Raw genomic sequence first — 61,874 nt, 5'->3', positions numbered from 1 at the left:
CCTCTGCCTTACCCTGACCCTGAGCCTGCCTGCCGCCCAGTACCGTTGCCCCACCCAGTACCGTTGCCCCACCGTTGGTTTACTGACCCCTGCCTGCCTTGACCTGTCTATTGCCTGCTCCTGTTGGAACATTAAACTATTGTTCATTCGACGTGAACAATACGTCTGCATTCATTCGACGTCTGCATCTGCGTCTTACCATCATACCTGATAATATTCTCAATTCCATTCCTTTACTTTGGATTTGTGTGTATTGTTGTGAAATTGTTAGATATTAATTGTTAGATATTACTGCACTGTTAGAGCTAGAAACACAAGCATTTCGCTACACCCGCAATAACATCTGCTAAACACGTGTATGTGACCAATAAAATTTGATTTGATGTTGATTTGATTTCACCTCACCTCTACCCAGTGGAACAATTATATCTCGACTCAAAGCTCTTTTGACTACCTGGTCTACAATTTCATTCCCTTCCACACCAGAATGTTCTGGGATCCAGAAGAATTTCACTACGACACCCAGTCTCTCAATTCTCCATAATAACATTAATACCTCTGTTGGAGGAAATTATGGTTGAAATGACTAATTATGTATACATTCCAATCAGAACTGACTAGTCCAAATGCTATAATGTACTGTACATATAGGAATCCCATTCCCAATTGTATATAATGTAGTCAGGAGTTTAGTAACAATGAAGGTCTGTTCCTTAGTTCATTCATTTGTACAATCTCTAGGTGGCAGGAACGGACTATCTCCAGACTGTCTAGAATGCTGATTTATACTGACTGACCTTGGGTTTAGGAGAGGAGACTCGAGAACTATGGGGCCTCTCTACCCGTGTTATGAAGAGATAGAACATTTAGAAAACGCTGACGTCATTTTCAGTTTATAACCTGTGGAAAAATGTGTATGTGGGAGTACTCTCTTGAATTAAACGCTGCTACCTGACTTTTAAGACCGGGACTCTGTCCATTTCTTATAAAAATATTGGGTCTTACAATCCCTTTAGAATGCATTGACAGAGTAATAATTCTGATTGGGAAATAATACAGAGGAATTTAGAATTCCTCTAACAACCTCCAATAGTAGATCTCCTCTTGTCTTTTCTCTAAGCAACCTCCCTATTCGACTCTTACAACAACAGTGAGGGAATTCGATTAAGCTGCCCAAAAGTTGAACTGGGCTATGGCCAGTCACATGACTGGGCGAAAACGGTGAGGGAGGCGCTCCCTGCTCGGTCATATTGTCAACAATGCAGTATGCTGCACTGTTCAGAAACGTACAAACTCGTTTTTATTGGGAAGGCAGATAAAGTGCTTTTATCCAAATCAATCACTTTTGGACATGAAAACACAGAACCCTGCTCATTACTTCACGTGCTTAACCTACATCACTTTTGTTTTGTGAGCCAGACCGGGGCACCTGGCTCACGCCCGGTGGTCTGGTGAGTGGGCACTGTGCATATTCACTCATTATCATTGTTGGTTCAGTGCCAGTTAAAAGTTTGTATTTGGACAGTTTAGATGGACGTCATATTATATTTGTCTCCCCGTCTCATAGGCCTATTATACGGACAAAAACGTTTTCATTGACCTTTGTCAGTGTCAGCAGAGTGGGCTACCCTGTAATTGTATTATTCAAAAAATATTCTCCAGTCATATAAAGTGCAGTAGAATTGCATGAAATGTGTTTTTCCACATGCAAAGAAAGAAGAAAAGTATCTGATAGAGCCGATAGCCCAGGTCTCTACACTATACAAGCTCAGCCATGCATTACACAGTCTTTTTTTGTGAACAGTGATTGAGTTATATTGTTAAAATATGATTATCCAATCTACTCATTACATTACGAATAGTAGGCTATTTTACACACGTTTGCAAATGCGATAATGCATGGAATGCTCTATTATAAAGGTGCATTTTTAAGGTGAAAATGTGCTTCCCCAAACTTCAAACTCACACAATGCTTTTCTTTAATCCTCTTGTTGGCTGAGGAAAAGTTACTCTAACCAGTGGTGGTCAGTGCTGTTTAAGATGAGGAAGGACACATTTTTTTCATGAACATCTCCTTATTTCTATTACAGTATATTGGATGGCTGTCATTCATATTCCATTCACCCAGTTCAATGTAACATGGATAGGTTTAGGATACTACATGATACTCTAATTTTCCCTATACCCATCATGAGGTACCTACAACCTAGCCTATGAATGAAAGTTTACAACGTAGGTGCACACAGGTCGAGAGAAAAATTGGAGGTGACAGTGACACATGGACAGACAGTGACACATTCAATACCTCCTTGCACACTCTTGCCTGCATCTAGCTGATCTAGGGCGTAATCATTAGTCCAACAGTAGCAAATGAGAGTTTCTATTGGACAAATGCAGGTATGTTTATCCCCGTTTCATTCCATTTGCTTCCATTTTAGAAATGTTTTTCAACAGAATCGGCAGAATGAATACACTCCTGGTCACACAAAAACACAGTTCACTTTCATAGCAGCCACATTGTATTCCTTCTCGCATCTCTGCGCTCTCCTCCTCTCACCTTTTCCCTTCACTTGTGGACTTCAAAACACAACGCATCATATAGTATAGTTTTATCTAAAAAATAATAACTTTTGAAATATTTTAACATTTTTATGACATTTAATGATTAGGATGGTCCTCCCCTTCCTCCTCTGAGGCGCCTCCACTGATTCTAACATCTTCAAAGTTCACGGTAAGGACACTCGTCGTTGCATCCTCGACTTGGCTGTTCTGTTGAGAGTGATTATCATAATCTAAATGTGATTTCTGTCATTCTGAGCACCGTGGGTGGACACACTAATCACGTTACGCACCAAATGCACATGGGTCCGGTAAATTGAAATGCTGCCGGTCAAATGTCCCATGCCACATTTACATAACGGAAACCCTGCTCTATATATACCTTGCAATAAACCAGACTTTAGTGAAGAGACAATTCAGCAACTCTTGGAGGACAGTGATGGGACTCGATTAATTCCCCGGGCATGTTTTTTTGACAATAAGTCCTCCAGCAAGAGGTTTGCAGATGACAAACTTTGAGACAAACTTCTTTCTAAATGGTTGACCGTCAAAGCACAAATACACAGACAAATACACAGACATGGTGTTTTTACACACGTTTGCAAATGCGATAATGCAGAAGTCAATGTTTATTAGAAAGGTTTTTCAACAAGCAATCCATTTTTTTTTACAGAGATACTGCAGATGTGTAAATGTGCTACAAAATGCAGTTGGGAGGGAATGTATTGGTATCTGATATGTAACACCTCAACAACGCTTTTCCCTGAAGTATAATACAGGCATTGCATTTTGTTTTTACATCATGGATTTGCCTGGTGATTGCAGCCATTTTGGGGCAAAGTCAGAGGGTGCTGCTGGTTAGCATGTGTCATCATAGGTCCAAAATGGCGACAGTCATATTCCTGTGGGACACATACATCGGATATGTATGACCAAACAGAAATCACACTGTACATCAACTATGCACTCTAATTAAATACCTAAATGTAAATAAATGTACATATCAACTTTCAGCTACTATCTGCGGGCTTTATTAATCAAAGACCTCAAAACAATGTATCCGTAATACTAAATCGTTACTGATGTGCATTATATTTCTCACCTTAGACACAAGTAGAGCATTTATTTTATTTTATTAATTTGTTATTTCAAGTAATGACTTCAAATATCCTATTTTTTTGGTGTTTGTCATTGTCTAGATATTGATAGTGTCAACCATAACTTCAAAACTCTTGTGTACATGTAGCGGGACTGCATCTTGTGCTGTTGTCGATGCCATTTATGCAGCCTGTTCTATGAAGTCCCATTCACCACCTCCCACATTTGCACACATAGCTGAGAAAGAGGGAGCAAGAGAAGGGAAGATCTAGTGGTTACAAATGACGTGAAATGGTACGGCAAACATCCTCCTCCTGGTATCTCCACAATCCCAAAATGAGCATCCTTATTTCTCAGGCTTGTGATTCCCCCCTTCTCCTCTCCTCCTCTAGTTCCAACCATCCCCCCTTCTCCTCTCCTCCTCGAGTTCCATCCATCCCCCCTCTCCCTCTCCTAATGTCGCCTCTGGAGCACCAGCTCAGTTCCAGATCTTCAGGAAGCTATCCCAGGATCCTGTGCAGATACCCAAGCCATCATCTGGCACCCCAATGCAGCTCACTCTGTTGTCATGGCCAGATAGAACACCTGAGACAGAGAGAGAGAGAGAGAGAGAGAGAGAGAGAGAGAGAGAGAGAGAGAGAGAGAGAGAGAGAGAGAGAGAGAGAGGGGGGGGGGGGGGGGAGAGAGACAGAGAGAGAGAGAGAGAGACAGAGAGAGAGAGAGAGGGAGAGAGAGAGAGAGAGAGAGAGAGATGAGAGAAGTCATACACACTGATGCAAATGATGCAGTTCTAGTTTATATTCCTTTTTCACCCGTATTTCTTTAATTGACTGCCTCCACAAACATCTCATCCAGACTTTTTTTTAAACAATCCACTTTCTCCCTTTCATTGCCTCTGTTTCAACCTCCCACTTATGCCATCTATCTCTTGGTCTGCCTCCCTCTGTTTACATTGACTGTTCTCCCTTCGGTTCTCTCTGCCTCTACTCTCTTTTTTCCCCCACATATCCCCTCAGTCCCCTCTCCTCTCTCCCGCTCTTTTCTCTCCCACTTTTACTCACCGACTTTCTCGGCCTTCAGGGAATCCCAGATGTTGCAGTTGAAGTTGTCGTAGCCGGCGAAGATGAGGCGTCCAGAGCTGGAGAGGGAGACTGACGTGACGCCTGCATTCAACGCAGCGTCCTGGTAGCCATTGACCTCCTGGTCGGCACGGAGGTCATACATTTTGAGGGTGCAGTCATCGGATCCCGTGATAACTGCAGTGCCACTAGGATAGAACTGGGGTAGGGGGAAAAAAAGAAGAGGAGAGGGCTATTTCAGCATGTTTAGTTTTTTGTTTTGACATTTACTGAGCTTGAAGGTAAGTTGCCTGCTGAGTTGACTGAGTTTGCAGAGTACAGACTCCATAGAAAGAGCTGGTGTTGTGATGCTAAACTATGTTTTGATTTTGGATCGCACTGCTCATGTCTTGCTTATATTGTAGTCGGGGGGGTAGTCTCAACCGGAGCTTGAACCCAGGATCTTGTAACTGCAACCCAACACCTTGATGAGGTCGCTAGTTGTTGGGTTAAGGTCACTAAAATGCTCACCGCAATGGCATTAATGTCACTCGTGTGGCCAATGAAGGTCTGCTTGCAGCCACCATCTCTTATGTCCCACAGCTTGGCGCTGGAGTCACAGGCCCCTGAGATGAAAGTGTTCTGGTCTGGTGACAAGGCCAGACACATACAGTCACCCACGTGGCTCTTGTAGATCACCTTCTGCTTGCCAGTCTCCAGATCCCACAGGCAACAAGTGGTGTCACCGGATGCAGTGAGGATCTCGCTGTCGTTCAGGAAGCGGCTATGGGAAAGGTAGCCTGAGATGGAAGGAGACGTACAGAGATTTTATTGTTTGTTCTACTTATTTCCTACATATTTTGAGGACATCCAATTTATGAACACCGTTTTAATGAATTCTCTGAATTGTAGTTGCTCACAGAGTTGACCATAACCCAGTTGGTCACGAGTTGACCATAACCCAGTTGGTCACAGAGTTGACCATAACCCAGTTGGTCACAGAGTTGACCATAACCCAGTTGGTCACAGAGTTGACCATAACCCAGTTGGTCACGAGTTGACCATAACCCAGTTGGTCACGGGTTGACCATAACCCAGTTGGTCACGAGTTGACCATAACCCAGTTGGTCACGGAGTTGACCGTAACCCAGTTGGTCACGGAGTTGACCGTAACCCAGTTGGTCACGGAGTTGACCGTAACCCAGTTGGTCACGGAGTTGACCGTAACCCAGTTGGTCACGGAGTTGACCGTAACCCAGTTGGTCACGGAGTTGACCGTAACCCAGTTGGTCACAGAGTTGACCGTAACTCAGTTGGTCACAGAGTTGACCGTAACCCAGTTGGTCACAGAGTTGACCGTAACCCAGTTGGTCACAGAGTTGACCGTAACCCAGTTGGTCACAGAGTTGACCGTAACCCAGTTGGTCACAGAGTTGACCGTAACCCAGTTGGTCACAGAGTTGACCGTAACCCAGTTGGTCACAGAGTTGACCGTAACCCAGTTGGTCACAGAGTTGACCGTAACCCAGTTGGTCACGGAGTTGACCATAACACGGGTGAAGCAGGGTAGCTACCTTCATGTGCATCCAGCTCCCTTAGGGTCTTTGGGCTGGCACCCTTGATGTTGACGATGGTGCACATGTTATCCAGACCTCCACTGGCCGCCAGATTGCCAGAAGGGGCCATGGAGCAACTCATCACCCAGGAAGACTTGAGGGGGACGGCATATACCTGGAGGGCAGAGAGAAGAACACTTAACCACTCACTTTCTAGTTCGCTTTGTCTAAAGGTTAGAATACATAATATACCAAGCTAGCTGACTTTTACCATATAAATACATTCGTAGAGTGTGTAGTCAAAGTCAAGACAATCTGAAACAGAAGTCGATACTCCTTCTACACATCGGGGGTTGAAGGAGGGATCTACTCCATACACTGTAAACCAAGTGGAAAGCTCTCGATGTAAAGTCCTATGCATTATTATGAAAACAGTTAGAACTGTGAAAATGATGACTGATCAGTGATCAGCCCTTACCTTGTTGCCGGTGTAGGTGTCCCAAATAAGAAGCTTGCCATCTTGTGAGGCACTGACCATGTGCCTGTTGGAGAGAGAAAGAGAGTTAAACAAGTGGTCAGTCAGTCTATCAAATTCTGTTTGAACCGGGTTCAGGCACGAGATCCAGTATGAATCTGGTTTAATGCAACATTTGAAACAATGAAGGCCTTTGAAAAGCCTTTTCACCGAACCCCATGAAACTTGCATGTTAGAGTGGACACATTAAACAATGGGACTTTTCAATATCCGAGTCCACTTGGTTTCAGCGGTGCATCAGACAACCCCTCTTATCGACCTTCTCTACCCTGCGCAAAGTAGACCTTCTCTATGTTGTTCATAAGCTCCTATATCACACTGGCTCGTGGTAGTGGTGGGGTGTCTGTGGTGAGCTAGACTGTCCCTGACGCTATCCTGATTCTCAGCTATCTGGAGAAGAAGTCCTTCTCGCCTGTTATCAGCAGACCAGTGCAAGCCGTAGATTTTGGCCAAGTGGCCCTTCAATGTCTTTCTGTTCTTCAGCTGGACACGGGGTGCAGCCGCCACACCAGATGCTACGGCAGCCATGGTGGTGTCATTGACCGCCTTGCGGGCAGCCTAGTGGTGTGAGGGGGAGATACACATAGGAGAGGAATAAGATTAGTGAAGAGTAAAATAGTTGTCGAAAAATAAGCATATATACATTGAATGTTCTCTATACTTCTGGTGTTTTTCCAATTTTCAGGAACCAGACACAGCTTCAAAATGTCTTAGAATAACTTTAGCTCAGTACCAGTTTTGGTATGTGGAGGAAACTCTATGTAGGCTCTACGTACATCAATTATTGTGCATTATTGGTACTGTGCTTCCAAGTTATTTATCTGATGATGATCCCTTTTTTAGACTGGAGGTGATATTGAATATCGTCACAGAAACGTGCTTGATGAGTATGTCTGTTGTCATGGTGACCCCAACATCAATGCATGCTGTGACAGGAAGACTCACTTCAATCTGGCTCTTCAGGCCATCGGCCTCCTTTTTCAACGTGTCCATTTCACCCATGGCAACGGTTGATAGGGGCTGTTACCACCGGAGAAAGAAACTAGCAGACTAGAAGATAGGGAGAAAGAGAAAAGGATTATATGATTACAAACATATTTATGCAAATCAGGGCTTGGCAAATATGCTGTCGTTATTGTACAATTAATACAATGTAGAACTCAATAATATAAGGAAGACCTTAAATAGAACTAAAAATTAACGTTCTCAAATATGTAACATAGTGGTACAGTGGTACCTGTTGAGGAGAACGTAACTGTTTGTTCCTGTAACCCCCCCCCCCCCTCCCCCCCATCCATGGCCTCTGACCTCCTAAACTAAATTGCTCTGGTGCTTTCGTCATCTAGTCTGGTGCCAGAGCCTAGCTTGGCCTTCTTGAGTATGCTACGAGGTATAATCCCACATCCGCTGTCTAATAGTGATATATCCAAGCTCTACCTTCACCTATCTGAAGATTAGGGCTAAATTACTGACCATCTTTTCTGTGACACAGACAGCCATTTTGATTTTCATAGGTCATTACAGAAGTGTTGCCTGTGTTTCGAGAGTACTTGTCTTTTTATTACATTTTTTAGAATGACTGTTTTACCACAACTTTACAACGTGGCAACTTTACTTTATTACTTTCATTTTCCTATTCATGACTTCAATTATTTAAATGTTTTGTTACAATTAAAACAAGTTTAAGAGACAATTTGCCATGAACCTTCTTCTGTCAGCTCTCACTCTGACTTTCAATACCTTTTAAGAGAGAATATTTAATGATCAACAAGTAATTAGTGCTTAGCTGTCTATGGCCCTAATAGTCTTAATTGGATGCTGACGTTTTCGTATTTGGAGGCCAATTACCAACGCACACCACTTTCTAAATTGTTTTTTAAAAAAGTGTCCAACTAACTACAGCACACATCCCTGTAAATACGGTGTTAAAAAAAACGTATAGAGGGGGTAGAGGGGGCAAGAATAGGCAAAGATAGAGGGGCCTATCAGGTATACATTTGAGTTTTTGTCAGTTTCCTGTTTGATCATTTCCTTTGAATATATATCTGCACAAATGCACAGACAGGCCTCTATTCCTCTATTCTAAAAGTACTCTAGAAGTGCACAGACAGGCCTCTATTCCTCTATTCTAAAAGTACTCTAGAAGTGCACAATTCTATTAGCAATAGAATTATTATTACTATTATCTGTAAGACATTGCCACCTGCAAAAAAAATCATTTTGTCAAGCGAGAAACAACTGAGAAAGAAAGTTCTGCAGTTTGTTGCTTTCAGGCCTTTTTTTATACTGGAATCAATGTGGGAGGATTTGCCACCTTCATGATAATGCTGCTAATGCTTGTGCATCCTGCTGTTACCTAATAAAGGAGACTGATTCTGAGAAGAAAAGCCCTCGAAGTCCTAACTACCTACTTCTCTCCGCCTCTCTCTTTCTCCCACTTGCACAGACATCAGTCCGTATCTTTTCCACGGACTACAGCACACTTGTTGCAGGCATGCCATTGGAGTTCATTTTGCGATGGAAATGAGCACCACCAACTCCAATTACTTCGGCTGTCATTGGCCGACCCTTGAGCGGTTTCTTTCGGCTCATATTCAATCCATTGGCCCGTACTGCAAATCAGATGAAGTTCCATTCTTTTAACTGTGAAATCTTATCACGGATGAGAACACTGAGATAGGTAATGGGATACTTTCCAGGATTATGTGGATCCATGGCGTTAATCATCAGAGGAGTCAATGTAGTTCCACATAGTTCCATGTAAATGCCCAGAAGAATTTTGCAACCAAAGTGGACAAAAATCACTCACCTTTTCCACACAAAATGTGATCCTTCTTATTTTTGGGCTTTTCCGCCTCAGTAGCCCTTTGGAGCAGCTTTTTATGTCCCACAATACTCAAGTCAGCCCTGCTATCCTTATCTCTCTCTCGTTCCTCTCACGCTTTCACCCACAGACTGGTTGCAGGCAATCCTGTGAAAACTCTCTCTCTCCCTTCCTCCTGTGAGGAACAGATGAGGATTGGAGGGATGAAGGAGATCAGGGATGAAGGGATAAGCCCGGAGATAGAAATAGAGAGAGGGAAAGAGAGAGAGAGCAGAGAGAGCAGGGAGCATGACAAGAGGAGGCAGGTAAACCGATCGGAGGAGGAAATCAGGTTATGAGGTCAAAAGTCAAGAGCAGGTAAAGAGAGGAGGAACGAAGGAAGAGAGGGAACAGGTGGAGGTTTAAATGTGAGAATATTAGAAAGTAGAGAGACACTGATAGTTAGAACATCCACGTCAATGGCTACTACATAAAGCTGGTGGGGGATCACATTTGATGTCTTCCACATTCAATCACTCATCATGCAACAGTAGAATATTAAGGTCAGCAAGGAGAGCGTATTTGATTTTGCTGACCTGGACTGGCTCATGATTTATATCACCATTTATATCACCAACTTTGAGCCAATTGCATGGAAGCTCTACTGTGCACATCACTAACGAGTGGTGTTTGGGTTCTTATCCAGTCTATCAATGGCAGCCTTCATTTCTAGTCATCTGATGCAGCAGTCAGAAATGATCAGACATCATCGTATTATTGTCTGACTGTATTGATGGGGCGGTTGAATTTTGTCTGGTTTCTGAGAGATTGGCAGGGGTTGAGGATGAAGGGGGTTTGAATTCATTTGTCAGAGCTAATGAGCTGAGCCCAGTTAATCAGGATCCAATTGGAAATCCGGGGGAATCTGAAATCTCGTTAAGGAATTGGAGCAGTCCAACCAGAACGTGCGTCACAAGTGACACAAGATGGAAATGGATCATGAAATCGAGGAATCGATTGTGGGTTAAAATAGAGACTTGGGTGTGAAGATGCCAGTGCAGTTACAGAATGAATTTTCGAATAAATGACAAGCTTTTGCAATTCTGGTAGATAAAGGGAGAATGTAAACTGACTTGTGACTCCGAGGGAGAGATTTCACAGATCCCACAAGATCGGAGCGGGGTTAAAGATCGGGATGGATGGGAACGAGAACTTGGGGGGGGGGGGGGGGGTGCTGCTGCAGTAATACCTGTAATATTACTGCAGTATATAGATTCAGATATATAGATTCAGATGTACAGATTCACCCTCAAGAGTTCAAGAGGTCATTGGTGGTAAGGAATGCCAACAAACAAACCCTGTACCTAGATGCACACAATATGGCACAATACTGATATTCTAAACGGCGCCCATGCAATGATTACTTTATAGGTCGTATTAGACCCCATGTGAGGAGAAATCTTGTGAAAACACATATATTCTATGCTTTGCAACCCTCTGGTATTAACGAGACAATGCACCTTGAACTCCTAGCAAAACAGTACAAGTGAAAACCTAAATGATCAGGAATTAGGATCCTAGTCACAATGTGCAGAAATAGTGAAAAGTAGCTGAATCCTCTTCAATGGAAAGCATGCAACAACAAAAAATACTTAGGTATGCAGTCAGAAGGTCATGCATTCGGTTGCACCGTAGAACCAACACTACCACTTATCTGGCCTATTTCCACTGGTTTCATATTGGTGCGATAAACCAATCACCCTGCACCGTGGCATGTCATGTTGGGCCAGAAATAGTTAAAGGTTGAGGTGACTGTTGGACACTCGGATTGGATTCACACCTTCACCAGTCAAAAGACCTTGATCTGTAATCCATTGATTTGACAGATGATGCACTGCTACCTGGCTACCACCAGGGGGCTGTGGACCACGAGTTCCCAATAAATACGTAAAGCCGCAACTATTTTCGCGAGGGAGGGAAGAGGCACTGATGGCCAAATTTGATATCTTTGAATATCCTCTGCATAAAAAGCACAATCATTTCTTTATCTTTATTGTTCGGCATTGATAAAAGTTTCAACAGGCATGAAACGCTTCCCCCCTGGCCCCCCCAACAGCCAATTGTGAATGTCATAATCTTTATCATAGAGTATGTTGCCTGAATATTTGGGAACGAGTTCTGACACCTTACAAACCTGTGCAAATGTGTATCAGTGCTTTATTCAGCTAGCAGTTTGTACTTATGATGGAAACTATTCTATCGGTTCTGTTGTACCACTCAAAATCAATCAAACGCAGGTCAAGTATTTGAAAAGTGAAGTATTTGGCATTCGATCCAAGTTTTTAGAATCCATTTTAGAAGCTGTCCTGTGTCGATTTTATTCTGCAGTTGGCACTGAAAAGGTCTGCAAAGCCCCTTCAAAGCAGTGCAAGGGGGTGAAGCCTCAGATGCTTTCCTGTGATGTTGTTAGTTACTATGGTAAACCTGGCCATCGTCTCATCCCTTTTCCCTCAGTGTTTGTGCAAGGCTGTGCATTTATCAGGCCCCAGTAGGACACCTAGTATTACCCTCCCTCCCCTCCTCCCTCCCTCCCTCCCTCCCTCCCTCCCTCTCTCTCTCTCTCTCTCTCTCTCTCTCTCTCATTCAAATGGCTTTATTGGCATGGGAAACATGTGTTGACATTGCCAAAGCAAGTGAAATAAACAAAAAACAAAAGTGACAAGACACAACATCAACAACAAAACTCTCTCTCTCTCTCTCTCTCTCGCTTCTCTCTCTGCACACTCTCACCTCTCTCCCTCCTCTCTATTACCCAATTCAGACTGAAGACTTGGTATGTTAGCTGTAAAAAAATATATATACAGCAATGTGTATGTCACCCCCTTTCAAACACCCTTATTTACCACCTATTTGCATTGACACCCCTTTTATACATGGGGTCTGTTTGCAGTTCAAATTAGGGAGGTGATAAACAATGGAAGTGTTCATGGATTTACCTTTAATGAAGCAGAGAACCATTCACACAGACACCATACCTGCATTTTGGTTACGGGGTCTGTGAAAATGCAGGAATCTTTAGGTGGCTTTTATTTTTCCCATGTTATTCTGGTATAAAAATGCATGCATGGTAAATATGTGGGATTGTGATCTGTGTATGAAAGGGGTATGTATATGTCTGTGTGTCTATTCCTCAGTTTTGCGTTTCTCTCCCCGTCTCCCTCCCTCCCCTGTGGTGCATGTTCATATATTGTGTGTGGTAACACTTTGCATTGAAGCTGTCTGTCCGAAGCTATCATGTCTATTGAGAGCTTATGCCATGTTACATTACTAGTATGATGCCAGCCACAGTGTCAAGGGGTGGCAGCGTAGCCTAGTGGTTAGAGCGTTGGACTAGTAACCGGAAGGTTGCGAGTTCAAACCCCTGAGCTGACAAGGTACAAATCTGTTGTTCTGCCCCTGAACAGGCAGTTAACCCACTGTTCCCAGGCCGTCATTGAAAATAAGAATGTGTTCTTAACTGACTTGCCTGGTTAAATAAAGTAGGTCTCAGGACAGAAGGTTGAGGTAAAGTGTTAGTTTGCAGATTGAATCTATCCCAGTATCTCTCCCCATGCCAATACTGCCATTTCACCTACTGCTACCGAGGCTATTTCATATTTATCTGGGCAGAAGCTGACAAAGTACACAACCAGGCTGATGTAGGTCGGTCTAATACTGTCAAGGTCTATGTTTTCAGGGCAGCACTTTATGCAGAACAGTCCAACAGTGAGTCTTCGGGAACAAACATTTACTAGTATTAAATATATTGTTGTAAAATATTAGCTTAGCTATTATGTTGGTATGATAGTGTTCAGTATACTGTGTGTTAAAGTGCTATACTAACCATATCTGTTTTGTGAGGACTTTTGGAAATGTGTATTACAGGGACTGGAGCGGTTCTGTGTCCCACCTTTAGGTCTTTATAATGGGCCATTTCACACCTGTGACTAGTCATTACTTCAAGACATTCTGAATAACAATCCAAATATACACCATGTGGTGTCATATTAACATGAATAATGTATAAGGAATAGAATAATACCTCAAGTAAAACATTTAATTTTCCAGTAAAAAAAAAGAAGAAGAAGACATTTCTACACTATGTGGTTGAAATAACACTGACATTTTGAAAATGATGATTAATGCCCTTTTTGTGAAAAAAAGAAGAAGAAGATATATATGGAATATCAGCCTGTTGGGGTGAGATGGAGTTTTTGGCACAGATCATGACATCACAATCTGATCTGACTACAGGTTGTTATCAATAAAACGTCACAATAAAGTTGCAAGGCGTTCAATTTGCCTGCTTGGGGGCAAGGAGACCCACCAGCTCCTTTAAAACCCTTGACAACTGCGTGCCGCTTGCAAGGGACTGTAAAAGAAACGTTAACATAGTCAGAACTACACATTTCCAGTGACGTCATCAGAGTTATACAGACAGTATTTGCATGCTTTTCACGACCAGGAAAGATCATTTCAGAGATATGAGGGTGGCCTCACAATAGCTCTCAATATTGGCCACCATAAATTGGATATTTGAGGGATATAATTAAGCATTAAGTAAGCATTTCACTGTAAGGTCTACGCCTGCTGGGTTCGGCATGTGACAAATGGAAATTTGTCATTTCGTGTGGAGTCCAAATTGGCGATTTTTGGTTCCAACCGCAGTGTCTTTGTGAGACCTGGTGTGGGTGAACGGATGATCTCCGCATGTGTATTTCCCACAGTAAAGCATGGAGGAGGAGGTGTTATGGTGTGGGGATGCTTTGTTGGTGACACTGTGTGTGATTTATTTAGAATTCAAGGCACACTTAACCAGCATGGCAACCACAGCAATCTGCAGCGAAATGCCATCCCATCTGGTTTTGGCTTAGTGGGACTATCATTTGTTTTTCAACAGGACAACAGGACAATGACCCACCTTCAGGCTGTGTAAGGGCTATTTTACCAAGGAGAGTGATGGAGCGCTGCATCAGATGACCTGGCCTCAACAATCCCCCGACCTCAAGCAAATTGAGATGGTTTGGCTTGAGTCGGATCGCAGAGTGAAGGAAAAGCAGCCAACAAGTGCTCAGCATATGTGGGAACTCCTTCAAGACTGTTGGAAAAGCATTCCAGGTAAAGCTGGTTGAGAGAATGCCACTAGTAAGCAAAGCTGTCATCAAGGCAAAGGGTGGCTATTTGAAGAATCTCAAATATAAAATATATTTCGATTTGTTTAATACTTTTTTGGTTACTACTTGATTCCTTATGCGTTATTTCATAGTTGTGATGTCTTCACTATTATTCTACAATGTAGACCGGTAGTGTATGCTTTTCATCGTAACAGCAAAGTAATTCAGTTTTTGAAAGCCCAATAAGCTTCAAAATCTTGTTAGATTGTCCTAAATCTTGTACCATTTTTCTAGAATGATTTCAATCCACAGTATTCAAATAGCTCAACACCCCACATGTAAATAGGCGAGGCAAAGCAATCATTTAGCAAACAAGTAACTTATACGCTAACTGTACACCTATATAACACCTATTCTATTATTTCCTTTGGCGGTTGACAGCCCCGAACACTAATCACCTAGAGAACAACACTGAAAAAGGACATACTCTATAACCGTGTTGGTCTAGACAGATTACCTTCGACCTTCGACTGGATGATCCATTCCCAAAACTAACCGTAACCACTAGAAGTAAAAATGTGTGGTCCAACATAATATGTCATAGTAAATAGGCTGAACTATTTTCCATTTTCAACATTTTTATTGACAAAACCAAATCAAATGCATTTGCATTGTTATGAATAGTTCGTTTGATCATCTGCTTTATGAAAAACATTTACATTAATATTTTTTATATTTTTATATATATATATATATATATTTTTTTTTTTTTCTTCTTCTATGAATCTAAATAACATGACCGTTGATTGACAGACATTGCTTTAGAAGGATTTTTAACTTTGGTGACCACTTCAATGACACAACAGTAACTATATAAGATCCTCCTGGAGTAAAATTTTAATTGAAAAAGCAAATGAAAGTAGATACTATTAAAGTAAAGCATTGCTCTTCAGACCTGATAATGCTGTAAAAGTCTACTACAGGGGTGGCCAACCATCTTCCTGAAGAGCTACAGGTCTTGCTCTCTCCCTGCTCTAATACACCTGATTCTACTAATCAGCTGCTCATCCGAACCTTGGTTAGCTGAAACAGATGTGTTAGAGTAGGGTTGGAGCAAAAAACGGAATACCCAGTAGCTCTGCAGGTGAAGGGTTGGTCATCACTGGTCTACAACACGAGTCTGGTAAGTGCTTATCTCTAAGTAGCAGGTGCATAGGCCTACATCTCGATCTCACAGATGAAGGGCCAGCGCATGGTGCACGGGGCGTCATACCAGCTGCTCACCGCCTTGCGCTCCAGCTTGCGCGTCTTCACGATGTAGCCACAGTCTTCGTCAATGTGGTTGTTGGGCTCGCCCTCCTCCCAAAAGCTATAAAGGGAGAAAAATGGTTTCATTATTTTAAAAAACAACACATATTCAACCAAAACATCTCTTGGTATAACGTACATCATATACAAACAACATATATACACTACCGTTCAAAAGTTTGGTTTCATTTAGAAATGTCCTTGCTTTTGAAAGAAAAGCACATTTTCTGTCCATTAAAATAACATCAAATTGATCAGACATACAGTGTAGACATTGCTAATGTTGTAAATAACTATTGTAGCTGGAAACGGCAGATTTTTTATGGAATATCTACATAGGTGTACAGAGGCCCATTATCAGCAACCATCAGCAGCCATCACTCCTGTGTTCCAATGGCACGTTGTGTTATCTAATCCAAGTTTATAATTTCAAAAGGCATTTGTGGGTTCGATTATAGGCTCAAAATGGCAAAAAAAAGGACTTTCTTCTGAAACTCATCAGTCTATTCTTGTTCTGAGAAATGAAGGCAATTCCATGCGAGACATTGCCAAGAAATGCTGATGTTCCAGATACTCAAGTAGGGAGTTGAAATGTATTTGGCTAAGGTGTATGTAAACTTCCGACTTCAATTGTATGTGTGTATATATATATGTGTGTGTGTGCGTATAATATATGTTTCACTAAAATAGCTGTTGGCCATTGGTGTGCGCTACTGAACTAGGTTATCTGCAGTGCCTCTACAGGTCTCTCTTTGTCTCAATGAGACAAACCGTTATAAAGGTGAGATAATGTAAAATAATGTACCATATTCTTCACTCTGTCACTGCCGTCTTAATTGCAGCAGTAGTAAGGAAAGACGAAGCAGTGAAATATGTAAAAATATATATATATATATATATATATATATATATATATAAAGAAAGAAAGAAAAGAGGAAGAAATAAGGAAGAAATGCTGAAGAATGGGAAGGAGGATAAGACAAGCAAAAAAAGAGGAAGGAGAAGGGAATCTGAAGCAACACTAATATCCTTTGAAAACACATTAAGAATGAGGAAGAGAGATCATATGATGGCGACCAGGCTGACACAAATTTGAAGGAGGAAAGAAGAACATGGAGAAAACAAGTGAGGTTCTGGGCCCATGAGGAAGGAAACTGGGCCAAAGGGGAAAGGTTATCTTTCAAAGTATGCATACCAAAACATGTGTGTATACACAGACGGTCCTGTCCTATTTTACTGTAGATCAATACTGTTGCTGCCTGAGCACACAGTCCCAGAGGTCAGTGTCCATAGGAACCAGAGCTAGGGTGACAACAAGCTAAGTTAGCTGTTTCTGTTTTCCATATTCTCTGGAACTTTCTTTCCGGGGACTAAAGGTGCCAAAACCTCTGCGCATGTGCAGGATTCTCTACTTGCGAGCGTAAATGGACCGTCCATCAATTTGATGCAATTTGTTTTCTTGTCTATTCTGACCTTGAATTTAAGCATGAGAATGACACTTGCCCCCCCCCCCAATACACGTGTAAATATTGGACTATAAATTATACCCTTGCTAAAATGTGTATTCTATTCTACTGCCATTTACTTTATGATTATATGATTATATTTTATTATTTGTTATTGCTGCATTTGTCGAGAAAGAACCTGCTAGTTAAACATTTCCTAGGAGGATGTATACCATGAGTATCCCATTACATATGACTAACACGACGTGAAACTATTCAAACTATTCACTCGCTATTCAAACAATGAATAACGTTAAAAGCAACCTGTTGGTTTCCAAGTGGAGCGACTTTATTTTTTATGATAGAAATAACATAATTCTCCATTTACTGTAATTTACAAATTGATAAGAGGCTGAGCTATTGATAAGAGCTGGGTAAATGAGTAAGTCGCTAGGATAAGGTGATTGTAAATATACATTATAATTGTTTTCGATCTATTTAAGCCGTATGATCGCTGGAGACAAAATGTGAAACCAGTCATATGGCAGCAAACTGAAGCATTATCAACCATTTTTCTCTCATGCGGCCACAACTCAACAGCATGCACCACTAGGCAAAATATCTGCTAAGATCGAAACAAAACACAGGTATGCTATAGTTTGTTTAACACTATCTGCTAAAAGATTTGCTCACTGTACAGGATTCGAAAACAACACTGTACACAACTAAGAAGAATATAATTTGAGATCAAATGGTTTGGCGTGCAGATGCTGCATGGACGTTTCACTGGTAAAGCTTAAAGGATTATCATACACGATTGACAGTGAGAAATGTGAAGGGAGGGTGACCACAAAAAAGGTAAAGAGGTAAAGAGGTAAAGAAAGACATGCGCGAAACGTGATACAGATCTTTCAAGGGGATTCAGGGGGGCGGGGGCGGGGCGGGGGAGGAACGTGGCGGTTCTATGTTTCCGGAGCCGCAGCCTTCTCTTTCTCCCTCTACCTGAGATATAGGGAGTTATTTGGACCCATAGAAATAGAACGACTAGAATGGTCAATACCATTCAAGTCAATGCTCTGTGATGGGTGGACCGGTGGCCATATTGAGTGTACCCATAGGAGTAAAGCAGGAAGTAATTTTATTTCTGGGGTCCGAACAGTAGTTTGTAATAGCCTATTTCTCCTGCATGTAGATCCATTGGGTTACACATTTTTGTTATTTTTCTGTTTTATATTATTTCTTTATGGGGCACACAAAGCACAGTCATACATTTCACAAGTTTCGTTTAAGTACAGTCATGCAGTAGAGAATAATGAGGTCAATTAGTTATCCATCTTGCTATAGTTATCCATCTTGGTAATCTTCGTACTGTATTATGTAATAAACAGATTATATATCATCTATTACTATTTAAAATCTATTATCATAGTCCACTTAATAAGTTAATAAGTTAAGTGGACGGAAGAACAAATAGGAATATCACACGCCTGATGAAAAACACAGTCAAATGTACCATAAAATATTTGTATCTCAGATACAGATGGGAAACATAATGTAGAAACATAAATCTAATAATAACATATACCGTTTAGCAGATGCCTTTATCCAAAGCGACTAACAGTCATGTGTGCATACATGTTACGGTGGTCCCGGAATTCAAACTTACTAGCGTTGCAAGTGCCATTCTCTACCAGATGAGTTACGGAGGACCACAGAATGAACGAAAAACAGAAAAAAAGTATAAATTAAAAAGTAAATAAATACAGTATAATGACTAATTTGTAAAACATTATAGCCAACTACATTATGGGCCAGTTTAAATCAATCCAAGTGAAGGCTTACAGTTGAAGGTGTAATTCTGGTTAAAAAAAACAAGAATTTTGTTGGTAAACTATTGAATCTTAAATAATTTAAGCCATGTCTATGAATCCAAATTATTATTATTAGCATTGATTATATCTATATACCAATATAATCCTGGGGCAGACTATTTAACTCAACATTACATTAAATATACCAATGCGTAAGTCTCTGTGTAACACACCTGACTGATTGTTTCATCCACGCAACTTTGACAGCCTTACAGCCTTTTGAGCCTTGAGCCAAATATCAGCAGCCCTCTGTCTGAAAACCGACTGACCAATACCCAGGTTTACAGTGGTGCCAAACGTGTACAGAGAGAGGACTGTGTAGAAGATATTTCTATTATTGTCAAAAGTTATAAAGAAAAAGTCCTTGAAGACATAAAAGATGAGCCACAGAAAGCAAATGACGTAGAGAATTCCCTGCAGGATCCCAGTAATGGTGGCCCTCATCTGACTGCGCAGGCGGGGCGCGGAGAAGGGGCTGCCGCTCTCCTTCATGCTCTTCATGTGTCTGTGCAGGTAGCGCACAGTGGCACAGCTCGACCCGACTACCACACAGAGTCCAAAAAAGATGTATAGTATTTTCAAAACAAGACGTGTCATCTCAGTGTAAAACAGGGCACTTGGCGAGGCAGACGCAGTGCTGTTCATTGATGTGTAAGTGCCGTTTGCATTTCCAGAGGCGCTGTTGAATAACTCAACTATCGCTGGAATATGAAGAGAAATGTCAAACAAAAACAAGACCCTGTTGATAAACAGGACCCAGTAAATGATGATTTTGATGTTCCTCTTCACCCGGGTGAAGAGAGCTCGCCGAGCAGGGACGATCTGGGTGTAGTAAAAGAAATTCAGCCACACAGAGGTTGTCATACTAGTGGGGAAAGTGTACTCCACTAGCATACTAGCACCGAGCCTGAGCTTCAGATGTTCCGTGAAGAGGAAATATTTCATTGCAATAACAGAAACCAAGAAAACAATGGTGCAACAAACTAAAGATTCCAGTAGTGTCTTCATAGGCTGTTTGAGTCCCTCTCTGCCGCGCTGAGGACAGAGCAGGCAGAAGGCAAAAAATATGTTTGCAAATACGCTGATTGCAATGAAAGTCACATTGACGCTGACAAACGCCAGGTTGTCCATCCCGATGTGTTGATCCTGCAGTTCTGACAAGACAAGGTTTATGCTTGCAGTGACATCTTGTCTTTCCGACCTCTAGAAGCTCAAATGCCGCATTTGCATTGAACATGTGGGAACTGGACCTAATAAGCTGCAAGTTACATTAGAATGCAAATATAGAACATTGACAACATTGGGGAGGAGGGGTTGGGCTGCAAGTATTTGATAAACCCACTGAAATTGAACATTTCATCTTGAATGAAAGTTGTGCTGGGGGGGGGGGGGGGGGGGCTATTCTTGGCCCAGAAGTTCCTTAGGCAGCATGTTGATAGTCTCATAACAGTATACAGACTCTCTGGTAATCTTTTGGATGGCTCAGAGCATGCAGAAGGCAAAACATGCATTTGTCAGACAGCTACAACACCAAAAAGGTCACATTTACAGCATATAAAAAGGCAGAGTCATCCATTGCGATCCTGTCCATCAATGCAAATGGACAGGTGCTCAACTGCAGACGTGTAATGATGGACAACCAAATGGGGTAGGGGCCTACAGAATAGCACACGCCTGGGTATGAAAAACACAGTCAAATGAACCATAAGCTGTTTGCATCACAGGTACCAACTGCGAAAACATAGGACTGAGTAAACAACAAAAAATTTGAAAAACTACATTAATATGCTAATTTGTACAAGATAAAGCAGGTTTTCATATTACATTAGTGGCACAGACTCAAATTAAACAGGTGTGGCTGAATCCTGGTTTACAGACTTATCTCTGTGCTGTTGGGCTGTTTGTTGCTACTTGGCTATCTGCCAAACGTTTCGTTTTGAACTTTTAATACATTTACCAATGTCTTAGTTTTTTTCTTTGCTCAACTTTTTCATTCAACTTTTACCCCGGATGCTTTATCTGGACATGGTTCTACAGGACCTCCACCAGAGCTAAGTAGTAACATTAACATGAACACTATGCCCCCCCCCCCCCCCCCCCCCCCGACCGTTGTCGCTCATCTAGCAGACAGAAATATTTAACCTGTTTCACTTCAGCTGTGAGGAATTCATGAACTTCTTCGATGAAAAGATCATGATCATTAGAAAGCAAATGATGGACTCTTCTTTGAATCTGCGTATTTCTCCAAAGCTCAGTTGTCCTGAGTCTGCACAGAACATCCAGGACAACATTAAGTTGTTTAATCCTGTAGCTCTTGACACTGGATCCTATTCCAACTAAACTACTGAAAGAGCAGCTTAAATGGCTCCCTATCCACCAGATGTGTAACAAACACACTAAAAGTGGCAGTAATAAAACCTCTCTTGAAAAAGCCAAAGCTTGACCCGGAAATGTAAAAACTATCGGCCTATATCGAATCTCCCATTCCTCTCAAACAATTGACAAAAAGCTGTTGCGCAGCAACTCACTGCCTTCCTGAAGATAAATAATGTATACAAAATGCTTCAGTCTGGTTTTAGACCCCATCATAGCACTGAGACTGCCCCTGAACAGGCAGTTAACCCACTGTTCCTAGGCCGTCATCGAAAATAAGAATTTGGTAAATTAGCCTTTAATGGTGTCAGACCACGGCTCTGCATCTGACCTCATGCTCTTAGACCTGCTTTTGACACCATCGATCACCATATTATTTTGGAGATATTAGAAACCGGAATTGGTCTACACGGACAAGTTCTTGCCTGGTTTAGATCTTATCTCTCGGGAAGATATCAGTTGGTCTCTGTGGATGTTTTGTCCTCTGACAAATCCATTGTAAGTTTCGGCATTCCTCAAGGTTCCGTTTTAGGACCACTATTGTTTTCACTATATATTCTACTTCTTGGTGATGTCATTTGGAAACAGAATGCCAACTTTCACGACACACAGCTTTACATTTCGATGAAACAGGGTGAAGCTCCAAAATTGCCTACCCTGGAAGTGGAAGGTGGCAATATTTTACTTTTAATCCATGCAGCTATTGTCACTTCTAGATTAGACAACTGCAATGCTCTACTCTCCGTCTACCCAGATAAAGCACTAAATAAACTTCAGTTAGTGCTAAACATGGTTGCTAGAATCTTGAATAGAACCCCCAAATATGATCATATTACTCCACTGCTAACCTACAAAGCATTACATGGGCTACCTATCTCTCCGATTTGGTCCTGCCGTACATACCTACAGGTACAGATATGGTCACAAGATGCAGGCCTCCATATTGTCCCTAGAATTTCTAAGCAAACAGATGGAGGCAGGGCTTTCTCTTATAGTGCTCAATATTTATGGAATGGTCTGCCTATCCATGTGAGAGACACAGACTCGGTCTCGACCTTTAAGTCTTTACTGTAGACTCATCTCGTCAGTAGGTCCTATGATTGAGTGTAGTCTGACGTAGGGGTGCGAAGGTGGTTATATATCCTGCCTGGTTGGTCCTGTCCGTGGGTATCCTCGGACGGGGCCACAGTGTCCCCCAACCCACCCCTGTCTCAGCCTCCAGTATCTATGCTGCAATAGTCTGGGGGGCTAGGGGGGCTAGGGTCAGTTTGTTGTATCTGGTGTCATTTTCCTGTCTTATTCTGTGTCCTGTGTGAATTTGAGCATGCTCCCTCTTATTCTCTCTCCCTCTCTCCCTCCACACCCGGAGGACCTGAGCCCTAGGATCATGCCTCAGGACTACCTGGCCTGATGACTCCTGGCTGTCCCCAGTTCACCTGGCCGTGCTGCTGCTCCAGTTTCGACTGTTCTGCCTGCAGCTATAGAACCCTGATCCTGTTCACTGGACGTGCTACCTTGTCCCGCACCTGCTGTTTCGATCTCTGAATGCTCGGCTATAAAAAGCCAACTGACATTTACTCCTGAGGTTCTGACCTGTAGCACCCTCTACAATCACTACTGGTCATCTATGAATATTTGAACATCTTAAAGAACAATCTGGCCTTAATGGCCATGTACTCTTATAATCTCCACCCGGCACAGCCAGAAGAGGACTGGCCACCCCTCAGAGCCTGGTTCCTCTCTAGGTTTCTTTCTAGGTTCCGTCCTTTCTAGGGAGTTTTTCCCTAGCCATCGTGATTCTACATCTGCATTGCTCGCTGTTTGGGTTTTAGACTGGGTTTCTGTACAGCACTTTGCGACATCTGCTGATGTAAGAAGGGCTTTTCAAATACATTTGATTGATTGATTAATGAACATCCCCTAATCGTGGTTTACATGGTTAGTTAGACCTATGGTCTGTGATTCAATATGTTTTTATTGAACCACCACAGTCCAGAGATAATATAGGCCATGTGTATGAAGCCAATCATTTAGTGTTGATTGAATCCAATATAATCCTGGGGTAGATTTAGGGCTCTATTCAACCAGATCCGCTTTAGCAGACATCGGCATATTGGTTGTTTTGGCGGTGTCGGAGGTGGAACTGCTTTAGCTGTCCTGGCATTATACCTGAAGCGGGCATTGCTATTGGCTGCAGGGAGTCACATGAACAGAAATCCCATGCAGCCTTGTTTACAAGTTGGAACACTAGAATGTGAGATGTAATCTACACCTCCATTATTATGACAGAAACCCTTATTATTTTATTTCAGGATTTCTCAATTTGAGCGTCATTATTTCTATACAGCCTGCACTTTCTCGCTCTGAACTTCTAATCTGAGTAGAGTGGGGGTGACTTGTGACAATGATAGCAAGAGCAGCGATATGACGGCCCCAACGCAGTTCTACCTCTGACACTCCGCCAAAACATCCCCCTTGTGCGGGTGTCTGCTATCGCCAGTTAACGCCTGATCTGATTGAATCTAGGCATCCACGAAACCCGCCCACATTTTTGTTGTAGCCCAGCAAAGCCAAAAACTTACCCCCCGACCAATTTGGTTCCATCGACCCAAAGCCAGTCTGCCTCAGCCGTCTCGTCACTGATTCCAAACCAGTAGGCATTCCAGTGGCCCCGAGGTAACTGGTTCCACAGAAACGTCTATAGCAGGAGACATGATTACATTGGGATGTGACAATGTCTATAGCAGCAGACATGATTACATTGGAATGTGACAATGTCTACAGCAGGAGAAATGATTACATTGGGATTGTGAATGATGACGTCTACAACAGGAGACATGATTACATTGGGATGTGAATGATGACGTCTACAACAGGAGACATGATTACATTGGGATGTGAATTATGACGTCTACAACAGGAGACACGATTACATTGGGATGTGAATGGCGACGTCTACAACAGGAGACATGATTAAAGAACATTCCCTCAATTACTCCATTCTACCAGGAGAAATTGGTTTAGACTATTATCATGAACCCCAACACTCTCTTGTTGACGTTGGACTTTATCTTCCCTACTGATTATTTCCAGCCTTGCCAGATATTTGAGAAAAGAGAAAATCAACAGTGTCTAATCCACCACATCCCTCCTCCTCTACTCTCTTTCCCACCCTCCTTTCTCCTTTTTCCTACCTCTCTTTCCATCCTTAACTCCACCCCCTTCTCGCTCTTCCCCCATGCCTGCCTCGCTCTCCCCTCTCTCTCACCTGTTCCTCAGCAGTGTGTATGATGGCCAGGTGTCCTATTTTCTCCTTGCACCAGGTCTGGCTGTCCGGCCAGGTCAAACTCCTGGTGGAGATGTAGTAGCAGCTTCTGTTGAACACCAGCCAGTCCGGAGGACAGGTTAGTGGGGTTGAAGGGGGCAATGGGATTGACGGAGGTGACAGTGGAGATGGGAGTAATGTGGGTGATGTTTGCTCTGGTTCTGTCATACACAGCAGAAGGTAGGATTTAGATCGACAGCAAATGTTTGATTTACTTCAGCATCATGTCACGCAGGGGCGCAACTTTGGTTTTAGAAGTGGAGGGGACATATATGGGATCAATATCATACCAAATGTATTCACAAATGTAAATCACTTTCCACAAATGTAAATCCCCAATCCACAAATGTAAATCACCAATCCACAAATGTAAATCCCCAATCCACAAATGTAAATCACCAATCCACAAATGTAAATCACCAATCCACAAACGTACATCACTTTCCACTAATGCAATTCACGATCCACAAACAAACACCTTTTGATTTGTATTTGTAAAACGAGGGCCTTAAGTAAAATCACTGCCATAAAGATGTTCACATCGGAGAGATATGCGCAAACATGACAGATCTGGCAAACCTGCAACTCCAGCGCTTAGGTCACCTGACTTTTGACAGGGATTTGACGACAAGAAAAAGACAAGAAGTTATATTGCGTAGACAAGAGGTTCTCATGCGTAGACAAGAGGTTCTCACACATAGAAAAAAGTTATTGCGGTAGAAAGTGATTTGTAGTCGTAGAAAAAAGGTTTGTACTCATAGAATGCGATTTCAATAAATTGCTGGCAGCCTTTCGTTCGGCCATGTTGATGCCAGCCTTTCAGGGCTGCAGAAATGTATAGTATGGTAACCATAATATGTTAACCATATGTGTAACCATAGTATGTCCAACGTAAATAATCGAAACCCTTGACCTAGATTACTTTATATTTGCAACACTATTGTGGTGTATTTACATTTTTGGAAAGTGTGGATAGTAATTTTTGGAAATGTTGGAAATTTGTGGATAGTAATTTACATTTGTTGATTGGTGATTTACATTTTTGGAAAGTGATTTATATTTGTGGATTAGTGATTTACATTTGCGAAGACATTTGGGATGATATTGATCCCATAGACATAACTTATTTTCTTTTTTTTATCCAGTCGGATAAACACTCCGAACAGCCTACCCAACTGCTCGGAGGCGTCCACATGGTCCTAAAGCACACCTTTGCCTCGTTTTGAATCACATTCCAATGATAAAACTGGGGGGGGACAAAAATGCAATTTCAGAATGTCCCCAATGAAAGTTGCACCCCTGAAGTCATGACACACACACACACAAACACACACACACACACACAAACACACGAACACACACACACACACAAACACACACACACACACACACTCACTCACACACTCACTCACATAGCTGACCTGATTTGGCCAACCTAGCCAGAAGTTCATCTCTCTCCTTCACAAGGTCTTCTTTCTCCATCTGCAATTTTCTCAGGTCTTCAGTCAGGGTGGTCACATTGGTGGTCTGCCTCTGCATCTGGATTTGACCACCAGAGTCATTCTGAGGCAGAGGAGCCTGATGCTCGTTGCGCAAGCTCTGATAAAGGTTCTTATCTGAGAGGAAGACAAGAAGCAGGGAACTTCAGTCCAAAGCATCCAGGAAAAACAACAAGTCTTTAAAGAATGGAAGGCAAAGACAAAGTATAAGATGAGTGTAGGGCAGATGTGGCGAGGTTCCTTTGATAAGGCTAGTTGAATTGGCAGCCATAAGTCATGGGAAGGTATCCCCATGGAACAAAACGAGCAAATGACTATTCATTAACGAGCTGAGGATGAAATCGTCAACTGCGGCACTAAGATTTGTTCAGGGTAAGATTTGTTCAGGAGCAGCAATCACTGACTCAACACCGCTTTTTGACCTCACACTTTGTCAGTGTGCACGTAGAGTTTCATATCAGTTGTTTTATGCAGGTTGCATTTAGTGGGATGACACATGTACTGGAGACAAAAAATCTGATTTTAAACCAATCCTTAACCACACTGCTAACCGTATGACTAACCCATGGGACCGTTGAGATGTGGGAAATAAATGATACAACACAAATAAGTTACTGGTAGCACTTAAACTTTGTTGGCTGGGGAAGACATGTTTCACAATGTAATTCCTTGGCAGCCCAACACACTGCATTCAGATTCCATGAATCCACCCTCCCCTCCCCTCATTGGGACACAATGGTACATCAGGAAGTGGTTTATGGAGGCACCATTGAAGCAACGTTGTGTGGTGGTGGTTGTGTGTTTGATTACTCACAGTGGGTGCTCACAGCGATGACGGACAGCAGCAGGACAGCACAGAGTGTGGCTAGGCAGCCCGTGGCTAACCTGTAGGGCCCTTGGCCACTCTGTCTGGAGCCTGCTCTCAGTGAGGGAACAGACACTGTTATGGAGACAGAGAAGTACATGACACCAGTGTATTGAGCTCTGTTTCAGTTGAAAATGTTGGTGCTAATTGCCCTGTATGCAGTTTTGGGGGGCTTTTGTGCACCGGAAACACTTGATGGCACAGTCAGATACTATACTACAGCCTACTGTCTGCAGGTTGGGGATGGACAACATGCTTACACTGAAATCTTCTCAGAATTTCAACTAATCCTACAGACAAAGAAACATATGTGGTTTTTTTTTATAGACTTCATGAATCATTCTACAAAGTATGGAAAATAAGTATGAAATCAAAAACTATTAAGTATAATTGAAAGAGAGGTGCTATGACATGCCATTAGCAAGCCTAAATACACGGAGTATACAAAACTGACCAGGTGAATCCAGGTGAAAGCTAGGATTCCTTACTGATGTCACTTGTTAAATCCACTTCAATCAGTGTAGATGAAATGGAGGAGACAAGTTAAAGAAGGATTTTTTAAAGCCTTGAGACAATTGAGACATGGATTGTGTATGTGTGCCATTGAGAGGGTGAATGGGCAAGACAAAATATTTAAGTGCCTTTGAATGGGGTATGGTAGTAGGTGCCAGGTGCACTAAAATGACGTTGGAGGCAGCTTATGGTAGAGAAATAAGAAAATTATCTGGCAACAACTCTGGTGGACATTCCTGCAGTCAGCGTGCCAATTGCACACTCCCTCAAAACTTGAGACACTTGTGGCCTTGTGTTGTGTGAAAAAAACATTTTAAAGTGGCCTTTTATTGTCACCAGCACAAGGTGCACCTGTGTAGAGGCTGATGCCCTAGACTTGGATCATTGGCCACTTTAATAATGGAACACTAGTCACTTTAGTAATGTTTAAATAATGTTTACATGCTGCTTTACTTATCTCAAATGTATATATGTTCTATATATTCTATTCTACTGTATTTTAGTCAATGCCACTCTGACATTGCTCAATCTAATATTTACATATTTCTTATTTCCATACTTTTACTTTTAGATCTGTTTGTATTGTTGTGAATTGTTAGATACAACTGCACTGTTGGAGTTAGGAACACAAGCATTTCACTACACCCGCAATAATATCTTCTAAATATGTGACCAATAAAATCTGATTTGGTATTTTATTAGGATCCCCATTAGCTGTTGCAAAAGCAGCAGCTACTCTTCCTGGGGTCCACACAAAATATGAAACATAATGACATAATACAGAACAACATTAGACAAGAACAGAACTACGTACATTTTTATAAAGGCACACGTAGCCTACATATCAATGCATAGACACAAACTATCTAGGTCAAATAGGGGAGAGGCGTTGTGCCGCTAGGTGTTGTAACGGTTCTCTTGATGTGAAGTAGAGTCGGACCAAAATGCAGCGTTGTGATGATTCATGTTATTTTAATAAAGGAAAACCTATACATGAAAAAGCTACAAAATAATGAAAATGTGAAAACCGAAACAGTCCTATCTGGTGCAAACACAGAGACAGGAACAATCACCCACCAACACACAGTGAAACCCAGGCTACCTAAATATGGTTCCCAATCAGAGACAATGACTAACACCTGCCGCTGATTGAGAACCATATCAGGCCAGACATAGAAATAGACAAACTAGACATGAAACATAGAATGCCCACTCAGCTCACACCCTGACCAACCAAAACATAGAAACATACAAAGCAAACTATGGTCAGGGTGTGACAGGTGTTGCTTTCTGTTTTTTGAAACCAGGTTCACTGTTTATTTGAGCAATATAAGATGGAAGTTCCATGCAATAAGGGCTCTATATAATTCTGTACGTTTTCTTGATTTGGGGACTATGAAAAGACCCCTGGTGGCATGGCTGGTTGAATAAGTGTGTGTGTCAGAGCTGTGTGTAAGTTGACTATGCAAACAACTTGGGATTTTCAACTAGAGGTCGACCGATTAATCGGAATGGCCGATTAATTAGGGCCGATTTCACATTTTCATAACAATCGGAAATTTGTATTTTTGGGCTCCGATTTTGCCGATAAAAAAAAAGAAGAAGATGTATACTTTTATTTAACTAGGCAAGTCAGTTAAGAACGGCCTAGGAACGGTGGGTTAACTGCCTTGTTCAGGGGCAGAACGACAGATTTTCACCTTGTCAGCTCGGGCGCTCCAATCTTGCAACCTTACATTTAACTAGTCCAACGCTCTAACCACCTGCCTCTCATTGCACTCCACGAGGAGCCTGCCTGTTACGCGAATGCAGTAGAAGCCAAGGTAAGTTGCTAGCTAGCATTAAACTTATCTTATAAAAAACAATCAATCATAATCACTAGTTATAACTACACATGGTTGATGATATTACTCGTTTATCTAGTGTGTCCTGCGTTGCATATAATCAATGCAACGCTGGGGGATGATTTAACAAACGCGCATTTGTGAAAAAAGCACAATCGTTGGACGACTGTACCTAACCATAAACACCAATGCCTTTCTTAAAATCAATACACAGAAGTGTATATTTTTAAACCTACATATTTAGCTAAAAGAAATCCAGGTTAGCAGGCAATATTAACCAGGTGAAATGGTGTAATTTCTCTTGCGTTTATTGCACGCAGAGTCAGGGTATATACAACAGCTTGGGCAGCCTGGCCAATTCTGAACTAATTTGCCAGAATTGTACGTAATTATGACATAACATTGAAGGCTAGTGATGCCACCCGTTAGATAAAATACCGAACAGTTCCATATTTCACTGAAATAATAAACGTTTTGTTTTCGAAATTATAGTTTCCGGATTCGACTATATTAATCACCAAAGGCTCGTATTTCTGTGTGGTATTATGTTAGAATTAAGTCTATGATTTGATAGAGCAGTCTGACTGAGCGATGGTGGGCAGCAGCAGGCTCGTAAGCATTCATTCAAACAGCACTTTAGTGCGATTTTGCCAGCAGCTCGTCGCAAGCACAGCTCTGTTTATGACTTCAAGCCTATCAGCCTAATGGCTGGTGTAACGGTGTGAAATAGCTAGCTAGTTAGCAGGGTGCGCGCTAATAGCGTTTCAAACGTCACTCGCTCTGAGACTTGGAGTAGTTATTCCCCTTGCTCTGCAAAGGCCGCGGCTTTTGTGGAGCGATGGGTAACGCTGCTTCGAGTGTGGCTGTTGTCGATGTGTTCCTGGTTCGAGCCCAGGTAGGGGCGAGGAGAGGGACGGAAGCTATACTGTTACACTGGCAATACTATAGTGCCTGTAAGAACATCCAATAGTCAAAGGTATATGAAATATAAATGGTATAGAGAGAAATAGTCCGATAAATACTATATTAACTACAACCTAAAACCTCTTACCTTGGAATATTGAAGTCTCATGTTAAAAGGAACCACCAACTTTCATATGTTCTCATGTTCTGAGCAAGGAACTCAAACGTTAGCTTTTTTACATGGCACATATTGCACTTTTACTTCTCCAACACTTTGTTTCTGCATTATTTAAACCAAATTGAACATGTTTCATTATTTAATTGAGGCTAAATATATTTTTATTGATGTATAATATTAAGTTAAAATAAGTGTTCATTCAGTATTGTTGTAATTGTCATTATTACAAATAAATAACATTTAAAAAAATATATATGATTAATTTATTATTATTATTATTTATGTTTTAAGCGGCCGATTAATCGGTATCGGCTTTTTTGGTCCTCGAATAATCGGTATCGGCGTTGAAAAATCATAATCGGTCGACCTCTATTTTCAACACATGAATGTTTCTTATAAAAAGAAGAAGTGATGCAGTCAGTCTCTCCTCATCTCTTAGCCAAGAGAGACTGGCATGCATAGTATTTATATCAGCCCTCTGATTACAATTAAGAGCAAAACGTGCCGCTCTGTTCTGGGCCAGCTGCAGCTTAACTAGGTCTTTTCCTTGCAGCACTGGACCACACGACTGGACAATAATCAAGATTAGACAAAACTAGAGCCTGCAGAACTTGCTTTTTGGAGTGTGGTGTCAAAAAAGCTGAGCATTTCTTTATTACGGCTAGACTTCTCCCTATCTTTGCAACCATTGAATCTATATGTTTTGACAATGACAATTTACAATCTAAGGTAACGCCAAGTAATTTAGTCTCCTCAACTTGTTCAACAGCCACACCATTCATTACCGGATTCAACTGAGGTCTAGCACTTAAGGAATGACTTGTACCAAATACAATGCTCTTAGTTTTAGAGATGTTCAGGACCAGCTAATTACTGGCCACCTATTCCAAAACAGACTGCAACTCTTTGTTAAGGGTTTCAGTGACTTCATTAGCTGTGGTTGCTGATACGTATATGGTTGAATCATCAGCATACATGGACACACACGCTTTGTTTAAAGCCCGTGGCAGGTCATTGGTAAAAAATAGAAAATAGTAGAGGGCCTAGAAAGCTGCCCTGCGGTACACCACACTTTACATTTTTGACATTAGAGACGCATCCATTAAAGAAAACCATTTGAGTTCTATTGGATAGATACCTCAGAATCCACAATCTGGCAGAGGTTGAAAAGCCATAAAACTTAGGTGCTTTCAACAACAGGTTATGGTCAATAATATCAAAGGCTGCTCTGAAATCTAACAGTACAGCTCCCACAATCTTCTTATTACCAATTTCTTTCAACCAATCATCAGTCATTTGTGTCAGTGCAGTACATGTTGATGTCACACCCTGATCAGTTTCACCTGTCCTCGTTATTGTCTCCACCCCCTACTGGTGTCGCTTGTTTTCCCAGTGTATTTGTCCCTGTGTTTCCTGTCTCTCTCTGTGCCAGTTAGTCTTGTATGTTTCCAAGTCAACCAGCGGTTTTCCCGTTCTCCTGCATTTTACATTCTGCTTTTTCTAGTCTTCCCAGTTTTGACCCTTGCCTGTTTCTGGACCTTGTACCCGCCTGCCTGACCATTCTGCCTGCCTTGACAACAAGCCTGTCTGCCAATCTGTACCTCCTGGACTCTGATCTGGTTTTGACCTTTTGCCTGTCCACGACCATTCTCTTGCCTACCCCTTTGGATTAATAAACATTGTAAGACTCCAACCATCTGCCTCCTGTGTCGGCATCTGGGTCTCACCTTGTGGCATGATAGTTGAGTGCCCTTCTCTATAAGCATGCTGAAAATCATCTGTTGTTAATTTGTTTACAGAGAAATAGCATTGTATTTGGTTAAACATAATTTTTTCCAACAGCGTGCTAAGAGCTGGCAGCAAGCTTATAGGTCTGCTATTAGAACCAGTAAAGGCCACTTTACCACTCTTGGGTAGCGGAATTACTTTGGCTTCCCTCCAGGCCTGAGGACAAAGACTTTCCTCTAGGCTCAGATTAAAAATATGACAGATAGGAGTGGCTATAGAGTTAGCTACCATCCTCAGTAGCTTTCCATCTAAATTGTCAATGCCAGGTGGTTTGGCATTATTGATCATTAACAATCATTTTCCACCTCTCCCACACTAACTTTACAAAACTCAAACTTGCACTGCTTTTATTTCATTATTTGTTTTTTATGCATGAATATAATTGCTCACTGTTTGTCGTGGACATTTCCTGCATAAGTTTGCACACTTTGCCAATGAAATACTCATTAAACTAATTGGCAACATCAAATGGTTTTGTGATGAATAAGCCATATGATTCGATGAAAGATGGAGTTGAATTTGTCTTTCTGCCCATAATTTAATTTGAAGTAATCAAGTTTTCCTCCATCATTCTTTATATCATTGAGCTTGGATTCATAATAAAGTTTCTTCTTTTTGTTGAGTTTAGTCACATTTCTCAATTTGTAAGCCAGTCAGATGTACAGCCAGACTTATTAGCCACTCATTTTGCCCCATCTCTTTCAACCATACAGTTTTTCAATTCCTCATCAATCCATGGAGCCTTAACAATTCTAACAGTCAGTTTCTTAACAGGTGCATGTTTATCAATAATTGGAAGAAACAATTTCATAAATTGATCAAGTGCAACGTCTGGATGCTCCTCATTAATCACATCAGACCAACAAATATTTTTAACCTCACCCACATAAGAGTCACAGCAATTTTTTTTGTATGATCTCTTATACATTATTTTAGTCCCAGCTATTGGAACTTTGGCTTTCCTGGATATAGCCACTATATTGTGATCACTGCATCCAATGGGTACGGATATAGCTTTAGAACAAAGTTCTACAGCATTAGTAAAAATGTGATGGATACATCTGGATGATCTTGTTCCCAGTAGTGTTTGTAAACACCCTGGTAGGTTGATTAATAACCTGAACCAGATTACAGGACCTGGTTACGGTAAGAAGCTTCCTCTTGAGAGGACAGCTTGATGAAAACCAGTCAATATTCAGGTTCCCGATAAAGTAGACCTCTCTGTTTACAACACATACACTATCAAGCATTTCACAGATATTATTTAGATACTGACTGTTAGCACTTGACTGCAACACCCCACTATGAGCGTCACTGTAGCAATTGTGCAAAATGGGACACCGCATCATCTGGATATGTGTGCAACAAAAGTTCAACATTCACCTTCTGCAACCAATTCAACACATGCACCACACAGGACACACCGCAACTGCCTCTGCAACGCAATGCTGCAAGGCAAACGCAGCGTTCCCTTGGGAAATGAATGTACTTCTGGTGTACCAAAATGCAATGACACTGTCGGTGTGATCGAGGCGTGAGTGTACTTCTGGTGTACCAAAATGCAATGACACTGTCGGTGTGATCGAGGCGTGAGTGTACTTCTGGTGTACCAAAATGCAATGACATGGTCGGTGTGATCGAGGTGTGAGTGTACTTCTGGTGTACCAAAATAAAATACACGGTCGGTGTGATCGAGGTGTGAGTGTACCAAAATACAATGACACGGTCGGTGTGATCGAGGTGTGAGTGTACCAAAATACAATGACACGGTCGGGTGATCGAGGCGTGAGTGTACTTCTGGTGTACCAAAATGCAATGACACTGTCGGTGTGATCGAGGCGTGAGTGTACTTCTGGTGTACCAAAATGCAATGACACTGTCGGTGTGATCGAGGCGTGAGTGTACTTCTGGTGTACCAAAATACAATGACACGGTCGGTGTGATCAAGGCATTATTTGTGCTTATTTGTTTGAACTCTGTTTACATGCAATTGTTAAGGCCAACAGTTTACACAGATCGACTTCAGCCATGTGAAAAACCTTCCTTAGCAAAATATAGATACCTTCCTTTTCTTGTACTTGCCTCTCATCCGACTGGTGTTAGCTAGCTACTAGTGCTGTTGCTGCGCAACCCAAGTGCTTTGGTCTGGTTTTAGAACTGAGATTCAGCTGAAAAGATGTTAGCATAGTCAGAAATGCTACAAAAAGGAAGCAGCACATCGTTGGTTCTTAATGGACAGGGATTTTCACGTGAGAGGATAAATTATACATGTTATCATAACTGTTGCCCCTACAAACAATTTCAGTCCGAAAGGTGGTAAGTCTAATTGTCACTTTATGGACACTGTCGTCTTGTTCTTATCCAACGTCTATGTTGAGCTAGGTCAGGGCAATAATTCTATTTTTCTTCTAACACGAAAATCCGCTATGTTGTTCTCGGTAACGGCCGGACGGCTGGGATGAAAGGCGGGGAATGTGTTGTGTACCTCCAATGAAGTTGATTTGCACATTTTAATCGACATTGATCTAAGCCAACATGGCATATGATGGTAGAGCGATTTTCATGTAACATTGTACTCTAACCAATGCATAGATTATTGTGGGGCGACTGCATTTTTTATGTGGTTTGCACAAAAAGAAAAAAGGGTTCAAATAAAATGAGACTGTTGTAATCCTTGAAATATAGCCCTAATGATTGGAATACACAATTGTTATTGTGGGTGCTTGAGAAGGAAACAGGCTACTGGCTACTAATCATTAGGTACTGTATATACCCTATCAATTTAATTCCGTACTTGTAGAATTGTTGAAGAACTGTTGATTTGATGTTTGTTTGAGCCAACTGTTAAAAGAGGACCAGAAGTTATGCAAAGAAGAAAACTCCTGACTATTCTGCTCTTCTGTGTTGCTAGTTGGCTACCTCTTGCTCCCCGATGATTCACAAAATGCCTGTTGTTGAATCACATCTCCCATCATATTTGTAATGCAGGATTATGGTTGTTGATATTCCAGGTTGTGTAATTACACATGTCCACGCAAATGTGCAATCAGTACACGAAGAACATGTATCTTGCTGTTAAATGTCGCGAGCTTGTTTGGACGAGTCGTTGCTACCGCACCCCGAGGTAGGAGGAGGATTCCGGGAACACTACGTGGGCTGAATGGGGAGAGGGTGTAGCTTGTTAACCGTTTGGAGAAAATTCCCCATTTTATATGGGATTCTTGTAAATAATATTTCCTGTGGTGCACTGTATGCACTCAGTGTTTTCACATCTGTTTCTCGGAGAACCCAGCTGTCGCACATTTTGTCATATTGCAGCAATGGATTGGAGATAAATTGACTAGTTGAATCTGGTATGCTAGTGCTGGAAGGCAACTGCTGGGGTGTGCCAGATGACCAGATTGACACATTTTGAAATTGAAATGATTTGTACTTCGCTATATTAAAGACACAGCACGCAAATATACTTTTTTCACATTAGATGCTAGATTTAATTGAACTAACATCTCTTGATAAAGAACTATTGATTTTCAGAACTTCTGATAGTTCTATAATATACGATTACATAATTATTTTACTTTTAGCTATGGTGTCAGATACGTGGAAGGAAGCATATTGAATATGAATTAGAAGCGGTGTCTATTCTATTGAGTTGATTGGACAAGCAGGTAATGATGAAAGACACGACATGGCAACCCTGAGATAACTTTATTTTGAATGCAATACACATCATGCCTGAGTGAACACTGCATAACCAAAGTAACTCCCGAAACTTTACAATGTAAATCCTTCATATCAGGCTTTCTTTGCTGGAAATGATGCATATTGCTTTTGTCATATTGTAGTCATTTGAATTGTGTTCTTGTCCCACAAGCCATACATTTCAAAACCATGAAGGATATTTCCAATACCTGCTGCTTTCGTTACTGTAACATTTTAGATAATTTGTATAATTTCCCTAAATCAATTCCTTTGTACAGGGAACACTTTTTGATGTTCTTACCCGTGTGCACTTCAGGACCGCGCAGCTCTGAATCGTCCAAATATTGACTATCTTTGTCGATAAGTTTAGAATACATCCCATCGCATGCTGTTGATCCCATATCAACCATCTCGCCTCTCGCACGGTGATCCTCGTCAATAAGAAACTGATTCAGCAGCTAGAACTAGACTATTGTGATACCACCCCGTCACAAATTATGTGAATGCGAGGTGAAAATAAACAGAGAATTTAGCCAGAGGTGGGGAGCATGTTTTGGAACATAGCATGGACATTGGACAACAAGAAGAATGACGTTTCTGATCGTTCAACATTGCGCAGTTTCATGTGCCTAGAGCAATTTGTTGATCAATGATATTATTACAAAATAATGACATAAGTGCATTGCCATACATATGCATTTTTTGCATTTTTTATGACAATTCTGAAGAAGAAAAAACGTTTTACAAATGTGAAGAAAAATAAAGGTAATAACTGTACTAATTAATACACCATTAATTAACTATTGAAGTAGAATATAAGATTAGTAGCCTATGTATCGTTTTGTGTTTTTTTTATGTCTGTATTGTGGGACATTTAATAGGACTAATTTACACTGAACAAAAATATAAATGCAACATGTAAAATGTTGGTCGCAGAAATTGTATTTCTCTAAAATGTGCACAAATTTGTGTACATCCCTGTTAATGAGCATATCTCATTTGCCTAGATAATCCATCCACCTGACAGGTGTGGCATATCAAGAAACTGTTTAAAGAACATTACACAGGTGGACCTTGTGCTGGGGGTCAATAAAAGGCCACTCTTAAATGTGCAGCTTTGTTACACAACATAATGCCACAGATGTCTCAAGTTTTGAGGGAGCATGCAATTAACATGCTGACTGCAGGAATATCCACCAGAGCTGTTGCCAGAGAATTTAATGCTAATTTCTCTACTATAAGCTGCCTCCAATATCATTTTAGATAATTTGGCAGTACGTCAAACCGGCCTCACAACCGCACACCACGTGTATGGCATCATGTGGGTGAGCGGTTTTCTGATGTCAAAGTTGTGAACAGAGTGCCCCATGGTGGCAGTGGGGTTATGGTATGGGCAGGCATAAGCTACAGACAACTAACACAATTGCATTTTATCGATGGCAATTTTGAATTCACAGAAATACTGTGACGAGATCCTGATGCCCATTGTCAGGCCCATTTTTTTTAAGGTATCTGTAACCAACAGATGCATTTCAGTATTCCCAGTCATGTGAAATCCATAGATTAGGGCCGAATGAATTTATTTCAATTGACTGATTTCCTTATATGAACTGTAACTCAGTGAAATTTTTGCATGTTGCGTTTATATTTTTGTTCAGTATATATACAGTGCAAGCAATATACTACAGATTATGATAAGCAGAGTGCACCACTCCTCTTTTAAAATGATTTTAAATGGTTGCATGTAGGCTATTGTAAAAAAAATTTAAGGGCACATTTTTTTTCTGCAGTCATTTTCCTGTGATCAGCCACTAGAGTGCAACATTGTACCTGTAAACAGTTTTACAGGTACAAAGGTCAAATTTTTCCTGTAGGTGAGCTACTGTCTATTTATGAAAGGTGTGTACAATTAATTGACTATTAGTTGACTGACAAATGTGGAAAGGGAGTTGTATAGGCCTACATACACATTGCATACAAAAACTAAATTGATAAATCATGAATGTTTTTTCAACATCGATTCAAATCCGCAGGTCGTGGCGACCTTATGCTGTCCCACTTCTTGTGTGGTGTTTTAACTTTGGATGAGAAGGGGGTGGCGGGTGTATCAAAAGGAAAGTGGTTTGCAGCGTAGCCTAGTGGTTAGAGCGTTGGACTAGTAACCGGAAGGTTGCGAGTTCAAACCCCCGAGCTGACATGGTACAAATCTGTCGTTCTGCCCCTGAACAGGCAGTTAACCCACTGTTCCCAGGCCGTCATTGAAAATAAGAATGTGTTCTTAACTGACTTGCCTGGTTAAATAAAGGTAAAATAAATAAATAAAAAAATGTGGAAAGGAGTGGGCGTATAGAGAGGAGTGGGTGTGTCGAAAACGCTCTGCTATAGGTTCAACAGTTTTGATTGAGGAGTGCTTTTCTTCGTCCGTTTCTTACCACACAAGCTAATGTACCTCCAGAGTTTGGACTTCTGTTTTTAAGCCAAAAGATGAGTCTCTTAGTTTTACACAAATAATTGTACATATAATACTGACGATTGTTTATTTTATATTAACAGTATTTATGATGAGTGTACTGTCACCCTGATATTGGCTACTAGGTAGCTACTTCCCACGCAGTTACCGGACCATAGTGCTTGTCAAGCGGGAGCGAAGGGCACTTTGTCCCGGTGTTGCCATTCATGCCCTCCCCATAGAGTAGTAGACTTTATGTAGGCTATGTATCAAGTTGACATCTACAGTGCATTCGGAAAGTATTCAGACCCCTTGACTTTTTCCACATTTTGTTACATTACAGCCTTATTCCAAAATGGATTCAAAAAAAAATCCTCATCAATCTACACACAATAACCCATAATGACAAAGCAGAAACTTTTTTAAATTTTATTTTTGAAAACAACAACTGAAATATTACATTTACATAAGAATTCAGACCCTTTACTCAGTACTTTGTTGAAGCACCTTTAGCAGCGATTACAGCCTTGAGTCTTCTTGGGTATGACGCTACAAGCTTGGCACACCTGCATTTGGGTGGTTTCTCCCTTTCTTCTCTGCAGATCCTCTCATGCTCTGTCAGGTTGGATGGGGAACGTCGCTGCACAACTATTTTCAGGTTTGTCCCGAAATGTTCGATCAGGTTCCAGTCCGGGCTCCGGCTGGGCAACTCAAGGACATTCACAGACTTATACCGAAGCCACTCCTGCGTTGTCTTGGCTGTGTGCTTAGGGTCGTTGTCCTGTTGGAAGGTGAATCTTCGCCCCAGTCTGAAGTCCTGAGTGCTCTGGAGCAGGTTTTCATCATGGATCTCTCTGTACTTTTCTCCGTTCATCTTTCCCTCGACCCTGACTAGTCTCCCAGTCCCTGCCACTGAAAAACATCTCCATCGCATGATATTGCCACCACCATGTTTCACCGTAGGGATGGTGCCAGGTTTCCTCCAGATGTGACGCTTGGCATTCAGAGTTCAATCTGGGTTTCATCAGACCAGAGAATCTTGTTTCTCATGGTCTGAGAGTCCTTTAGGTGCCCTTTGGCAAACTCCAAGCGGGCTGTCATGTGCCTTTTACTGAGGAATGGCTCCCGTCTGGCCACTCTACCATAAAGTCTTGATTGGTGGAGAGCTGCAGAGATGGTTATGATTCTTCTGGAAGGTTCTACAATCTCCACAAAGGAACTCTGGAGCTCTGTCGGAGTGACCATCGGTTTCTTCGTCACTTCCCTGACCAAGGCCTTCTCCCCCGATTGCTCAGTTTGGCCGTGCGACCAGCTCTAGGAAGAGTTTTGGTGGTTCCAAACTTCTTTCATTGAAGAATGATTGAGGCCACTGTGTTCTTGGGGACCTTCAATGATACAGAAGTGTTTTGGTACCCTTCCCCAGATCTGTGCCTTGATACAATATGTCTCAGAGCTCTACAGAAAATTCCTTTAACATCATGGCTCGGTTTTTGGACTGACATGCACTGTCAACTGTGGGACCTTATATAGATAGGTGTGTGCCTTTCCAAATCATGTCCAATCAATTTAATTTACTACAGGTGGACTCCAATTACGTTATAGAAACATCTCAAGGATGATCAATGGAAAGAGGATGCACCTGAGCTCAATTTCGAGTCTCATAGCAAAATGTCTGAATACTTATGTAAATAAGGTATGTGTTTTTTATTTTTAATACATTTGCAACAAATTCTAAAAATCGGTTTTTGCTTTGTCATTATGGGGTATTGTGTGTAGATTGATGAGGAAAGAATTTAATTTAATCCATTTTAGAACAAGGCTGTAGCGTAACAAAATGTAGAAAATTATTGTATTTTTTGCTATTGGATTTAAGGTAGTTAAAATAACTAAATGATGATCCTATCACAAATGGTTCTCATGGTATTTATCAAAAAAACTTAGCATGAAAGATTCAGGGGTGAAATATGTGTGGAACCCCAAATGAATGCACAATCAATGGTTCTGAACATAACTAGTGTTATCAGTTTTGAGTTTTTAAAATTCAATACCTGCTTGTGGAAAAAGCACCAAAGCGATTAAAAAATACTGTAATGATGCAAATTCAATGTGTTTAGGCGCCCTTTGTGTTTGTGTGTGTGTGTGTACCTTTAACTTACATTGTGTAGGCTTACTGGATTACACATTGCATATCACATTGAACCAGACAGTATCAAAAGGTTAACTCCCCTTTTATGTATATGTTACTGGGTCAATAAATCTTCTCAAATCAGAATGATGTGATACTCCCCTGGATTCATTCACTATCTGGAAGTTGGCCATGTCAAAATAGATATGGGAAGTGGGTGACTCCTTTCAAGGGAATGCTGTTCTTGCTTACTTTAGGATGTCGAGTAATACTAATGTATTTGGGGGTGGGGAAGGGATTGGGAAATGTCACGGTGTGTTCCTGGTACTATTATAAACCATTACAAGCCTGCCAGAATGTGTGTGTTCCAACTACTGCTTTGAAGCAACTGATAGAATGCAGGGGAGTTACAGAAACACAGGGGGAAATTATTACCGTTAGGCTACACTACTTTAGGGCCTAGCTAGCTAGTCTGTCCAAGCATGACTGAAGCCAAGCAAACCAGAAGTCAGAAGTTTACATACACCTTAGCCAAATACATTCAAACTTTAATTTTTCACAATTCCTGACATTTAATCCCTGTCTTAGGTCAGTTAGGATCACCACTTTATTTTAAGAATGTGAAATGTCAGAATAATAGTAGAGAGAATTATTTATTTCAGCTTGTATTTCTTTCATCACATTCCTAGTGGGTCAGAAGTTTACATACACTCAATTAGTATTTGGTAGCATTGCCATTAAATGGTTTTACTTGGGTCAAACATTTCGGGAAGCCTTCCACAAGCTTCCCACAATAAGTTGGGTGAATTTCGGCCCATTTCTCCTGACAGAACTCCTGATTGATGTCTTGAGATGTTGCTTCAATATATCCACATAATTTTCCTCCTCATGATGCCATCTATTTTGTGATGTGCACCAGTCCCTCCTGCACCCCCACAACATGATGCTGCCACCCCCGTGCTTCACGGTTGGGATGGTTTTCTTCGGCTTGAAGCCCCCCCCCCCCTTTTCCTCCGAACATAATGATGGTAATTATGACCAAACAGTTCTATTTTGGTTCATCAGACCAGAGGACATTTCTCCAAAAAATATGATCTTTGTCCCCATGTGCAGTTGCAAACCGTAGTCTGGCTTTTTTTTTATGGCAATTTTTGAGCAGTGGCTTCTTCCTTGCTGAGCTGCCTTTCAGGTTATGTCGATATAGGACTCGTTTTAATGTGGATATAGTTACTTTTGTACATGTTTCCTCCAGCATCTTCACAAGGTCCTTTGCTGTTGTTCTGGGATTGATTTGCACTTTTCCCACCAAAGTACGTTCATCTCTAGGAGACACGCGTCTCCTTCCTGAGCGGTGTGATGGCTGCGTGGTCCCATGGTGTTTATACTTGCGTACTATTGTTTGTATACATGAACGTGGTACCTTCAGGTGTTTGGAAATTGCTCCCAAGGATGAACCAGACGTATGGAGGTCCACACTTTTTTTCTGAAGTCTTGGCTGATTTCTTTTGATTTTCCCATGATGTCAAGCAAAGAGGCACTGAGTTTGAAGGTAGGCCTTGAAATACATCCACAGGTACACTTTCAATTGACTCAAATGATGTCAATTAGCCTATCAGAAGCTTCTAAAGCCATGACATCGTTTTCAGTCATTTTCCAAGCTGTTTAAATGAACAGTCAACTTAGTTTATGTAAACTTCTGACCAACTGGAATTGTGATACAGTGAATTATAAGTGAAATAATATGTCTGTAAACAATTGTTTGAAAAATTACTTGTGTAATAGATGTCCTAACCCACTTGCAAAAACTATAGTTTGTTAACAAGAAATTTGTGGAGTGGTTGAAAAATGAGTTTTAATGACTCCAACCTAAGTCTATGTAAACTTACGACTTCAACTGTAACTACCAGCGTTGAATGAGTTTGTTTTTGGTAAGGATGTTATGATGTTGTGCAGGCATAGATAGATAGGCAGTTGCACCACTCCCTCTGTAGTGCCAAGACAAAAAGGGAGTAACATTTCAACAGTAATGTAGAAAGCAGTGTTAGGGTCAATTCCATTTCAATTCCAGTCAGTCACATTTGTAATTGTAATGGTAGTTTTGCTTACTTTCTGAACTGACTGAATTTTAAATGTAATTCACCCCAACCCTAGCAAAAACGGAGGATAACTCGATCTGCTCACAAAAAGGAGAGGAATATAAGGACCATCAGGTGGCACTACAGTCATTGTGACGCCCAGGCTGAAAGGCACAGACTTAAAGGCCCAGTGCAGTCAAAAACTAGATTTCCTGTATTTTATATTTAGCTCCACACCAAGAGGGTGGAAAAATATTGTGAAAATTATGATGATTCCCTTTTAGAGTTTAATTTTCAGCCTGTTTTGGTGGGATGGAGTTTTGGCCTGTCTGGTGACATCACCAGGCGATATGTTAGTTAACAGACCCGTAGGAAAGTTCCAAACCTTTTTGCCAATCGGTTTTCCCCATTCAGATCTCTCCCAGACAGTCCTCTGGAAAATTCTTGCCTGAGAAATTGGTCTTGCTGAGAAGCTATTTTGGTAAAGAATTTTACCATTTTGATTGACAACAATCACAGTAAGATACTTAAGATACTTCGGGGCATGGTGTTTCAGTCACAGAGGGACAAAGCTGGGGGAGGCGTTACTCCACCCCAACGCCCCCAGGCGAGGCAGGACAGAGGTGACGTGATGGATGGCAGACAGATAGATTGCTCTATCCCATCATGCACCTGACCTGTGTCTCTGACTGACCGACTGAGTCAGGTACAGCAGACTTCCTCCAATGTGTACATTCCATGTCATACACACCCTGTCACGAACCGCACGCACCCACACAACACATTAGCGGTCAGTTCCAGTAAGGATTTAGAAGGCAAAAAGCTTACCATGCAGTTATCATTAAAAAAAAGGCTATACCAGATACTGTTCATCCTGACCAGAAGGGTTTTTAACCTGGACTATATATTGGAAATAAAATATGACAATTAGCTGAAACATTTGAACATATTGAACATATAACATATTTATCAAAGGCGTTTGATAAAGTACGATTAGAATTTATATATAAATGCCTGGAATACTTTAAATTTTGGTGAATCTCTTATACAATGGCTTAAAGTTATGTACAGCAACCCCAGATGTAAAATAGTAAAAAATTGTTACTTCTCAGAAAGTATTGAGCTTTTAAGAGGAGTTTAACAAGGCTGTCCATTGTCTCCATATCTATTTATTATGGCCATTTAAATGCTAGCTATTATAATTAGAACCAACAAGAACATCAAGGGGTTAGAAATCCAGGGGATAAAAACAAAAGTATCACTGTATGTTGATGATTGTAGTTTCTCAAGTCCTCAATCTGGATCCCTGCACAGTCTCATTGAAGATCTTGATCACTTTTCTAGCCTCACTGGATTAAAACCTAATTATGACAAATGTACCATATTAAATATTGGAGCATTAAAAAATACAATGTCTACATTACCTTGTAGTTTAACAATAAAATGGGTGGATGGTGAATTAGACATACTAGGTATTCACATCTCAAAAAATATAAATGAATGTACCACGATTCATTTCAATAGAAAGTTAGCAAAAATAGATACGATTTTTCAACCATGGAGAGGTAAATACTCTATTTACGGAAATATTACACGGATTAACTCTTTGGTCTTAATATAGTTTACTTACTTACTAATGGCCTACTCCAGAAGATTCGTTTTTAAAATCAAATGAACAAAAAATATTTCATTTTATTTGGAATACTAAGGCAGCCAAAATTAAACGTGCCTATTTGTATAATGAATATGAGTTTGGGGGGCTAAAATGATTCAATATTTAAGCTTTAAACCTCTCACTAAAAGATTCACTCATACATAAGTTATACTTAAACCCAAAATGGTTCTCCAATAGATTATTAAGAAAAGCTCATAATAAAACTCGTAGGAAAGGTTTTCATCTTTAGCTCACAATCTATGGATAATATACGATTAGAAAGATTCCAAAATGTTGTGGTGGTCTTATGGTGATAGGTGGGATGGGCTGAGAGGGTGGTCTATGGTGATAGGTGGGATGGGCTGAGAGTGGCTGAGGGTTGGTCTATGGTGATAGGTGGGATGGGCTGAGAGTGGCTGAGGGTTGGGATTAAAGAGTTTGTTTGGTGATGTATTGTTGTTATATATAAAAAAGTACAATGTATGTCAAATGTATATGTTAAATGTGTATGTCAAATGTATGTATATGTAGCATAAAAGCTGTAAAAAAAACTAAGATATTTGTCCTGCGGAGGGGTTAAATAAAATAATTTAAAAAATAAAATTAAAAACATTATCATGTGATCGGTTTCCATCTGAATGATAAAGTACATTGCATATGAATATTAATTCCCAAATATCATAATCAGATGCATCATTACAGTGGATAATGTTTTTTCTGAGTGTGGTGTTACTATTTCTTGGTTATTGCAACACTTTCCCACAATCAGTGAGTCATGAAGAATTGACCCCAAACTTGTACAATTAGGGGTCTCTTATGGAAACCACGAAACAAATAGTTTTACAGGAATTCAACAAAACATAATTTTTTTTCGCGATACTTACAGCAATGTAAGCCTAATTTAGTCACTGGCTTACTGAGTCACTGGCTTACTGGGGCTCTCTCATGCCGTCCCTGGAAGGGGTGCGTCACCTGAGTGGGTTGATTCACTGATGTGGTCATCCTGTCTGGGTTGGCACCCCCCTTTGCGTTGTGCCAGGGCGGAGATCTTTGTGGGCTATACTCGGCCCTGTCTCAGGATGGTAAGTTGGTGGTTGAAGATATCCCTCTAGTGGTGTGGGGGCTGTGCTTTGGCAAAGTGGGTGGGGTTATATCCTTCCTGTTTGGCCCTGTCCGGGGGTGTCCTCGGATGGGTCCACAGTGTCTCCTGACCCCTCCTGTCTCAGCCTCCAGTATTTATGCTGCAGTAGTTTGTGTCGGGGGGCTAGGGTCAGTTTGTTATATCTGGAGTACTTCTCCTGTCCTATTCGGTGTCCTTTGTGAATCTAAGTGTGCGTTCTCTAATTCTCTCCTTCGCTCTCTCGGAGGACCTGAGCCCTAGGACCATGCCCCAGGATTACCTGACATGATGACTCCTTGCTGTCCCCAGTCCACCTGGCCGTGCTGCTGCTCCAGTTTCAACTGTTCTGCCTTCTTATTATTCGAACATGCTGATCATTTATGAACATTTGAACATCTTGGCCATGTTCTGTTATAATCTCCACCCGGCACAGCCAGAAGAGGACTGGCCACCCCACATATGCTCTCTCTAATTCTCTTTTTTTCTCTCTCTCGGAGGACCTGAGCCCTAGGACCATGCCCCAGGACTACCTGACATGATGACTCCTTGCTGTCCCCAGTCCATCTGACCGTGCTGCTGCTCCAGTTTCAACTGTTCTGCCTTATTATTATACGACCATGCTGGTCATTTATGAACATTTGAACATCTTGGCCATGTTCTGTTATAATCTCCACCCGGCACAGCCAGAAGAGGACTGGCCACCCCACATAGCCTGGTTCCTCTCTAGGTTTCTTCCTAGGTTTTGGCCTTTCTAGGGAGTTTTTCCTAGCCACCGTGCTTCTACACCTGCATTGCTTGCTGTTTGGGGTTTTAGGCTGGGTTTCTGTACAGCACTTTGAGATATCAGCTGATGTACGAAGGGCTATATAAATACATTTGATTTGATTTGATTTACGAAACAGTTTTAAACCGAAACAAACTTGATTTAAATGAACATCATATTCATCATAAATATTACATTTGTAGTAAATACCTTTTAGGGTCAATGAAAAGTTGTGATGGTATAAAGAATCTCAAACATGTGGAACACCTGATGACATTTCCCTTAGGTTTTTTAAGAGAGATCTGGACACAATTAAAGTAAGAACTCCCTCACATTGTTTAGTCTGGTTATATTTTTTGTTTTTCTGACCTCCCTTTGCACTCTGGCATACCAGGAAAAAGCCTGCCAGCCAAACCTGTACCTCCATCCTCTGAGCCACTTGGCACAAAGTCAGTGCTCAATCCAACTGTATCAAAATGGAAGGGCATACAGCACCACTGCTTAACGCTGCTAAGGAGTAATATGAATGACAGCCCTGGGAACAAATGAAACAGAATATTAAACAATTTCACAAACAAACCAAGAAACAAAGGATGTCAAATAAGCTCTATCTGAGCAACAAACTCACAGAACATACCACTTTCCAGCAATGTACTCCCAGCAAAATCAACCTCTATCACAATCAATCTCAGCAATCCCTACCTCCAGCAAATCTCCAGCAAATCTAACAAATCTCTCTAGCAAAATCTCTCTCCAAAAAGCTCTCTAGCAAAATCTCTCTAGCAAAATCTCTCTCCAAAAAGATCTCCCTCCTGAACAGAACACTGGCTTTTATATAGCTTCAGAAGGAATGGTAATTGTAGACAGCTGCGTCTTGACGAGGGGGCGGGGTCAGCTCTCCAATTAGCCCTGGAGTCGACCAATCAGCTGCTTGAGGGATTTCAGGAAGCCAGTTCCTGAAATAAACACATGTAAATACACAAACTACAACACATAATCTGGGGAACGTAACCAACGTATCCCCAGTTAGTAAACCCGTGATAGAGCGTCAGCAACCACATTCGCCGAGCCCTTCACATAAGCTATCTGTACATTATATCTTTGCACAATCAGAGCCCACCGCATAAGGCGGCGGTTCTGGTTGTACATTTGTTTCAAGAACACCAACGGATTATGGTCTGTGAAGACCATAACAGGCAAGGCACTGGAGCCCACATATACCTCAAAGAACTGTAAGGCAAGCAATAAAGCCAGCGTCTCTTGTTCAATTGTAGAGTATCTTGACTGACACGAGTTGAACTTACGAGAGAAGAAACTGACGGGCCGATCCACTCCGTCTTCATCTTCCTGTAAGAGAACCGCACCCACCCCCACTATACTTGCATCTACCTCCAACTTAAAAGGTTTGTCAAAGTTGGGGGCGGCAAGCACTGGGGCACTACAAAGTAATGCTTTAGCGGACTCAAAAGCGTAGTTACAGTCCTTGGACCACTTGAATGGTACCTTGGGACTAAGCAGAGATGAAAGGGGAGCTACTACCGTCGAGAAATTCTTACAGAATGTACGATAGTACCCTACCATCCCTAGGAATCTGCGCAACTGGCGGTGAGTAGTGGGAGCAGGAAAGGCAACAATTGCTTCCACTTTGCCAGTTACTGGGCGCACTTGACCTCGTCCCACTTGTTTCCCTAAGTAAGTCACTGTAGCCTTCCCAAACTCACTTGTTTTTGGCTTCTGCAGACTGCTTTTGTGGTGTGTGACACTTCGAATGTCAGATTTTCGGGCCAAGTCTGTCACATACACTGAGTGTACAAAACATTAGGAGCACCTTCCTAATATTGAGCTGCATGCACCCCATTTTGTACTCAGAACAGCCTCAATTCATCGGGCATGGACTCTACAAGGTGTCGCAAGCATTCCAAAGTGATGCTGGCCCATGTTGATTCCAATGCATCCCACAGTTGTGGTAAGTTTGCTGGATGTCCTTTGGGTGGTGGACTATTCTTGATACACACAGGAAAATGTTGAGCGTGAAAAACCCAGCAGCTTTGTAGTTCTTGACACACTCAAACCGGTGCGGCTCGTACCTACTACCATACCCTATTGAAAGGCACTTCAATCTTTTGTCTTGCCCATTCACCCTCTGAATGGCACACATACACAAATCAGGTCTCAATTGTCTCGAGGCTTAAAACTCCTTCTTTAACCCGTCTCTTTCCTTTCATCTGCATTGATTGAAGTGGATTTAACAGGTGACATCAATAAAGGGAGCATAGCTTTCCCTTTGATTCCTAATGTTTTATACGCAGTGTATGTCTCCATATATCCTATCTGTAATATCAGTTATGAAATACATGTCAGATGCGTCCACCTCCACTATGAACGCTAAAGAGGGGTCCGGATGCGCCAACACGGGCGCATTGGTGAACAGCTGCTTCAAACGACTGAAAGCTCTTCCCGCCTCTGCTGACCAACGCAAGCGCACCGGTCCTCCCTTCAGCAGTGAGGTGATGGGAGCAGCCACCTGACCAAAACCCCGGATAAACCTCCGGTAGTAATTGGCAAACCCTAAAAACCGCTGCACTTCTTTCACCGTGGTCGGAGTCGGCCAATTACGCACGACTGTAACGCGGTCATCCTCCATCACCACCCCGGACTTACGAACCAGAGACACATGCGCCGCACGTGTGGCAGAATAGATCAAGATGTCATCGATGTACACTACCACTCCCTGCCCGAGCAGGTCTCGGAGAATCTCATCTACGAAGGATTGGAAGACGGCTGGAGCATTCTTCAACCCATATGGCATGACGCGGTACTCATAATGACCAGATGTAGTACTAAATGCGGTTTTCCACTTATCTCCTCCCCGGATACGTACCAGATTATACGCACTCCTCAGGTACAGTGTTGTGAAGAAGCGTGCCCCGTGAAATGACTCCACCGCCGTAGCGATGAGAGGTAGTGGGTAACTAAACCCCACTGTGATGGAATTTAGACCTCTATAATCAATGCACGGACGCAGACCTCCTTCTTCTTAACAAAAAAGAAGCTCGAGGAGACGGGTGATGCGGAGGGCCGAATGTACCCCTGTCCCAGCGATTCAGTAACATATGTCTCCATAGCTACTGTCTCCTCCTGGGACAATGGATACACGTGACTCCTAGGAAGTGCAGCGTTCTCCAGAAGGTTTATCGCTCAGTCCCTTCGACAATGGGGTGGTAATTTGGTCGCCCTTATTTTACTGAAGGCGATAGCCAAATCGGTATATTCAGAGGGAATGCGCACGGTGGAAACCTGGTCTGGACTCTCCACCGTAGTCGCACCAACGGCAACTCCTATACACCTGCCTGAACACTCCCCTGACCACCCCTTAAGAGCCCTCTGTCGCCAGGAAATCACCAGGTTGTGCTGAGCTACCCAGGGAATGCCCAACACCACTGGAAACGCAGGTGAATCTATAAGGAACAAACTAATCTGCTCCTTATGACCCCCCTGCGTTACCATGTCCAGCGGCACCGTAGCCTCCCTAACTACTCCTGACCCTAATGGTCGGCTATCTAAGGAGTGCACGGGGAAAGGTAGGTCTAACGACACCAGGGGAATCCCTAGCCTTAACACAAGCCCACGATCCATGAAATTCCCAGCTGCGCCTGAATCGACTAGCGCCTTATGCTTTAGAGAGGGAAGAAACCCAGGGAAAGAAGTTAACACATACATATGACCGACAGGAAGTTCTGGGTGAGTCTGGTTCTTACTCACCTGGGGTGATCGAGTAGTGCTCCGCCTGCCCTCCCGACTCCCAGACGAGTTCCTCCAGCACCGGTCGGCCGTGTGCCCTCGCCGACCACAACTGGTGCAGGAGGACACTCCTCCTCCGGTCCCCCTCGAAGCCGCCCCTCCTAACTCCATAGGGATAGGGGCAGGAGGGCTGGGAAGTGGAAACGACAGGACCTGATCCGAACGCCCGCAGGCAGCCAGCAGGTTGTCGAGACGGATAGCCATGTCAATGAGTTCAGTGTGAGGGTGGTGTCCCGACATGCTAGCTACCTGCGGACGTCCTCCCTGAGACTGCATTGGAAATGATCTATCAGGGCCCTGTCGTTCCACCCTGCTCCTGCGGCCAAGGTCCTGAACTCCAGGGCAAAGTCCTGCTCCTCGACTCCTGACGCAGGTGGAACAGCCGTTCACCCGCCGCACGACCCTCTGGTGGATGGTCAAACACAGCTCGGAATCGGCGGGTGAACTCGGGGTAATGATCCCTCGCCGAGGCCGGACCGTTCCACACTGCGTTGGCCCACTCGAGAGCTCGCCCAGTCAAACAGGTGATGAGGGTGCTCATGCTCTCCTCTCCGGAGGGAGTAGGACGCACGGTAGCCAGGTACAGTTCCAGGTGTAGAAGGAAACCCTGGCACCCCGCCGCCGTTCCATCATACTCCCATGGGAGCGTCAGCCGAAGAGCCCCGGAGCCAGATGCGGTAGCAGGAACAGGAGGTGCTGGAGGAGGGGGTGCTGGAGATGAGGTGGGAAGGCCACTCCTCTCCCATTGATCCATCCTCTCCATAATTTGGTCTATGGCCGAACCAATCCTATGGAGAACGCTGGTATGATGGAGGACCCTTTCCTCCATCGATGGGAGAGGAGATGCGGCTGCTCCTGCTGATTCCATGTTCGGGTGCGGGATTCTGTCATGCGGGACTAGGTGTGTGTGCAGGAATCAGACGCAGAGAGAGAGTAACGGAGTAAAGTGCTTTACTATTGCACACCCAACTGATAAGCCCAATACAATACAGGGCGCAGGACACTATACCAGACAACCCAAAACCACAGGGTGTCCAGTATAGAAAATAAAATACACTACGACCTAATATGTACACACGTAACAAAAGACAATCCCGCACAAAACAAGGGCGGGTCAAACTACTACATATAGGGAAGCTAATTAAACCAACATACTCACAGGTGAAACTAATAAGACAAAACCAACCGACAAACGAAAAAGGGATCGGTAGCGGCTAGTAGGACGGTGACGACGACCGCTGAGCACAGCCCAAACAGGCAGGGGAGCCAATATAGTCAATCATAAGGTCAATGATTTTTTACATTATTGCATGTTATCACTGCTGTAATTCAGTGTTTTGTAAAAGGGGGGGGGAAATAATTGAAAGAAAGAGATACATTTAAGTTTACATTTCACAACAATTCACAGTTATCAATTTCTCATTGGCGAACAGTGACATTAGATACCAGTGAAGCTGCAAAGGCTGCTACTAGTTTGGGTTCTGCCTCAGCAGTTAGCTCATGAATCATCACAAAGGATCTTTTTTGGAAAAGATTGTCACCGACACCTCGCCCAGTCTACTATGGTGGCGGTAGTTCACTCTTGATCCTGCAGGTCCGGTTCATCAGGATTTCCTTCTAATTCTGCCGTCCATACACTACGCAAATGATGAATGCAAATACTTCTATATTATGTCTCTCGTTTGTAACAGACCTTGAACCCACAACCAGGATACAGTCTGGGCTCTATTTTAACAAACCTATCGCATTGGTTAATCTTAGCGCTGGTGGCAGTGTTTTAATAGTTTAGGGGTGTGACAGAAATATTTTTTCTAATTTCAAAACCGGAATTATAGGCGCAGTAGTGGGCAGCGGCGCAAAAGGGCTGGGATTTGATTAATTAACAAGTTGTGGGTGTGTCTTGCTTGGCCCCTAACTGGCCAATCAGAACATGCTCAATGGCTAAATATGTGGTTGCCTTTAGTTGTGTATTTACGTTTTTTTATGTATTGCATTGTTATCATCTTAAATTCTAATGTTAGTCCGTTATAGCCTAGTTTTTCAAATAGCCGACCCCATATATGCTAAATATGTTGTATTTGTTGGCGTTCGTAATTATTAGGGGTTCAGAAGCAAAGCTGGTGAAACCCTATTGTATTTGGTGTCGTTTATTGCTGAAAAAAACGTGATTTCCTGTGAGATGGTAAGACCTCAGAAGTTGCAACCTTGCTTGATGGTAAAGGGGCAAGGGCCACAACCTCTCATGCAATGTCATGCCAATTGGCCACATGGTGGCTCTATAACAAGCCATAGAAAATGCAAACTTTGAAAGCTCACACCCCTCATCCCATTTGAACTGAAATTTGGTATACAGGTCCCTCTCCTCACAACAAACACATATGCCTCAAAGACCCATAAGATCCACCATGATGGATTTAGAATTTTTGTGAAACACAACTCTACTCCTCTGGTACCGAATGACCGATCTGCACAAAACTTGATACTTAGGATCTATGGACCAAGCTCTCACAAATTATGTTTATCCAGGATAGTATCTCAAAAAATAGTCCAATAAACATTAATGTGAGCATGGTGTGGCACATAAATACTGTACAAATGCTACATATAAAATTTGGTGCCAATTGGTTCAATGGTTCTGGAGAAGAAGACGCTTATTAAAGTAGTCAACCTCATTGAAAATGACCAGGGCCACGTCAAGGTCCTTTGTACTCTGGGAGTGGGACACTGTGGAGTTGTCAACTGTGATGGAGAGCTCTTGGAGCGGGCAGGCCTTCCCCGGGAGGAAGTGCAGTTCCGTCTTGTCGAGGTTGAGCTTGAGGTGGTGGGCCGACATCCACACGTCGCCACCTGGGTGTCTGAAGGGGGGAAGGAGAAAAGTACTTGAGCGTCATCCACATAGCAATGATAGGAGACACCATGTGAGGATATGACAGAGCCGAGTGACTTAGTGTATAGAGACAAGAGGAGAGGGCCGAGAACCGAGCCCTGGGGGACACCAGTAGCGAGCGCACGTGGTGCAGACACAGATCCTCTCCACATCACCTAATAGAAGCGGCCTGCCAGGTAGAATGTACAGTGCCTTCGGAAAGTATTGAGACCCCTTGAATTTTTAGTAATTTTGTTATGTTACAGCCTAATTCTAAAATTGATTAAATAGATTTTTTTCCCTCAATCTACACACAATACCCCATAATGACAAAAGCAAGAAATGTTCAGAATGTTTTACAATGTTTACAATGTTTCAGAAATGTTAGCCAATGTATTAAAAATAAAAACACCTAAAATATCACATTTACATAAGTATTCAGACCCTTTACACAGTACTTTGTTGAAGCACCTTTGGCAGTGATTACAACCTCGAGTCTTGGGTATGATGGTACAAGTTTGGCACACCTGTATTTGGGGAGTTTCGTCCATTTTTTCCCTGCAGATCCTGACTAGTCTACCAGTCCCTACCGCTGAAAAACATCCCCCACAGCATGATGCTGCCACCACAATGCTTCACTGTAGGGATGGTGACAGGTTTCCTCCAGACGTGATGCTTGGCATTCAGGCCCAAGAGTTCAATATTGGTTTCATCAGACCAGAGAATCTTGCTTCTCATGGTCTGAGAGACTTTAGGTGCCTTTTGGCAAACTCCAAGGGTGCTGTCAAGTGCCTTTTACTGAGGAGTTGCCTGTCCACTCTATCATAAAGGCACGATTGGTGGATTGCTGCAAAGATGGCTTTGCATCTGAAGGTTCTCCCATCTCCACAGAAGAACTCTGGAGCTCTGTCAGAGTGACCGCCGGCTTCTTGGTCACCTCCCTGATCAAGGCCCTTCTCCCCCGATTGCTCAGTTTGGCCGGGCCGGCCAGCTCTAGGAAGAGTCTTGGTGGTTCCAAACTTCTTCCATTTAAGAATGATGGAGCTCACTGTATTCTTGGGGACCTTCAATGCTGCAGACATCGTCAAAAAAATAATAACAATGTTTTCACTTTGTCATTATGGGATATTGTGTGTAGATTGATGAGATTTCTTATGTATTTAATCCATTTTAGAAAAAGGCTGGAACGTAACAAATTGTGGAAAAAGTCAAGGGGTGTGAATACTTTACGAATATACTGTAGTCCAAGATGTGCAGAGCCTGAGACGCCCAGCCCAGAGAGGGTGGAGAGGAGGATCTGATGGCTGATGGTTCACGGTGTCGAAGGCAGGAAATAGATCTAGGAGTTTGAGAACAGAGGAGAGACAGTCAGGCTTGGCAGGACAGAGAGTCTCCTTTACACAGAGAAGAGCAGTCTCCGGTTGAGTGACTCGTCTTGAAGCCTGACTGGTTAGGGTCAAGAAGATAGTTCTGAGAAAGAGAGAGCGAGAGAGTTGGTCCAGGTTTGGTTGTTGTAGTACTTCTATGTAATACAGAAGCACACACCACACCTGCTGGAAACACACGTAACCTAAAATTACAATGACACTGCGCAAAGAAAATGGACATGTCAACCAACATACAGTACATGACATGGTGGTAGACATACATACACACCCCAACACAAATTAACACCCACAACGCACATTCCATGAGTATTTTCAGACTGACGAAGCCTCAAAACACCTGATAAGGGGAAGGAGGGCATAGTGCAGGAGTTGCACAATCTCACTACTTCAAGTTTCACTGCTAAACTTACTCTCCCCGTTTCCGTGGAAACTGAACCCCCACAGGATCCTGACCACTGGTGTCACTAATAGTGACCCCGTCCCTGGGTGTAGGCTAGGCTACTCAATCTGCTATGCGCATTGTGACTATGAGCGAGGTCAGAGTTATAGGGGCTTATTGGAGCCGTCATTTGTGACCGAGACTTGTAAACATGTGCTTTAAACAATGTATATTTGTTAATTGCTAGGCACACAAATAAGATGATTTGAAACAAGGTCTATTTGTGGTTGCAACCGGAATAGTTTGTGAATGAAGGAATGTATGGCTGGACTGTCATGAGGGTGATAAGTAGCCTGACGACTCTTCCGATGCTCTGTCATTCACTACAGACTTCTTTTCCTTCTCTTTATGGAGAAGAAACTAATGTCCGTGGGCTTGGCGTAGCCGGAACAAGTAGTCTAGGTAGCCAGGCAAGGTGGTAAGCGAACTGCAGCCCCCCCACATGATTCGTTCTTGAGTTCGAGTCTGCAGAGCATAGGCTGTGTATGTTTTGGTTCTACAAAGCTGCTTCCATCATAGTTGTACAGTCGTCTCAAATAAAACTGTGAAGGACCTCGGCTTTACTCTGGACCCTGATCTCTCTTTTGACGAACATATTTCAAGGACAGCTTTTTGCCATCTTCGTAATCTGAAACCTTTTGTCCAAAAATGATACAGAAAGCTAATCCAGGCTTTTGTCACTTCTAGATTAGACTACTGCAATGCTCTACTTTCCGTCTACCCAGATAAAGCACGAAATAAACTTCAGTTAGTGCTAAACACGGCTGGTAGAATCTTGACTAGACCCAAAAAATGTGATCATATTACTCCAGTGCTAGCCACTCTACCTACACCGGCTTCCTGTTAAGGCTAGGTTTGATTTCAAGGTTTTACTGCTAACCTACAAAGCATTACATGGGCTTGCTCCTAACTATCTCTCCGATTTGGTCCTGCCATACATACCTACACGTACGCTACGGTTACAAGACACAGGCCTCCTTATTGTCCCTATCATTTTTCAGCAAACAGCTGAAGGCAGGGCTTTCTTTGTCACACATTTTTTATGGAAAGGTCTCCCTATCCATGTGAGAGATGTAAACTCGTTCTCGACCTTTAAGTCTTTATTGAAGACTCATCTCTTCAGTGGGTCCTATGATTGAGTGTAGTCTGGCCCAGGGGTGTGAAGGTGGACCATATCACCTCCACCCTACCTGACACCCTAGACCCACTCCAATTTGCTTACCGCCCAAATAGGTCCACAGACGATGCAATCTCAACCACACTGCACACTGCCCTAACCCACCTGGACAAGAGGAATACCTATGTGAGAATGTTCATCGACTACAGCTCGGCATTTAACACCATAGTACCCTCCAAGCTCGTCATCAAGCTCGAGACCCTGGGTCTCGACCCCGCCCTGTGCAACTGGGTACTGGACTTCCTGACGGGCCGCCCCCAGGTGGTGAGGGTAGGCAACAACATCTCTACCCCGCTGATCCTCAACACTGGGGCCCCACAAGGGTGCGTTCTGAGCTCTCTCCTGTACTCCCTGTTCACCCCCGACTGCGTGGCCACGCACGCCTCCAACTCAATCAACAAGTTTGCGGACGACACAACAGTGGTAGGCTTGATTACCAACAACGACAAGACGGCCTACAGGGAGGAGGTGAGGGCCCTCGGAGTGTGGTGTCAGGAAAATAACCTCACACTCAACGTCAACAAAACTAAGGAGATGATTGTGTACTTCAGGAAACAGCAGAGGGAACACCCCCCTATCCACATCGATGGAACAGTAGTGGAGAGGGTAGCAAGTTTTAAGTTCCTTGGCATACACATCACAGACAAACTGAATTGGTCCACCCACACGGACAGCATCGTGAAGAAGGCGCAGCAGCGCCTCTTCAACCTCAGGAGGCTGAAGAAATTCGGCTTGTCACCAAAAGCACTCACAAACTTCTACAGATGCACAATCGAGAGCATCCTGGCAGGCTGTATCACCGCCTGGTACGGCAACTGCTCCACCCACAACCGTAAGGCTTTCAAGAGGGTAGTGAGGTCTGCACAACGCATCACCGGGGGCAAACTACCTGCCCTCCAGGACTCCTACACCACTCGATGTTACAGGAAGGCCTTAAAGATCATCAAGGACAACAACCACCCGAGCCACTGCCTGTTCACCCCGCTATCATCCAGAAGGCGAGGTCAGTACAGGTGCATCAAAGCTGGGACCGAGAGACTGAAAAACAGCTTCTATCTCAAGGCCATCAGACTGTTAAACAGCCACCACTAACATTGAGTGGCTGCTGCCAACACACTGACTCAACTCCAGCCACTTAAATAATGGGAATGGGAAATGATGTAAAATATATCACTAGCCACTTTAAACAATGCTACCTAATATAATGTTTACATACCCTACATTATTCATCTCATATGTATACGTATATACTGTACTCTATATCATCTACTGCATCTTTATGTAATACATGTGTCACTAGCCACTTTAACTATGCCACTTTGTTTACATACTCATCTCATATGTATATACTGTACTCGATACCATCTACTGTATCTTGCCTATGCCGCTCTGTACCATCACTCATTCATATATCTTTATGTACATATTCTTTATCCCCTTACACTTGTGTGTATAAGACAGTAGTTTTGGAATTGTTAGTTAGATTACTTGTTGGTTATTACTGCATTGTCGGAACTAGAAGCACAAGCATTTCGCTACACTCGCATTAACATCTGCTAACCATGTGTATGTGACAATATATATTTTTTTTATTTATTTGAAAGGCACTGGAGCGACGAACCACCCTTGTTGTCTCTGCCTGACAGGTTCCCCTCTCTCCACTGGGATTCTCTGCCTCTGATCCTGTTACGGGAACTGAGTCACTGGCTTACTAGTGCTCTTCCATGTCATCCCTAGGAGGGGTGCGTCACTCGAGTGGGTGATCTTCTTGTCTGGGTTGGCGCCGCCTCCGATTCGTGCCTTGGGGGAGATCTTTGTGGGCTATACTTAGCCTTGTCTCATGGTAGTTAGTTGGTGGTCTGTGGATATCCCTCTAGTGGTGTGGGGGCTGGCTTTGGCCAGTGGGTGGGTTCATATCCTGCCTAGTTGCCACTGTCGGACAGGGCCACAGTGTCTCCCGGCCCCTCCTGTCTCAGCCTCCAGTATCTATTCTGCAATAGTTTATGTGTCGGGTGGCTAGTGTCTGTCTGTTATATCTGGTGTAATTCTCCTGTCTTATCTGGTGTCCTGTGTGAATTTAAGTATGCTCCCTCTAATTATCTCTCTCCCTCCCCTCCTGGAGGGCCTGAGCCCTGGGATCATGCCTCAGCACTACCTGGCCTGATGACTCCTTGTCTGTCTCCAGTCCACCTGGTCATGCTGCTGCTCCAGCTTCAACTGTTCTGCCTGCGGCTATGGAACCCTGACCTGTTCTTTGGACGTGCTACCTTGTCCCGGACCTGCTGTTTCGACTCTCTCTCTCTCTACCGTGCCTGCGGTCTCAAACTCTGAATGATCGGCTATGAAAAGCCAACTAACATTTACTCCTGAGGTGCTGACCTGTTGCACCCTCTACAACCACTGTGATTATTATTAGTTGACCCTGCTGGTCATCTATGAATATTTGAACATTTTGGCCATGTACTGTTATAATCTCCACCCGGCACAGCCAGAAGACGACTGGCCAGCCCTCAGATCCTGGTTCCTCTCTAGGGTTCTTCCTAGGTTCCTGCCTTTCTAGGGAGTTTTTCCCTAGCCACCGTGTTTCTACATCTGCATTGCTTGCTGTTTGGGGTTTTAGGCTGGGTTTTTGTATAGCACTTTGTGACATCGGCTGATGTAGAAAGGGCTTTATAAATAAATAAAGGAAAGGGGGGTACCTAGTCAGTTGTCCAACTGAATGTTTTCAACTGAAATGTGTCTTACGCATTTAACCCAACCCCTCTGAATCACAGAGGTGCGGGGGACTGCCTTAATCTAAATTCACATCTTCGGTGCCCGGGGAATGACAGATTTGTACCTTGTCAGCTCTGGGATTCGATCCAGCAAACTTTCAGTTACTGGCCCAACACTCTAACCACTAGGCTACCAATACATTTGATTGATTGATTGAATAATCAATTAATTGCATTAATTCTTGCACCATGCGATCAATGATCAGTTCTAAACATGCAGTTTTCTTCTCTTTGATGCATTTTTCTTCTCATGATCTATTTCCCTGCGCGCATATGACAGACAGTTGGTGGTCAGAGCACGCCTCTGGAGCCGTTACTACTGTGAAGTGAGTCCAATTAAACGAGATGGGACGAATGGTATCCTTGTTGTCGGCCTGTACTACCTCGTGAGTACGAAACCATGACAGAAAAGGTGAGGAATTTATTATGCAATGATCATGGAACAAAATAAATAAATAATAGCCCCGGAAATAGACGCCTATTTGTAATTATTTTAAAATGCAAAGATAAACAACGGCAAAGGATTGCATCTTGTTATTTACCTGTTTATCGTTACGAATAAGCCTGTCTATCATATCCCCCATTTGCAAAAAACACTAATATACTTGCCTGCTTGTAATGCAACACTTTAACCACTAGAAACTGTGAGTAGGCATGGTCTAAAGTTTGCGGGAACATGATTACATTTTAACACCAAGTTCCGTTTTTGTGAATGCCAACTTTTGCGTGAGAACTGGTACACGCATGTTTTGGGATCTAGTTTGTATTGCACGGTTTATAAATGAGGCCCCTGGGACTGGCACGCGGAGGGTGATTGACTCCAAGGTACTCTGATCTAGAAGATGCTACCTGTTTGGTTACGTTTCAGGTCTGTGAGCAAGAGAAGCCAGGGGTAAAGAAGTAATTGACGCCAAGTTTTAATATCTAGGAAGTAATATCTGTCTGTATGTTGAGAATAAGTGTGGAAATGCAATGGTAGAGGATTGAGAGAGCTGGATGAGAGAGAGAGAGCTCCCCCCCAAAAAATAAAAAATAAAGTAACCTTGGGAACCTGAATTTGCACTCATAGCTAAGACATATGCACATACAGTTAAAAAGGTCATGACTCACACATCAAAATATATTTTACCACTAGTTACTTACACATAACATTATTATTTTGTTGAAAACTGATTTCCAAACTTAAAAGCTAATTTGTGAAAAAAACTATTTGAAGTTGCATACATCTGGACTTGTACCAACAAGTTACAGCCATTTTAATCTGCCTACTACAACAACAAAAAACACTGAGACACATTGGCCAGTGTGAGTGTGATTACAGAGTAGGGTAATGACAGCCCTGATCTGCAGAAAGTCAGGTTGGTGAGTCATAGTCACAGCACTGAAACTGCCTCCCCTCCACTCTCCTCTCTCAAAGCTGCGCTGCCTTGTACAAGAGCTCTGGGGACTGTCCCCGTGACATATGAGCAAAAACTGAAAGTCATCATTTGTGACTGGGGACTATTCTTTAGACTACACTGTTCGTGGGTGAGAGACACTCACTCGATCTGCCAAGCAGACTTATTTATGAACTAATGTCCTTGGCAGGCACAACTTCCTGACAGTGACAGGGTTAGTGGAAGTCAGGTAGAGGTAGCCTATATCAAACATAGCCTTCAAACCTGTATGGCCACAACAAACATGTTACAATCAAGTTGGTAAAGAATTATACGAACTCCTCTTGGCTTTCATTTTCAAGATAATTGCTCGAAAGCACTTTACATTCAGTATATTCGATTTCATGCCTGTTGTTTGACATGTAGAACACTTTGCACTCAAGAAACCTAATACACTGGCAACTAAAAGCTTGAGCTCATAGATGTGGTGTAATCTTATAAGACATAAAGGCAGCTTTAAAAAGGGATCCAGAGATATTTTTGGACACTTACATTTTATTGAGTTTTCGTTTAGATTCAAGTACAGTGATACAGTTGTCCCATTGTTAACACCCAACCAGACCAAAAGTAAATAAATTTTAAAAAGCCATTGTTGACTCAAGGCAAATGAACTTGATAGAGCATCCTGCACCTTGTAGTGTTTGTTCATCCAACCGTGCATTCGTATTCCCGTCCCAATTACTCTAGACAGGTTAGCTCATTTTATATGAATGCGTCTGCAAGAGGATCAAATCCAGTTCAAATGTAAATGTGTGGTTTCAAATCCAGTCCATTATGGTTCAGATAAAATATGGATGCTTTAATTAACCCACCCCTGAGCTCAGGGTGTCGGTTTCTCACCCTGAGCTCACAACATACCCACTGCAGGGATTCTCTTTCTCTGTTAAAGCAGGTTTTTACATCGTTTCTTTCTTTTTTTCTGAGCCATATCTGTGAAGAAACGGGGGGGGGGGGGGGGGGGGACTGGTGTGGCAGGAGAGGAGAGCACCATTGCATACACACACACACACCAACTGCAGCAAGACCGCCTTTATGTTCTGTGTCATTCCAAAACCCGAGAGAGAGAGAGAGAGAGAGAGAGGTGATTGGCTGTTTCGAAACAGAGACTGCGGTTGGCTAGCGAGACATAGGTAGGAGAGTTCCATTTGCAAAGAAGCAAGACTGTAACAAAACGCAAGTGGCAGTAAGGACAGAAGAATAAATCAATGGAGGCGTGTCCATACAAGGAGAAAATGATGAATGAATATAGGCTGGTCAGTCATTAAAGAATAATACGCCTTTCTGTAAACAACCTGAGAAAGCTTCTGACATTTGAAATATTCAAATTAAGATAAAGCAAGAAACCCCAAAATAGACAACAGAATGTCAAGCCTAAAAAATACAATGTTTATTACAGTATACATTTACATAAAGTAAATCATATTTACAAAG

General features: G+C 42.5%; 3 protein-coding genes across 3 annotated transcripts in view; all 3 read right to left on the bottom strand.

The window, feature by feature from the left end:
- Positions 1-3,170: 3,170 nt before the first annotated feature.
- On the bottom strand, positions 3,171-9,827 carry LOC109908695 (guanine nucleotide-binding protein G(I)/G(S)/G(T) subunit beta-3-like). The gene is made up of 8 exons (XM_020507348.2): positions 9,616-9,827; positions 7,752-7,856; positions 7,219-7,364; positions 6,750-6,813; positions 6,290-6,446; positions 5,247-5,515; positions 4,719-4,935; positions 3,171-4,242 (listed from the first exon to the last, which is right to left on the bottom strand). Exons 2-8 carry the CDS (start codon positions 7,806-7,808, stop codon positions 4,136-4,138), a joined length of 1,017 nt encoding a protein of 338 aa, XP_020362937.1. The 5' UTR covers positions 7,809-7,856; positions 9,616-9,827; the 3' UTR covers positions 3,171-4,135.
- Positions 9,828-15,503: 5,676 nt separating this feature from the next.
- On the bottom strand, positions 15,504-36,964 carry LOC109907546 (C-type lectin domain family 4 member G). Its single transcript, XM_020505570.2, has 6 exons — positions 36,678-36,964; positions 27,398-27,523; positions 26,506-26,700; positions 25,028-25,245; positions 24,342-24,457; positions 15,504-16,131 (listed from the first exon to the last, which is right to left on the bottom strand). The coding sequence occupies exons 1-6, from the start codon at positions 36,784-36,786 to the stop codon at positions 15,981-15,983; spliced, it is 915 nt and encodes a 304-aa protein (XP_020361159.1). The 5' UTR covers positions 36,787-36,964; the 3' UTR covers positions 15,504-15,980.
- Positions 36,965-60,918: 23,954 nt separating this feature from the next.
- The window catches only part of LOC109907545 (carcinoembryonic antigen-related cell adhesion molecule 5-like), an 18,857-nt gene continuing 17,901 nt past the window's right edge, over positions 60,919-61,874 (bottom strand). Inside the window, exon 9 of the mRNA XM_020505569.2 lies at positions 60,919-61,874. This exon is cut by the window's right edge and continues 2,215 nt beyond it. The gene's annotated coding sequence lies outside the window, so the exon portion shown is untranslated.

The sequence above is a fragment of the Oncorhynchus kisutch genome, linkage group LG17 (assembly GCF_002021735.2).
Source record: "Oncorhynchus kisutch isolate 150728-3 linkage group LG17, Okis_V2, whole genome shotgun sequence".
In the NCBI taxonomy this organism is placed as follows: domain Eukaryota; kingdom Metazoa; phylum Chordata; class Actinopteri; order Salmoniformes; family Salmonidae; genus Oncorhynchus; species Oncorhynchus kisutch.
Note: the sequence above shows the minus strand (reverse complement) of the source record. Positions and strands in the feature narration are given on the sequence as shown.

What these genes read in the sequence shown, in the direction of transcription:
- LOC109908695 (XM_020507348.2), bottom strand. Translation starts at nt 7,808, where the DNA reads ATGGGTGAAATGGACACGTTGAAAAAGGAGGCCGATGGCCTGAAGAGC. An exon ending in CACTGGTCTGCTGATAACAG is followed by an intron (nt 6,814 to 7,218) that starts GCGAGAAGGACT and finishes TCTCTCCAACAG; the next exon opens with GCACATGGTCAGTGCCTCAC. An exon ending in GGAGCTGGATGCACATGAAG is followed by an intron (nt 5,516 to 6,289) that starts GTAGCTACCCTG and finishes CTTCCATCTCAG; the next exon opens with GCTACCTTTCCCATAGCCGC.
- LOC109907546 (XM_020505570.2), bottom strand. Translation starts at nt 36,786, where the DNA reads ATGGTTGATATGGGATCAACAGCATGCGATGGGATGTATTCTAAACTT. An exon ending in CGGTCCTGAAGTGCACACGG is followed by an intron (nt 27,524 to 36,677) that starts GTAAGAACATCA and finishes TCTCCATAACAG; the next exon opens with TGTCTGTTCCCTCACTGAGA. An exon ending in GGAACCAAATTGGTCGGGGG is followed by an intron (nt 16,132 to 24,341) that starts GTAAGTTTTTGG and finishes CTCCCTTTATAG; the next exon opens with CTTTTGGGAGGAGGGCGAGC.